Source organism: Nycticebus coucang, chromosome 8 (genome assembly GCF_027406575.1).
Source record: "Nycticebus coucang isolate mNycCou1 chromosome 8, mNycCou1.pri, whole genome shotgun sequence".
Classification (NCBI taxonomy): domain Eukaryota; kingdom Metazoa; phylum Chordata; class Mammalia; order Primates; family Lorisidae; genus Nycticebus; species Nycticebus coucang.
In genome coordinates this window covers 91,599,741-91,657,782 of record NC_069787.1, presented here as the reverse complement: position 1 = coordinate 91,657,782, position 58,042 = coordinate 91,599,741, and the positions used below count along the sequence as shown (strand labels likewise).

The 58,042-nt window shown below is 42.2% G+C and overlaps 2 protein-coding genes across 2 annotated transcripts; both read right to left on the bottom strand.

Moving 5' to 3' along the window:
* Window positions 1–3,489: 3,489 nt before the first annotated feature.
* Window positions 3,490–15,582, bottom strand: LOC128592425 (serine protease 44-like). The gene is made up of 5 exons (XM_053600353.1): window positions 15,497–15,582; window positions 6,112–6,268; window positions 5,512–5,632; window positions 4,527–4,681; window positions 3,490–4,039 (listed from the first exon to the last, which is right to left on the bottom strand). Exons 2-5 carry the CDS (start codon window positions 6,265–6,267, stop codon window positions 3,803–3,805), a joined length of 669 nt encoding a protein of 222 aa, XP_053456328.1. The 5' UTR covers window position 6,268; window positions 15,497–15,582; the 3' UTR covers window positions 3,490–3,802.
* A 22,644-nt stretch (window positions 15,583–38,226) lies between these two features.
* On the bottom strand, window positions 38,227–52,366 carry FAM240A (family with sequence similarity 240 member A). The gene is made up of 3 exons (XM_053598837.1): window positions 52,289–52,366; window positions 45,617–45,762; window positions 38,227–38,317 (listed from the first exon to the last, which is right to left on the bottom strand). Exons 2-3 carry the CDS (start codon window positions 45,757–45,759, stop codon window positions 38,227–38,229), a joined length of 234 nt encoding a protein of 77 aa, XP_053454812.1. The 5' UTR covers window positions 45,760–45,762; window positions 52,289–52,366.
* Window positions 52,367–58,042: the final 5,676 nt, after the last annotated feature.

Sequence of the window (58,042 nt, the reverse complement as noted above, 5' to 3'; positions counted from 1 at the left end):
GTTTAAAGGCATCTCATCTGGTATGCCATTGATTCGCTAAGCTCCCAAACAACAGAATGAGGCATGCGGGAGCAAAGCTTATCTAACACACCCATTTTCTTCATGAGGCACATCACAACCTTATTGCACTCAGGAATACTAGGCAGGTTTTTGCCAGTACTCGTGGGGAGCTTTTCAATAGCAAAATCACAAGCATCAAGCAGAAATGTGAAAACATGACAGTGAACAGATGACGAAAGGAAAGCTTGTTTATGATAAGACAGGCGAAAGCAGCAGGCAAAAAAACATGGCATGGCTCAGCCTCAGCTAGGGACATGTGCATCGGCCGCTCCACGTTTCCCACTGCTCTGTGCATGTGCACAATGACCACAAAGCCACTTCACGTCCGGATTGTGGGGTTAAAAATAAAAATAAAGATGAGCAAGTAGGGGAATTTGCAAATAAAAATAAAGATAATTAAATACGAATAAAAATAAAGTTCAGCAAGTAGGAGAACTTGCAAATAGGAATCCTCTAATAAAGAGGATTGACCATAATATAATGTGTTATTGTAGGTCATTGGGTGATTTGTTACATGGCAGTAAATCACCAAAACACTTCTTGGAGCTCAAACTGTCCCATCTTTTTCCAGGAGTTCTCTTAGGAGGTATGCCTGCAAGGGAGCAAGGCAGACAGCATGGGGAAATGGGAGAAGCCGAGCTACAAGGCAGTTGCAGCTGATGTCTCAGCTGATCCTACAAAAGCCCCTTCCATGTTGGCCAGAGTGAGGGAAGGAGGCTGAGCTTTTACCGTGGTGCATACCAATCATGTGCTATGCATGGTCCCTCCCTATGACAGGTGAAAGGACTCTATGTTGAGGGAATCGGTTCCCTGCAGCTAAGTGCACTTTTTTTTTTTTTTGAGGCAGAGTCTTATGCTGTCATCCTGGATAGAGTGATAGGACATCACAGCTCACAGCAACCTCAAACTCTTGATTCTCTTGCCTCAGCCTCCCACATAGCTGGGACTATAGGCACCTGCCACAATGCCTGGCTATCTTTTGGTGGCACTTGTCATCATTGTTTAGCTGGCCTGGGCCGGATTTGAACCTGCCAGCCTTGGTGTATGTGGTTGGCGCCGTTACCAGTGTGCTACGGGCGCCCAGCCTGAGTGCACTTTTTGTGAGGGTTGAAGTCGTCAGTATTTTCAGCAGCTAGGGAATAAGTGTGATTTCTCTGCAAATGGGATGTAATGAGATTGCCAGTGGCACTTACAGGTGTGTCTTCCAATGGATTCTGAGTCCTTTAGTAACAATCCCAAATTTTAGGTTCATTTTATGGATATCCTGTTGCACATGTAGAACTTTTTCTAGCCATTTCTCCAAGAATCTCTGGTTCTTTTGGTGACAAATGGTACTTTACAACCTCAATCTGGGCCCTAGAAATGCTCATTGCTTTATCTCACTTGCCTCTGATGACTATAAACCCACAGGCCTTTATGTTTGGTTGTTTACCTTTTGTCAAAGTCCAGTATTTTCACTAAAATAGATTGGGTGCCACTCAACTCCTCTCCCTGCTTGTCACTTTCAGAGGGTGGTCCCTCAAACCTAAGAGTCCTTCCAAGGCCCATCTCTGCCATCCTACCTCCCATCCTCACCTTATTTGTGCCCCCACACTGGAGCCTGTTTATAAAACATAATCCATAAATATTTGTTGTAGAAATGACTGTCATTTTTGCTTGGCACTTAGTGTTCCTTTCTGGGGTGGGGTGGGGCCGTGCTTGTCTCTCTCGTAAGCAGAGGTTGCTCCTTAGTAACCAAATGCTTGAACTGAAGTCCTGATCTCCTAAAACGAGAAGCATGCTCTATCCCTGGCCGACCCAAGGATACCTCATCCGGAACCATAAATTTCCAAGAGCCAGGGACTTTTCCTGCTGCAGGAGCTATAACCCTTGCCCACCCTATCCTGATTGTTCCTCTCTGCCAAGACCACCTGGAAAGGATCAGGGAGACAGGGAGACAGAGCAATGAGCTGAGAGAGCAGTGGGAGAAAGGAGTAAAATGACAGGAGATGGGAGTATTCATTCATTCATTCATTCATTCACTCCCCAGTCGTTCCTAAACTCCCACTCTGCTCCAAGCCTAGAGCTGGAGGATAGAAGATAGAGAACAGGCAGACGGAGCCCGCTGGTTTGAGGAACAAAATGTGAACCCGTGGGAACAGAGAAATAAGCAGGCGTGGGGCTTCCAGAGTCCAGAGAGCGTAGTAGGAAGTGTGTTACATTAGACAGCCCGGCAGAGTCCACAGGGTGGCTCGTGTACGGACGGATGCTTACTCTCCGTCTCAGCTGATGCTGAGGAAGAAGGAAATGAGAAGCCATCCTGGCACTCCCAGAGGAGGGGACAGCATGGGAAAGGGCCAGTCAGCCTGTTCTGAAGGAAAGCTGCAGGTAACAGGTGTGTGGCCACCATGGGCCTCCATGTCTGCCCGATGGGCATTTCTGTAGAAGGAAGCGACCCAGGACTTACTAGGTTAGCTGTAACCAGGTGCAGTTTGAAAGGCACGTATCCCAAGCCCAGCCTCCCTCAGGCAGCAGGGAGGACTGTCACAGACTGCGCGCTGAGACCCTGTGACGCCTGGGAGCCCAGCACTAACCAAGGAGGGATGTGTGCACAGGAGACAGAGGCCAGAGGCGATCAGCAGCCAGCCCAGGGGACTCTGGGGACCAGTTCTGGTAACTGGAGAAAAGAATCTGTTTCTCTCTCCCTGTCTCTCTCTCTCTCACACACACACACACACACACACAAAATGATTGACCTCCGCGTTTGCTGCCTCCTCCCTTCAGCTCTTAGGGCTCAAGTCCCAGCCCCCGTGTCCCCTCAGAGAAACTGGTACAGGGCATAGGGAGAAGTAGGAGGGTGTGTGAGTGCCATCGCCAGCCACTGTCCCTCTTGCTCCCCTGCTCTGACTAGAGGCTGTTACACTCAAGGACACACTCCCAGCTCCAGAGACCCTCATGGCTGAAACAGTTCTTATACACACAGCAGACCCACTGGGGAAGGCCACACCTGTCATACTGCATGAGGAAACACAAGCTCCCTCATTTCTGGCTCTGCCAGAGTTTGGTGGAGACCATGACTATCTTCCTAAAGTAAACGAGAAACAGTTCTCCACAGAGTGTGTTGCACACACCCTCACGCCCCAGGTGGGCAGAGCTTGAGAACACACAGGAGACTCTCCAAACATTTATTCAGGTGATTTCTGAAAACTCCCCCCTCCATAACTGCCTCAAAACAACAAAGGGTGTCCACAGATATGGCCACAGATGGGTCCACAATGGGGTACAGGGGACCTTCTCCCACTCCAGACAACTAGGTCAGAGGTGGGAGTCCCAGGCCTTGTACCTCTCCAGGGACCTGCCAATGCCTCCTCAGGTTCTTGGAGTGATCACCGAGCTGACGGGTTTCACAGGCTCAGGTCTAAAGCTTGCTTCACGGTTGATGCTGTCTCTTCTTTGGTAGATGTTCTTCAAGATGGTGACGAGTCATTGCACCCACCTAGCAGGTGTACCGGTCTCGTAGCTGGGATCAGTTCATTCCCTCCTTCCCACAAGGCAGAGCATAGCCCAACTGGGGTGACCAGAGCATCAGGCAGGGACACTTTCCAGGCCCCAGTCTCCCTGCCTAGCTCACATGTGTGGGCCTCCAGAGGGCCAGTGCATCCAAACAGGGATTTGAGGAAAGGGCACTGAGACGGAGTGGGAGGTTGGTCAGAGGAGACCCCTACGTGGGAGACTCCAAAACAGGAGGAGTGGGCTGGGGCCATCATGGTGTCACCAGGATGTCCAGAGGCAGCACCAGACACAGGAATAGAACAAGGAAGCCTACTGAGTCCAGACAGGACGCTTGACCCACGTGAGCAATGATCCAGTCCATGTAGAAACTAACTTCCATATAAACTCCTGGAAATTCTTTCTTCCCACAGCCAAGGCCCCAACTCACAATCCCGACCTGGATCCAGGTGTCATTTAATTCACAGACCAGGGGTCCCCCAGAATCTCCCTGGAGAAAGAGAGGGAGCTGGGTGATGGCACTGCAAGGTCTTAGGGAGGATGGACACAGGGGCTTCGCCTGATACCTCAGCCCTGGGTTTCAGCAAATGTGAGATTTGAGAAATTGAACATATTTAACAAATAAAAAAATAAAAAAATTGTTTTCCGAAAGGTGAATATATAAAGAAAACATACCTATTCTGAGTAATAATGAGTAACGTACATTGCCTGTCACATAGAAGGGGCTCAAAACATAGAATCTGTATTTGGGTGAGTATTTGGAGTTACAGACTAGGCCCTAGATTCACGATGCCCTCACTTCAGTCTTCTTAAGGTGCTTTAGTCCAAGGGAGCCTTGGTGACTTGTCCTCACCTCCCATTATTTGGATTAATGGTAAATGGAGGCACAAAGAGATAACCTTGACCCCTTTGGCTGGGGATGCTAAAGCTTTAATAGGACACCTTGATGCTGAGGCAGCTGGGGCCCATGAACTGACCTTGCAGGAACCTTTTCCTTGGTCATCATAGCCACAGATGGACCCTTCCCTGACGGCTTGATGCCACCAAATCTTTTTCTCGAGTATCTCATTACATTTCTCATGACGAAGAATGTGTACCTTGACCTCCTGAAGCTCAGATGGCCCTATGTGAGCTGAGTCAACAGAGAGACAATTTTGGACTGAGTGGAATTCGCATAAGTGGGGCAGGAAAGCATACCTCATACTTACTTGGGATCTCAATACAGTGGGTTCACACACAGACACCTCTTAGGCATTGGATACTATCCCCATTTGACACAGGAGAAAATGAAGGCCACAGATGATATGGGGAGAGGAGGATCCAAAACAAGGCAGGAGAAATAGGAGCAGATCAGGAGGTCTGGGCATATGGGTCAGGCCTTAATGCTAGCACTCTGGGAGGCTGCATTCTCTAGCCAGGGCGACAGAGAGAGACTCTGCCTCAAAAAAAAAAAAGAAAAAAAAGAGAGAGAGAACAGATCTGGAGAGAGAAGGCAAGGCCTTACCACTATAAGAAATCAAAACCTATCTATCTTCCTAGTCTGTCACCCCAGCCAGCAGCAGTAATGGTGCATCTGTGAGGCATCTTTCCTTTCTAGAGCAGGACCACAGACTCTAGAGGTCTCTGGCCCCTGCTCACACTGAGGAAGCTCCCTATCTACTCGGAGAGGTACTTCTCAGGGGAGACAGTTTACATTCTCAGGCAACTCATCACCCCCTGAGCTAAAATCCACCCTAGAGAGAACCCACCATGCCTTGCACCAGAGCCCCCAGTCCGGACAAACCCACAGAAATTCACAACCACTTGTTAAAGTACTCCCCAGCAGCATATTCTCCATCCTCCTTCCCTCCTTACTGTGAAATCAGCCTCCCGTCCCTCCCTTTGGCTCTCTGGCCAACCTCAGGGCACCAGGCAGCCTATTTTCTGGTCTGACTTTGCTTTACTCTTGCTTCATGGTCTCACCTGTTTCAGTGAGTCTGCCCCATCCAGTCACCCAGCACGGAGTATCAGTTTTCACCATGAAAGTCTTGTCAGGGAGGCACACAGGCTGGATGTGTGTGGAGTAATCCACAGGGATAATGAGCTGAGCAAGGGCGATGTCATTTTGAATTGCACTAGGATCATAATCTTGGTGGATAATAAATTCTTTAACTGGGACCACAACTGCGGATCTGGACTGATGATGCACATTTATGTCTCCCAACATCACAAGGTAATGCAGGTGTCTGCAAGGACATCCTCCAGGGTCTATATCCTCTGATTCCACACCATAAGGTGCTTCCCAGCCTGGCCCCATCTTCCTACTCCAGCCATCAGCCACTTTCCTCCCTCCAAACCATGTCCCCTCCACCAACCCCCACCCCAATAGTTCTCTGGCATTCCCAGACCAGCAGCAGCAGCACCTGGGAATGTGCTAGAAATGCAAATCCTCAGGTCTCACCCCAGTCTGGAAAAACCTATGGGACTGTCCCTCCCTTTTTCAGATGAGGAAGAGAAAGCTCAGGGAGCGGACAGGTCACACTTCCTGATCAGGGGCTTAATCCCTGGGGCCCAAACACTCACCCATGTACACAGTGGGCTGCAGTCATCACCCACCGACTGGCGATAAGGGAGCCCCCACAGATGTGTTGCTTCCTGACCTGCAGGCTCACCTGCCAGGGCCACTTCCTCTCTGGGGCAGGACGTCCCCCAACTATCCTCATGCTCCTCTGGCCACATGCTGGAGCAGGTCAGTGAAGGAAAGGAACGCAGAGTAAAGTTGCTGCCGAGCTTCCTGCAGGGATCATCCTCAGCCCCTCAGACGGGGCCCCTGGGGTCCCCCACACTCCCCGGGCAGGCCTGTGTCCCTAAGACCCATCTGGCAATGGCTGTGTCCTCACATCTCAAGGACAGGCTGAGCACGGGCAGCACAGGAAGGGCCGTGCGCCCCGAGACCCCTCTCCTCTGGGGCAGGGTCCCTTCCCCCTCTGACCAGGCCACTTCTCAGGGCAGGGAATGGCCCAGAAACATCACCTGAAGGAAATATCGTCGTGGCCCCTGCTGGTGTTTGTGTCTGAGCCTTTACCAAAATGTCGGATGAAGAATGAGAGGGGCCTCGGGCAAATGTCGCCAAATGGGGTGACACTGTGCTTCCCCTGGATCCGGGGCCTGCGGGGAACCCTGGATCCCCGAGGGGAGGCGGCAGCGGCCTGGTGGGTCCGGGGTCGTGGCCGCCCCCTGAAGGGAAAGGGGAAGGTGGGAGCGGCGCTGGACCCCACTGCGGCCCTGTCCGACCGTCCCAGGCCTGGCAGAGCCGGGGCTGAAGTAGCAGCAGCCAGGCCAGGAGGCCCAGGGAGCCGGCGCGCGCGGACGCCATGGCTCCGCAGGCAACCTCGGCCGCCTCGTGGCGCCCCCTCGCGGCGGCTCCGCCCCGCCCTGGTTCTGGCGGGAACCTGCTGCTAATTTTCCTGAAAGGTGGGAGGGTGTTGTGTGGAGATTGAGGTTTTTGAATGTGGATGTCGTGATGTTTTAGCATAATTTGTTGAAGGGGATATCTTTGTCTCCATTGTAGTGCCTTTGCTCACCTGTCAAAATCATTTGAGTATTTCTATGAAGGTCTGTTTGTGGGTTCTTTACTTTGTCCCAATGATCTATTTGACTATTCTTTCACCAAGACCACATTGTCTTAATTACTGTAGCTTTATAGACGTCTTACGTTGGATAGTATCAGCACTCTGGATTTGTTCTTCTCCTTCAATACTGTGTTGGCTACTCTGGATCTAATGCCTGTCTATATAACTTTAGAATCAGTTTGTCAACATCCACAAAATAATTTGCTGGAATTTTGATTAGAATTATGTTGACTTTGTTATAAATCAAGTTGGAAAGAAGTGTCATCTTGATAATATTGAGTCTTTCTATCCATGAACATGGAATAAATACTTCTGCATTTATTTGGTTCTTCTTTGATTTCTTTAGCCTTTTTTTTTCTTTTTGTGAGACAGAGTCTTTGTCACCCATGCTAGTGTGCTGTGGCATTCTCAAAGCTCACTGTAATCTCAAGCTCCTGGACTCAGGGAATCCTGCCTCAGCCTTCAGAGTAGTTGAGACTACAGGCACCTGGCAAGCATGCTGGGCTGATTTTTCTATTTTCTGTAAAGATGGGGCCTCACCCTGACTCAGGCTGGACTTGAACTTCTGGCCTAAAGCCAGTGTTTCTCAACATTTTTTATCTCACGGCACACTTGAAACTAAATTTCTGCAGCACACTTAAGTTACATTAATCAAAAAAAGAGTAGAAAGAGAATATACTTACTGTGTTTTGACTTTCTTTCAAAAAATAATTTAATTAATGAAATTTAAACATTTTGCAGCACACTTAAGTCCTCTCATGGCACACTGATTGAAAATCACTGTGTTAAACAGTCCTCCTTCCTTGATGTCCTAAAGTGCTGGGATTACAGATGTGAGCAAATGCTCCTGGCCCCATTAGATTTTATAATTTTTCTTATGTAGATCTTGTACATATTTTGCTGTATTTATACTTAAGGATTTCATTTTGGGGGGTGTTGATGTAAATGGTAATGTGTCTTTAATTTCAAATTCTGCTCATTCATCGCTGGTATATAGGAAAGTGATTGGAGTGTGTATATTAATATTTTATCCTAAATCCTTGGTATAATTGCTTAGTAGTTCCAGGGGTTTTGTTGCTGTTGCTGATTCTTTGAGCTTTTCTACATAGAGGATCATGTGAACTGCAGACGAAGATGGTTTTATTTTTTCCTTTCCAATATGAATACCTTTATTTCCCTTTCTTATCTTATTGCATTAGCTAGGACTTCCAGTAGAATACTGAAAAGGAATAGTTAAGGGAGACATCCTTTCCCTGGTCCTTATCTTCAACTACAAGCCAGTTAATACAGAGTTCACCCCTCAACTATCCTATTAATTGGGCTCTCACACTCTAGGCCACCACACACGTGCCCTAATTACTTCAGAGGCAGTTACAAGACAACAAGGGACAGCCCCCGTATTGAGATTATTCAGCCCAGGCAATCCTAAATCTGCTTACCCTGGCTCATGCCCTCCTTCCCACAGAAAACACAATAAATATCTGCAGTCCCCCACTCTTTCTGCCTTGTCGCTGACCCTGGTGCTTCCCCATGTAGCTCCTATCACGGGGACAGGTATACTCCTTCTTTTGGGATCTGTGTTTATAAGAAAGTATATTTTCTTTCTTTTTTTTACAAAGCAGACTTATCACTGAAAAATAAAGTACAGATAAATGAAAAATGTATAAAAAATGAAAATCACATCTATTATAACTTCCCAGGGATAAATATCATTAAAATTTTGATGGACCTCCATTTAGATTTTTAAAAAATTTGCATAAATACTTACATAAATAATGAATTTAAGAATGAGATTAGACTGTATGCACTGTTTTCTGTTACTTAAAAATATGCTATGAATACTTGTTTGTGATAGTAAACATATGTTTTCAATAGCAGTCCCTCCTGATCTGTTGTCCTTATCATATCTAAGTAGTAATAAAACCTATTCAAACTATTCAACTCAATTAGATAGACTGGCCAATCTGAGTCATTTAGACCTTCAGACATTTTCTTCATGTAGCACAATTTTTCTCTCAAGTTTTTTTTGTTTCCCAGTGGAAAGAGCAGAGCTGAGATTCAGACAGGCTTGACTTCATATTCAATGTTCTTCATGTTCTTGATTGTAAAGCAGGGGTAATACTACTTGCCTTACAAGTTTCTTGGGATTGATAAATGCTGTATTACCAGATTGTGAGGTCTCCAAGTCTAATACTGATACAGGAAAATGGACCCCAGAATTGGGGTCTTGCCTGAAAGCCAAGTGAGTTCTTGGCTTCACACAGGAAAGAATTTGAGAGCAAGTTGACAGAGTAAGGCAAAAGCAAGTTTATTGAATTAAGAAAAGAAAAAAAAAAAGGGAGGCTTCTCCATAAATAGGGCAGCGACTATCTCTCAGAATAACTAAGAGTAGCACTTTGTTGAGTTTCTGGGGTCTTATTTTCTATTTTTTATTTAATTTTATGTTAAGCAGAGGGAGGATTATTCATAAGATTTTTGGAAAAGGGGTGAGGAATTACTGGTACTGAGGGTTCTGCCTCTTTTTAAACCATATAGGGTAACTTCTGGGAATTGCCATGGCATTTGTAAATTGTCATGGCACTTGTGGGAGTTTCTTTTAGTATGCTAATACATTACAAACACGGGATAATGAGCAGTGAGAGTAACTTGAGAGCGTGGCAATCTTAGTTCTAGCTGGTTTTTGGCTAGCGTGTATTAGATCGTCTACTGGTGCCATATTAGTAACAAACATATACCACAGTTTGTTAATCCATTCCTCAGTTGGTGGGCATTTAGGTTGTTTCCACATTTTAGTGATTGTGCATTGAACTGCTATAAACAATCTAGTGCAAATGTCCTTATAATAAAATAATTTTTTTTCTTCTGGGTAGATGCCTAGTAATGGGATTGCAGGATAAAACGGGAGGTTTAATTTGAGTTCTTTGAGGATTTTCTATACTTCTTTCCAAGGAGGTTGTATTAGCGTGCAGTCCCACCCCTGGTATAAAAGTGTTCCCTTCTCTCCACATCCATGCCAGCATCTGCAGCTTTAAGACTTTGTGATGTGAGCTATTCTCACTGGGGTTAGGTGATATCTCAGGGTAGTTTTGATTTGCATTTCTCTGACGATTAGGGATGAGGAGCAGTTTTTCAAATGTTTGTTAGTCATTTATCTTTTTCCACAGAGAAGGTTCTGTTCATGTCTCTTGCCCAGTGATAGATGGAATTGTTTGTTCTTTTTTTGTTGATTAATTTGAGTTCTCTGTAGATTCTAGTTATCAGCCCTTTGTCAGATTTAGAACATGCAAATATCTTTTCCCATTCTGAAGGTTGTCTTTTTGCTTTACTTATTGTGTCCTTTGCTGTGCAGAAGCTTTTCAGCTTAATTATGTCCTATTTGTTTATTTTTGTTATTGTGATTGCTGTTGAAGTCTTCTTTGTAAAATCTTTCCCCAGTCTGACACTATCGAGTTTTTTTCACACTTTCTTCTAAGATTTTTAACGTTTTATATCTTAGATTTAAATCTTTCATCCATCTTGAGTCAATTTTTGTAAGCAGTGAAAGGTGTAGGTCCAATTTCAGTCTTTTACATGTGGTTATCCAGTTCTCCCAGCACCATTGTTGAATAGGAATTCTTTTCCCCACTGTATGCTTTTGTTTGTTTTATCAAAGATCAGATGGCAATAAGAACTAGTTTCATCTCTTGGTTTCCTATTCTGTTCCATATGTCTATGTCTCTATTTTTATGCCAATCCCATGCTGTTTTGATCACTATGGACTTGTAATATAACCTGAAGTCTGGTGAAGTGATGTCTCAAGCTTTGTTTTTATTACTAAGAATGGCCTTGGCCATATAGATTTTTTTTCTGGTTCCATGCAAAATGAAGTGCTATTTTTTCCAGTTCTTCAAAGTATGATGTTGGTATTTTAATGGGGATTGTATTCAATCTGTACATTGCTCAGGGTAGAAAGGACATTTTAACGTTAATTCTTCCCTGCCAAGAACATGCATGGTATGTTCTTCCATTTGTTAATGTCTTCTGTTATTTCTTTTCTTAGGGTTTCATAATTCTCTTTGTAGAGATCCTTCACCTCTTTTGTTAGGTATATTCCTAAGTATTTCATTTTCTTTGAAGGTACTGTGAAGGGAATTGTGTCCTTGATTTCCTTCTCAACTTGGCTGTTATTGGCATATATAAAGGTTAATGATTTCTAGACATTGATTTTATACCTTGACACAGTACTGTATTTCTTGATCACTTCCAGAAGTTTTGTGGTTGAGTCTTTGGGGTTTTCTAAGTAAAAGATCATATCATCAGCAAAGAGTGAGCAATTAACCTCTTCTACCCTCACTTGGATGCTCTTTATATCCTTTTCTTGACTAATTGCATTGGCTAGAACTTCCAGAAGTATGTTGAATAGTAGTGGGCCATAGCGGACACTCTTGTCTGGTTCTAATTATTATTATTATTTTTTAAGAGATAAAGTCTTACTTACTTGCCCTCGGTAGAGTTCTGCGGCATTGCAGCTCACAGCAACCTCCAGCTCTTGGGCTTAGGCGATTCTCTTGCCTTAGCCTCCTGAGTAGTTGGGACTATAGGTGCCTGCCATAATGCCTGGCTATTTTTTGTTGCAGTTTGGCTGGGGCCAGGTTTGAACCCACCACCCTCAATATATGGGGCAGGCACCTTTCTCACTGAGCCACAGGTGCCACCCTGGTTCTAGTTCTAAGTGGAAATGCTTTCAGTTTTATTCCATTCAGTACGATATCAGCTATGGATTTGTCATAGATGGCTTCAATCAGCTTAAGAAATGTGCCACATATGCCTATTTTCTTAAGTGTTCTTGTTAGAAAAGAATGCTGAATTTTATCAAATGCTTTCTTTGCATATGTTGAGAGGATAAAATGGTCTTTGTTTTTGCTTCTATTGACATAGTGAATTACATTTATGGATTTGCATATGTTAAACCAGCCTTGTATCCCTGAGATGAAGCCTACTTGATTGTGATGTATAATTTTTAAAATGTGTATCTGCAATCAATTAGCTAAGATGTTACTGAATATTTTTGTATCTATATTCATTAGTGAAATTGGTCTGTAGTTCTTCTTTTTAGTTGGGTCCTCTTCTGGTTTTGGAATCAGGGTGATGTGATGGTTGTTTCATAGAATGTGTTGGGGAAGGTTCTTTCTTTCTCAATGTTTTGGAGTAGTTTCTACAAGTTTATCTTTGAAGGTGTGATAGAATTCTGGTGTGAAGCTGTCTGGTCCCGGGCTCTTTAGGTTGGAAGATTTTTTTATTGTTTCTTCAATCTCAGTGCTTGCTTGATATTGGTCTGTTTAAGAGATATATGTCTTCCTGGCTAAGTCTAGGGAGATGGTGTGGTTCTAGGTATTGGTCATTTCCTTCACATTGTCAAATTTCTCTATTTCATAGATTTATTTGTAGTAGTAAAAAATAATCTCTTGTATATTGGTGATATCATTTGTTATTTCTCCCTTTTTGTTTCTGATTGAGGTTATTAAAGATTTTACTTTTCTGTTTCTAGTTAATCTGGTCAATGGCTTATGGACTTTTTCTTTTCAAAGAACCAACTTTTTGTTTCATTAATTTTTTGAATGATTTTTATTTTCAATGTAATTTACTTCTGATTTAATTTTGGTTATTTCTTTTCATCGGCTAGGTTTGGGATTGGATTGCTCTTCCTTTTCCATTTCTTTAAGATGATTCATTAAGTTGTTGATGTGCTCTCTTTTTGTTTTTCAGATATAGGCCTCTAATGAGATAAATTTCACTTTTAGGGTTGCTTTTGTAATATTCTACAGGTTTTTTTTAGGTTGTATCTTTGTTGTTGTTATGTTTGAGGAAGTTAATGATTTCCACCTTTATCTTTTCCTTGACCTAACTGTCATTCAGCATAAGATTGTTTAGTTTTCACGCCTTTGTGTGGGGATGAAAATTTTTGTTGGAGTTGAGTTTCACCTTTATTTCCTTGTGATCTGAAAAGATATAAGGTGTAATTTCAATTCTTTTAATTTTGTTGAGGTTTGATTTGTGTCCTAGGGTATGATCTATTTTGGAGAATGTTCCATGGGCTTATGGAATAATGTATATGCCTTGGCTTTGGGATGGTGTGTTTTGTATGCGTCTAATAAGCATAGCTGTTCTAGAGTTGCATTTAAGTCCCTTGTATATTTGTTTAGTTTCTGTTTAGATGATATGTCCAGCTTTGTAAAAGGTGTATTAAAGTCCCTAGGTATTATGGTGTTATAGGATATCAAATTGCTCAAACCAATTAAGGTCTGTTTCATAAATCTGGGAGCATTTAAGTTGGGTACATAAATATTCAGAATTAAAATGTCCTCTTATTGTATTGTTCCCTTGGCACACACATATTTGACACAAAGTATGAAGTATTCATCTTTATCTTTCTTGTCTTCAGTTGCTTTAAATTCACTTGTATCTGAAAATAAGATCACAATCCCTCCTTCTGATTTCCATTTGACTGAAATATTATTTTTCAACCTTTCACCTTGAGTCTTGTTTTCTCCTTTGAGGCTAATTGTGTTTCTTGGAGACAATATATAGATGGCTTTAGCTGTTTTATCAAATTAGCCAGCCTGTGCCTCTTCAGTGGGGAATTCCAGCCATTAACATTCATTTAGAGAATTGATAAGTGTGGTGGGGTTCTATTCATCTTATTTTGTGAAAGTTCACTGCTTAGTTTCATCCTTTGTGTCATTGTGGAAGCAAAGTTTTGTCCTTTAGTTTCAGGGTGTTTGCTTTGCTGGTGGTCCATTCTGATGGCCAGTATGGAGAATAGGTCTAAATATTTCCTGTGGGGCTGGTCTTATTGTGGCAAATTTACTCAGTGTCTTCACATCAGTAAAATATTTGATTTCTCCATCAATTTCAGAGCTTAGCTTAGCAGGATATTGAATTCTGTGCTGAAAATTATTTTGTTTAAGAAGGTTAAAGGTAGATGACCATTTTCTTCTGGCTGAAAAATTTCAGCTGAGAAGTCTGCTGTCACCCTGATGGATTGCCCATCAGTCAATTGGTGCTTACTCCTGGTTGCTTGCAGAATTTTCTCTTTCATCTTGTCACTGTACAAATTCATGAGAATGTGTCTTGGAGAAGCTCTGTTTGAGTTGAGATGACCCAGGGCTTGATATCCCTCAGAAAGGAATGTGTTGAAATCTTTGGTGATACTTGGGAAAATTTCATTTATGATATCCTCCAGTATGGCTTCCATTCCTCTGGGACATTTTTATTCTCCTTCTGGGATACCTACAATTGGTATGTTTGAATGCTTTGTGAAGTTTAATAATTCTCTGAGCAAACGTTCTGCTTTCTCTCTCTTCTGCCTCTTTAACTGCCTATGTTAGCTCAAAAGCTTTATTCTCTAGTTCTGAGATTCTTTCTTCTGCATGGTCTAATCTGCATGGTTATTGATACTTTATACCGCATCTTTAAGTTTCCTGATTGACTCCTTCAATTCCTTAAGCTCCTCTGTATCTTTTCTATACTCTTCATATCTTCCATCCCTTATTTGGTTCTTTTTTAAATTTCCTTTTGGTTATTTTCCACCTTCTGAGCAATTTCCCTCATTGTTTTTATCATCCATATTTTAAATTCCCTTTCTGCCATTTCTATCATTTCTTTACAGATGGGATCCTCTGTGGTAGCTACCTCACGATCTCTTGTGGAGGAGTGGGGGGGTGGGGGGTGGAGGCTTGCTCTTTTCTGTTTTTTCATGTTGCCAGGAGTTTTTTGTTGTTTCCTCCTCATGAATGTTTTCCTTTTGTCCATTTACTTCCCCTACTTCTTCCCTTTAACTTTCTCCTCTTTATTTATTTTATTTTATTTTTTTATTAAATCATAGCTGTGTACATTAGTATGATCATGGGGCACCATACACTTGGTTCATAGACCGTTTGACACATTTTCATCACACTAGTTAACATAGCCTTCCTGTCTTTGTGCTTAGGAGTTGAAGTGTCCTTTTTATATAAGGCCAAAGAGAAGAGTGAATAGCAAGTAGAGCGAAAAGAAAGAAAAAGGGCAAAGAAAAAGAAAAGAAAGAGTAAAAGTAAAGACTGACAAAAAGAACAGAAGGACAGAAAGAGAGATATGGGAATAATAGTGTCATTCAGCAGGGTGCTTTGATCCACATCTGCAATTTCTGACATCTAGGAGGCTGGGCTGGGTAAGTCTGTCAAAGTCAGGAGCTCCTTGCCAGCCTGAGGAAAAACAAGACCCCCCACCTTCACCAATAGAGAGGGGGAAAAAAAAACAACCCCAAACCAAAAACAAACAAATAAAAAAAACAGTAGTATGTCACGGTGGGGACTTACCAATAGCATCCTTCCAAAGGCCAAAGCTTGGAGGACCCTCTTGACCAGGGGATCAAGGTTTCCTTAGGCAGGCCAATGTTGTGGTACCCTAGTCCAGGCCTTAGAGTGATGCTCTGACCCATAAATGAAATATAGATTGACAATGAATAAAACAGATGAGAAAAAAAGAAACAACAATAATAAATGTATATAAAAAAAGTGAAAACAAACTCATATAAGATGTAAAAAAGGGGAATATATCTTAGGTATTATTTGAGAAATTTATGCAGAAAAGATAAGAAAAGTAGAAAAATCTTTACAAAAAGAGGAAAAAGACAAGAAATGGAAAGTAAAGAAAGAATAAAAGGGGTAGAAAACTAGCAAAAATGTAGTACTTATTATTGAAGAAAGTAAAAATAAAAATACAACAAAACAAAACAAAAAAACCTTAGTGGAAAAAGTTAGAAATAAAAAAGAATAAAAGGAGAAGAAAAACTGTAGCAAACATGGAGCCCTTACTATTGAAGAAAGAAACAATGAAAAGTTATAAATACAAAAAAACAAAATCTAGGGAGAAAAAAATAACAACAACAACAACAAAAAAAGACACACACACACACACACACACACACACACACACACACACACACACACACACACATATTGCAATATATTACCTGGAGAACAGGTGATGTCCTCAAGTAAGGAGAGGCTAATCATGATCTTGATATGGTTATATAAGATGGGAGCTGGAAGGTACTATCTAGTTGCTGAGGAGACCTGGTCCCATCTTCCTGGTTTATTTTTGCCCTCAATCCCTCCAGGGTTGGGAGCCTGAAGCTCTCATCAGCCTACTTAAGAGACACACCTTGACCTTTCCAAACAGTGTCCCTTGGGCATGAAGTGGCTTTCCTAGGAAAGTGGGTTTTGCTCAAGTCTCCCCGACGGTGGCTGCCCAGTTCAGCAGGTACGCCAGAACTGGCCTCAACTAGGACACTGAAGGGTGGTCCTCCCAGGCAGCTCTTCCACAATGGCAGTGCTCTGCCAGCACCTGAACAATGAGAGCTCTGCTCCTGTCAGTGGCTCAATCCCAGCTCCTAGGCACTGTTCAAGATCACTCACTTGCCCAAACTCTCCCAAGGTAATGCTAGCAAATACCCAGATTAAAAAAAAAGCAAGACAGGCGTTCTCTGTTTGAAACACATTGCCGAACTGGCCAGCATCTGCCAGCACACTAGCCTTCTGTGTCTGTTCTCCACTGCTCTCTTTGTTGCCTCCTGGAATCTCCTACTACCTCCCTGTGCCCCCACCAGTGATGTTTCTGGGCAGGGCTCCCCAGTCAGAGGTGCCTAGTGTCCTTTCTCCCTGATCTTTCTGCTTGCTAAGGCATGGGAAGGAGTAGCTTCAGAGCCTGCTTCTTCAGCTCCACCAGGTGAGTGTCGCAGTTCTCATAACCTAACACAGACCTTTTTTTTTTTTGAGACAGAGTCTCACTATGTTGCCCTTGGTAGAGTGCCATGGTGTCACAGCTTACAGCAACCTTGAACTCTTGGGCTTAAGTGCTTCTTTTGCCTCAGCCTCCCAAGTAGCTGGGACTATAGGCAATCACCACAACACCCGGCTATTTTTTCTTTTTGGGTGTAGCTGTCATTGTTGTTTGGCAGGCCCAGGCTGGGTTTGAATCCTGCAGCTCTGGTGTATGTGGCTGGTGCCCTAGCTGCTGAGCTACAAGTGCCGAGCCCTAACAGACTTTTTGTTTTTTATTTTTTTCAACTTTTTTTTTTTTATTGTTAAATCATAGCTGTGTACATTAGTGCAATCAAGGGGTACAATGTGCTGGTTTCATATACAATCTGAAACATTCCCATCAAACTGTTCAACGCAGCCTTCATGGTATTTTCCTAGTTATTGTATGTAAACATTTGTATTCTGCCTTTAGTAAGTTTCTCCTGTATCTATTCCAAGATGCACCATAGGTGTGGCCCCACCCATTACTGTCCCTCCACCCTAACCTCCCCCCTCCCTTCCCCTTCCTTGGTCCCTTCCCCATACTCTTGTGCCATAGTTGGTCTATAGAAGGGGTCCTCAGACTTTTTAAACAGGGAGCCAGTTCACTGTCCCTCAGACTGTTGGAGGGCTGGACTATAGTTTAAAAACAAACAAACTATGAACAAATTCCTATGCACACATCTTATTTTGAAGTAAAAAAACAAAATGGGAACAAATACAACATTTAAAATGAAGAACAAGTAAAGTTAAATCAACAAACTTACCAGTATTTCAATGGGAACTATGAGCCTGCTTTTGGCTAATGAGATGGTCAATGTCCGGTTCCATATTTGTCACTGCTAGTCGTAACAAGTGATGCAAGTGTGCATCAGTTAGTCTAGATCTGGTTGGAGATTTCAGATGTTTCATTCTGGAAAAAGTTTGTTCACAGACATAAGTGCTACCAAAGATGGTTGCCATTTTGAGTGCATGGTTCCTGAGATTAGGATATATCTCAGAGGGGAGAGATGCATAGAAATTAGGAAGGCTGCTTGACTTGAATGCATCTTTCAGAGAGTCACGATTCTGCAGTTCAGCCAGTTCCACTTGGTAAATCATATCCACATTTTCAATGTCAATAGAAAATGGGTTATGGAAAAGCTGTATGTCCTGTTCCTGGAGATGAAGCTCTTTAAATCTAAATTGGAACTCCTTTTGAAACTTTTCCAGTGAATCCACACATGTTTTATTTGGGAATGCAGCCAATGGTTTTTCTGCTAACAGATTTTGAGTTGTGGGGAGATGGCAGGAATTTTCCTCTTTCACTTGTTTGATGAGGAGGCCTAATTTTACTTCAAATGCTTTCACATGTGATTGCATAGCACAGATGAGCTTCCCCTTTCCTTGAAGTTGCACATTGAAATTGTTGAGTATTCTGTTACATCTGTCAGAAAGGCAAGGTGCCATTTCCATTCTGCATCATTGAGCTCTGGTACTTCTTTGTTTTTTGAAAGCAGAAAGGCTGTAATCTGTGGAAGTAGGTCATAGAAATGTTTCAAAATTCTCCCTCGGGTTAGCCAATGGACTTCTGTGTGGTATGGAACATATTCACAGGCAACATTTAGCTCAGACAGAAATTCCTGAAATTGTCTGTGGTTTAGTGTATTACCTCTAATGAAGTTAACACAAGATACCCCAGTTTTCATAACAGAGTCCCACTTTAGTGATTTACTACACAGCGCTTGTTGGTGGATGAGGCAGTGTATGGCTATTGGGTGAGAATGGTTATGTTTGTCCATATCTTGGTTAATGCGAGCAATTACTCCTTTCTTAGACCCCACCATGCTAGGAGCACCATCATTTGTCACACTGGCTAGTTTTGCCCAGTCCAGCTCCAAACTATTCACAGTTTGGCAAACCTTTTCATAAATATCTTCTCCTGTAGTTGTTCCTTTGATGCTTTGCAGTGTAGCAAGCTCTTCTGTGACTTCAAAATAGTCATTTGTACCACGAATAAAAATAGAAGTTGTGCAGAATCACAAACATCATTACTTTTGTCAAGTGCCAAGGAAAAATAGGAAAGGTTTTTTGCAGAGTTTTGCAAATGCTGATGCAAATTGTCTCTCATTTCTTCAATCCTTCATGTAATTGAGGGTCCTGAAAGACTCACTGTACTAAATAAATTGGCCTTCTCTGGACACATCTGTTCGGCAACAGAAAGAAGGCATTCTTTAACAAATTCTCCCTTCACGAATGGTCTGCCAGTGCACGCTATTATTTTGGCAACGTGAAAACTTGCTCACAGTGATGAAGTATTTAGCTGTTTCTGCTTCACAAAAGTATTTTGCTGAGTTGTCAATGCATATTTCAGTTTTAATATTTTATCTTTTCTCACTTCTCTGACCAAACTATCATATTTACCTTTATGTTGAGTTTGATAATGTTGATGCAAATTGTATTCTTTGAACACAGATGCTATATTCTGGCATATCAAACACACAGCTCTTTCCTTGTACTGCATGAAAAAGTAATCATAAGTCCACTGTTCTTTGAATATCCTACACTCTGAGTCAATTTTTCTCTTTCTTGATATTATTGTTTCCTAGGGATTCCAAATTGCTCTTAGTAAAATACCAATATATATACATATATATATATACAGTGCTCCAAAAACAATATACCAGCAATAACTTTGCCCACACAGAGACATATAGACTGCACTACCCATCAATGCAGTCTGATCAGTGCCCATCAATGCAGCCTTGCCAGTCCATATCATTTCAGCCTCACCAGTGCCCATATGGTGGAACTCCGCTTTTACCTCAGGCTCACGCTGGTGTGGTGCGGGAACAGGCATGATTACAGAGCCGGTTCCTCCACCACCTTTCCAGTTCACACTATCCTGTGTGAACTGCACTGTGATCTGTGAACTCGCACAGGAATCTTATTGCATGGGTGAGAAGACCCATGTGATCAGATTCCACTGCAGGAAAAAAGAAGGCACATATGCCTTTTTTTCTTCCAAATCTAATGTGAGTTCAGCCATACAAGCATATGGCTGAACTTGCACTGCTCAGAGATTGCAACAGTGTAAACCAGGGCTTACACAGCACAAAATATACAACATCATACACAACTGAATAGCAATCAGAATATAAATGCACTTACTGGCAATTAAATTGGGTTTCCTACTCCTTGGCTGTCTGCAGAGCCGGATTAAGTTCCTATGGGGCCCTAGGCAGATTACCAGTTTGGGGACCCCCATGCAATAACACTGAGCACTGACCATTTGCATTAACACTGACCACTGACAATTTGCGATAACACTGACTGCTGACAATTTGCATTAATACTGAGTGCTAACAATTTGCCTTAACACTGAGCACTGACTATTTGCATTACTTCTGAGCTCTGACCATTTGCATTACCTCTGAGCACTGACAATTTGCATTAGCACTGAGAGCTGACTATTTGCGTTATCACTGTGATGCAACCCCCCTAGAAAATACCCCCAACCAACTAACCAACTTAAAAAAAAAAAGGCTCTTCTAACTTCAAAAAAAGATGCCCCCTATCTGGAAAAGAAAAAAAGACCTCCTAACTTCAGAAAAAAAGGCCCCCCCTTAACTGCAAAAAAAAAGACCCTACTAACTGCAAAAAAAAAAAAAAAAAAAGACCTCCTAACTTCAAAACAAAACAAAAAAAATCCTAACTTGTTCTTACTTCAGTCCTTAGGCAGCAGCAGGCTCTGCACAGGCAGAGCCTGTGACTCCTCTGATTACACTAGAGACTGAGATGAGGAGTCGAGAGACAGAGAGAAAGAGGGGTGGGGAGAGACAGAGAGAAGGAGCGGAGTTGGAGAATAGGAGGGCAATTGGAGAGTGTGGGGCACATTCCACACATGCACACTGTGGCCGGACGGTGGGTTGCTAAGCAGGATGGCAATAACACCCTGTGGGGAGAGACAGAGAGAAGGAATGGAGTCAGAGAGTTGGCGCACATTCCACACATGTGCATTGAGGCCCCGGCGGGACAAGTTGGCTACTAAGCAGGACAGGCAGCTGTGGCAAAAACACCTGGCAGGCCAGATAAATGTCCTCGGTGGGCCGCCTGTGGCCCGTGGGCTGTAGTTTGAGGACTCCTGCCATAGAGGGATAATGAGAAACCAAGGGCCATTAACCAGCAGTTAAAGGCTTGATGTCAGAGTTAAGGTCTATGTTTAGCAGTTTACAAAGAGGCCTATGGAACACTAGACATAGGGTGGCAGACCAGAAATCTGATAGTTAGAGCAATAAAAATGCAGAGATGTTTGACAGCAAAAGCAGTTCTCTCATGCTAAGGTCAGGATGGTGCTAGGAAATCCTAGGACTCTAAAATACTAGATGGTGTCATCTGGATGAATGTCCTTGAGGATATTAATAATGAAGATTACACCACCCCATTCCACCCCTGTGCCAAAACATTAAAGCTTGCAGCTGTAGTTCCAGTAAGAGGTAGCACTTCCCCCTATGCTAGAAGATAATAAAGATCCCTCTTCCCAAAAAGACAATAGGTGTCTTCCTGTTTATCTATCCTACTTTCTCTCCTGGTTGGTAGTCTAATGACTAGTATTAAATCCCAGAATAACTTGACTGGAGATGTAGTGGGCCTTTGATAAGGGAGGAAAGAAATTAAACAACAGAGTAATTGAAAGAATTAGCATTGCTGGCTGGCATCAAGGGATTATCACTGGTATTGGATTTGGAGTGGCAAAATTGATCAAGGTTGGAACGTAGACTGGATAGGAAAGAATTCATTAACTTGGAGGAAACTACTTTTTTTTTTTGTTTTTAGACAGAGTCTCACTTTGTCACCCTTGGTAGAGTGTCATGGCATCACAACTCATAGCAACCTCCAGTTCTTGGGCTTAGGCGATTCTTTTGCCTTAGCCTCCTGAGTAGTGCCCACCTCAACATCTGGCTATTTTTTGTTGTTGTTGTTGTCATTGTTGCAGTTTGGCAGGGGCTTGGCTGGAACCCTCCACCCTTGGTATATGGAGCTGGTGCCCTACTCACTGAGCCACAGGTGCCACCTGGAGGAAACTATCTTGAAACAGGGGATTTAACACTCTGGCAAAGATCCCAGGAGGTAGATCAAATTCATGACTAGGGAAGTTTTTAGAGGCCTGAAAAAAAAAATAGCTAATTTTCAGATCCAGGTAACTATCAACAGAAGAGGTAGTTGAGTCCCTAGGAGAAAGGATCATGTATACTACCGCAAACATGTGATTGCCCCAGTTCTTCTCAAAAGTACACAATGACCATTTTCTTGAATGGCTGTATAATGGAGAATAGAGAATCTTCAGACATCTTGAGTGCTACTGAATCTATGGTCTTGGTTGACATTAATACCCAAAGACTCAAAGTATCATTATGGTCTTCCTGCTAGAGTGGGAGCTTATGATGTCTGAGTAATAAATGAAGTCCAATTTACATTAGGGCTACCAGATCTGGAGACTCAGCCAGTGGTCACTTCTACAGTTTTTGAGGATATAATTGAAAGTGGTCTATTTCACAGTTGGAGTGGTTATCACATCAGGTTGTTGACCTCTGGGGTAAGAATTATCATAGTTGGAAAGGCCAAATAGAAACCTCTAAATCTGGGTGGCCCCTGTGGCTCAAGGAGTAGGGCGCCAGTCCCATATGCCAGAGGTGGTGGGTTCAAACCCAGCCCTGGCCAAAAACCAAAAAAAAAAAAAAAGAAACCTCTAAATCTGTCCCCTCAGCTAAGATAGAAAATTAAAAATTAATTGAATCCTGAATTCAATGCTAATTAGTGCCACCATTGAAGACTGAAGAATTGGCAGGTGCTATTCCCTATCATATCTCTATTTAATTCACCCGTCTGGACCTTGCAGAAACTGAATGGATCTTGAAAACTTAGACTACTACAAACTCAATCAAATAGCAGTTGTGATCACAGCTACTGTGCCAGATATGATACCATTGCTAGAGCTGATTAATAAGGCCTCATGTCCATGGTATATGTGAGTATTAACTTGGCAAATTTATTCTTTTTAATTCCAATTAGAAAAAATGAGCAAAACCAGTTTGCATTATGTAGACTAGGCAATAACATTCACTTGTGATTTTGCCTGACAACTGTATTTACTCTTCTGCTCTTTATCATAATACAGTGTAAAGAGATCTGGATTGTCTGGACAGCCCATGGAATATCTCATTAAATTCATTACAATGATGACATTGTGCTGATCAGACAGAACAAGCAAAAGAGGGCTAATGTGCTAGAGCCTTGTTAGGACACATTGGTTTGAGATGATGAAAGATAAACTCAAGGCCAGGTGCAGAGGCTCACGCCTATAATCCTAGCACTCTGGGAGGCTGAGATGGGTGGATTGTTTGAGTCCACAAGTTCGAGACCAGCCTGAGCCAGAGTGAGACCCCATCTCTACTAAAAATAGAAAAACTGAGGCAAGAGGATCGCTGGAGCCTAAGAGTTGGAGGCTGCTGTGAGCTATGACACCTCAGCATTCTACTCAGGGCAACAGCTTGAGACTCTGTCTCAAAAAAAAAAAGAAGGAAGAAAAAAAAGATAAACTCTATGAATATCCAAAGACCTGCCACTTCAGTAAGGTTTTTTGGTGTCCTGTGGTCAGAGAATACTGGGACAAACATATGGGAAATCATGCCTCTCCTACCACAGGAAGTACAGCATCTTTGTCTCTGGTGGCAACACATTGTATCCCTAGGAATACCGCTATATCCCATATACCTGGCGACAATGGAAGACTGAAAGCCTGGAGTAGACCCAGAATAGATAGGGCTTTACAGCAGGTCTAGATGATGGTTCAAGCAGTTCCACAATTAGGGCCATATGATCAGATGGGGAGGCTTTCATAGGACCAGCTGAAGGAAAGAAAAAGGGGGAAAAGGCTGAAGAAAGATTCATAGATGAGTCATTTTGAAGCAGGTGCTGGCTGCATTACAGTCACATTCAAGGCTGGCCTTGAAAGACAGTGGAGAGGGCTTTCCACTGGGAGTTGCTTTAAGCAGCACACCTGGGTCACTCATTTGGTGTAGTAGGAAGAGTGGCCTGAAGCGAGAATATAGATCAATCCCTAGTCATTGGACAATGGTTTGGCTGGCTGAAATAAAAAAGATTTCAGACTGCTGAAATAAAAAAGATTTGAAAGATTAGAGATCAGAGGTTTGAGAGAAAGGAATGTGGACTGACATAGGGGAGTAGCACAAGGGGTGGAGATTTTTGCATCAAACATTAATATTCACCAGAAAGTTCTTAGCATGAAAGAGGAATTAAATAACTGAGTAGACAGATGGCTGGACTTGACATTAACTAGCTTTTGTCATCAGCCACTCTTTAACTGGCACAATAAACACATGGAAGAATTTGCTGTGGCATGGATGGAGATGACATATGGGTCAATGCCCAGACTGTGACTTTTCAAGGCAGTCTAGTTACTGCTGTCTCTGAACATCCAGTCCATTGCCAACAGAGATCAGCACTGGAGTGTTGATAAGACACTGTTCTTCAACGAGACCAGTTGGCTGCTTAGTGGCAAGTTGACTACATTGGGTCCCTTCCATCCTGGAAGGGCCAGTGGTTAGTTCTCAAGACAATGAGAACTCCAGATATGGGTTTGCATTTCCCACCTGCAGTCTCAGACAGCACCAATATTTTGGGAGTTCTAGAAAGCCTTAGGCATGGGCATGGAATCTCATACAAAACAGCATCTGACCAGGGAATGGAGGTGTGGGAATTGGTTCATTACCATATAGACCACAGCATTCAGAAGCAGCTGACCTCCCAGAAATCTGGCATAGTGAAGGCACCAGCTCAGAGGGGATACTCTGACAGGATAGAGTGCCATCCCTAAGGATGCATTATATTGATTAAATTAGAAATTTATGGTACTGTGACCCTAATAAGAAGAATACACGAGTCTGGGTATTCTAAGAGCTGGAAGCAGAAGTGGCCCCTCTTTCCATCATTTCTAGTGACCTGCTGAGGAATTTATACATTTTGTCCTTGCAACTCTGGACTCTCCAGGCTTGAAGTTTCTGGTTCCTAAATGGAATATACTAATGGCAAAGGATACAGCAGGGTCTCATTAAACTACAAGTTAGGGCTGCCATCAGGGCACTTTGGACTCTTTGAGTCTAGGGCCTAGCAGGTGAGAGGATTCACCATCTTACTAGGGGTCATTGACCCTCCAGGAAGTTGGGCTGTTTTTTTTTTTAGACAGAGCCTCACTTTGTTGCCCTCAGTAGAGTGCTGTGGTGTCACAGCTCACAGCAACCTCCAACTCTTGGGCTTAAGCAATTCTCTTACCTCAGCCTCCCAAGCAGCTGGGACTACAGGTGCCCGCCACAATGTTCAGCTTTTTTTGTTGCAGTTGTCACTGCTGTTTTAACTGGCCGAGGCCATGTTCAAACCTGCCACCCATATGGGGCTGGCACCCTACCCACTGAGCCACAGGCACTGCCCAGTTGGGCCGCTTTTACATGATGGGGACAGGGAGGAATATTGGTGACAGTGAAGTGGCTAGAGCCCTGTTGTAACCAGAAGTGTAATCATGCAACAACACCAGCAGAGCAAAGTAGCATTAATACAGGCTCAGAACACTCAGGAATGAAGCACTGATTCGTTTCAGCAGGTAAGCCCCCCAGATCAGCTGAGGAGATAGCTGAGAGGGAAGGGAATTTAGAATTAACAGTGGAGGAAGGAGCAGATGGGCGCCATTATAGCTGCAAGACCAACTACAGTATCAGGGCCTCTAGTTTGTCCTGTTAACCTACCTCTTTTGCTGGACAAGCAGATCCGTGTGTCATAAAGGGAGGACTGTCCTGGCCCCGAAAACGTGCTGCTCAAATCTCCTGCAGTGTGGGGCCTGGGTGAATGATGGCTCCACCTGTTTCTCCTCTGAGTTGACTACCATATTCACTCCAGGGTCATGCTTTCCATGAGGTGCACGAGCTGCTGAGTGAGCAACGCAGGCCCATTCTGGCAAGACATGGATCTCTTCCAGTGAGTGGCTTTAGCTCAGGGATCCTCACAGCAGGCCAGACCTTTCTTGGAACTGCACTGAGACAGGGAAGACTCTTCTTCCCAATCCTCCTGCTTCCTTCACCCCTGCACAGGGGTCAGTCCTGCTGTGGTCTTCCATACCTCTTCCTGCTCTCTCCCCTATACGTTTCTTCCGTATCTAACCCTGTCTTATTATATCTACTTCTTCACAGACCTGAGCTAACACAAAATTTCTGCCTCTTCACACTCCAACTTCTTCTTCACCTGGGAGAATTTGTAGAATTCCAAAAGTGTCCCAATCTGAGAAGAAAATGCTGGAATGATTTCTGTAATGACAGACGTGGCCTTGTTCTGCTTCTCACAAGTGAAATTGGGGATGATCGAATTCTGTTTTGACAACTGTATCTGGACAGTCATTAAGGTTTTTGGATCACTGTGGTGTGTATTATAGACACAAAATCCAAGAAACATGTTGGGTAGCAGAAGAGAGCTCCTCAAGGGCAGTTCCACAGGCTGAACTGTGCACATAGGTCCATGTATCTACCTGCATGGAGTACATAACGTTGGAGGTAAGTATCTCTTCAAGGGGTTTGGAATTATTTCTTAGGGCACAATGGAAGGGTTTGTCCCCCAGGGCATAATTTAAGAGATTACACCATAGACAACTCAATTAGTGAATAGTAATAATTAGCAAATGTTAATAACTTCCGTGATATTGGATAAGATCCTAATGTAGATGGGATACCCATCCTCAGGAAGATCCCAAGTTTATTTTCTGTGCTGTGATCAGAAAGGCTAACCCCACTGTTGAGTTTGATTTCATGATGAGTCTTTAAATCTTAGTATGTCAAAGCATTCTAAATTGCTTTTGAAAAGTGTTAAAAATGCCTGTAATCCCAGCACTCTGGGAGGCTGAGGAGGGTGAATTGCCTGAACTCACAAGTTTGAGACCACCCATTTCTAAAAAAAATAGCGGGGCACTGTGGCAGGTGCCCGTAGTCCCAAATACTCCAGAGGCTGCGGCAAGAGAAATGCTTGAGCCCAAGAGTTTGAGGTTGCTGTGAGCTCTGATGCTACAGCACTCTACCAAGGGCGACAAAGTGAGACTCTGTCTCGAAAAAAGAAAAAGGAAAAACGTTAGAAAATGGAAAAGCTGAAATAATGACAAGAGATTAGTGGTGAGTATGTCAAAGAAAAAAAGTTAATGCTAAGGAGTCTAATGCAGTGGAAAACCGTAAACTAAAAACAGTGATAATTTCATGATTCCATTAGAAAGCCTAGCAAACCATGGACAAAGAAGATATTTAAAAAATTTAGTAGCCACTGAAGAAACCAAGGGGGTTTTCAAGAAACTTAATTTTAAAAAGCATTCCAATTCTGCTATTGGCACAGTATTCCCATTCTGCTATTGTGATGATGATGCTAATAATGAGAATGACAACCACAGCAATAGCAATGCTTCATTAAGGGCTTACTAAGTGCCAGGAATTGAATGACTCAGATTTTTATTCACTTTTATGTGATAAAAATTCCTCTGTTTATATTCAGATACTATAAACTGCCCGTCCAGCTTAATACTTTCAGGTTTGGAGCTGAAAAAGTTTAAGAACCACTGCACAAGAGGAAATCAATCAGAACGAGGAATGAAACGAACAAATCTGTTTTCATTCCAGTTATTTAACACCGTTTAAATCTGGAATAGCATGACAGAATAAAAAGAAAGTAACAGAGCCAGGAAATATTATTGTTACAGACACAAAGGCAAAGTATGAGAAAAATGATGAGAACTAATCACAGGGTTCAGTTAGCTGTTTCCTGTGAAATAATTACGCAGATATGCTACCAAAGTATTTGAAATGTTTTAGAGGTTCGGGTACATGTGATGGAAATTTCTAACTGTTCCTAATGAATATAAAGGAAGCCTCTAAAACTTGGAGATCTAATCCACTTTATTGAATGTGCAGCTTCCATATGATAAAGATGCCTGGTTTATCTAAGACCAACCATAACAGACAAGGAATCTCCAATCAATTTATTGCTAGGACTTTATTTATTTATTTATTTTTACATCAAACTAAAAGCAAACACAAGATAATAAATGTGATAAAAAAGCTGGGTAATTATTGTAAACATGGACCATAGAAGGATTTATCCGGGCAAGTGTGTGAATTACAATGATTAATAAGGTAGAATAAAAAGGCATTTACCAACATTAAAGAGAGAGATACATTGTTGAAAGCAAACATAAAGTCTAGAAAAAGTGTGGGATTTCAATGCAATTAGAAAAGAATGGTTAACGCAAGAGTTGATGCTAGTTAATTATTTGGCAATTAAAATTCAACTTGTTATTTTTAAATTGCACATTCCCAAATTAATCTCAAAAGAATAAATACATTCAGTGAAATAAAACTATAACAAATGATTTTAAAATATATTGATAAATACTTCTGTAAACCTAGAGTATTGGAGTCATTACATCAAAACTCAGAAAATATAAGTAAAACAATGACAAAATAAAAGATTAGGCAACATAAAAAGAGACAATTGCATAGCAAAATTCTCATGAATTAAATTAAGATTTAAAAATTATTGGGAAATTGTTTTGACAATAATACAGATAAAATATAAATGTAATTAGTATTTTAGAAAACTATCATGTATCACACGCAAACATTTTCCCCACAGAAAAAGGGGCAAATGTCACCACAAGCAATGACAATAGTGTATGAGAGCATTGTTACGGTTATGGAAGGAAATCAACATTTAAACCATCCAGTATAATTTTTTGCATATCAAATTTACTATGGTTGCAAAGAATGCTGACACACAGCTCTGGAAATGTGGGTGGGCTGTATACCCTCACATGAGGCTTCTGGAAATGCAAATTGGTTCACTTTTGCCAGGCAATTTTCAACATATTTTGAAATTTCTAATTATGTCCAGATGCTTTGACCTAGCATTTGCATTCTAGGAATGTTTTTCTGTTTGTTTGTTTTTTAGGGGATTTTTTTTTCACTTTGTTGCCCTGGGTAGAGTGCTGTGCCATCACAGCTCACAGCAACCTCAGATTCCTGGGCTCAAGTGATTCACTTGCTTCAGCCTTCTAAGTAGCTGGGACTACTGAAGCCCACCACAATGCCCGGCTATTCTTTTAGAGACAAGGTCTTTCTCTTGCTCTTGTTCTTGCTCTTGCTTCTTCATAGTCTTGAACTTGTGAGCTCAACAATCCACCAGCCTTGGCCTCCCAAAGTGCTAGGATTACATGCGTGAGCCACCAGGCCTGGCCCAAGGAATGATTTTTTAATCAGAGAAACATGCAAAGGAAAAGGGAGAGGATGTTTGTTAATACTATAAATATTTAGGGTTACATTTCTATACTTGAGTACTGGTAAATACTCAATAAATCATAGTTCATTCATTTATACTACCGAGATCATTAACATGGTAAGGTATTTTAAATGAGTATTTGCTTAAGATAAATTGCTTGATGGTAAAAACAGGTGTAGTAGGATTCTATTTTATATGAATGAATAAATGTATGTTCTAGGGTTTGGCCAAGTGCATCATATGAGAAGAATTGTACCTTTTTGGGCACAGCCTCATGTCATATCTACTTACTTTGGAGGCACAGAGCAAACATTTGGCCTTTCACGTTGTGTTTTGGGCTGGCGACGAGTTTGCCCTTTGCGAGGTGTGTGAATATATGTGACAGACAAGAATAGCCTTCCTCACCTCTCCCTAGGTCCATTAACAAGGATCATCATTATTTAACCCTCGGATCTCATTGCATTCAAAAAGGAGGGTTTCAAATCCAACACTTGATGTGCACAAATACATAAGCATGCAAAACCTGCCCTCTCCGTGTTATGGCAAATCATTAAGAAAAATGAGATATAGATAGTATGAGAGAGAAATGGGTAAATGAACAGGACTATAGGAAACAGGAATGTTCTGTATAGGAATAAGGAGACAGAGGCTGCTGAGTCACCACACCTAAATAGCAGCTCCGCCTCTTCCTCCTCCATTTCTGTTTCCTCCTCCTTCTTGACTGGTTCCTGACAGCAACTACCACATTCAAGAATGAATTCTTCCAAACCCTGTGCAAGAGTCTTTCCAGAAAGCTATACTCTCTCTCCCCTCTGCTGGTGTTAATTACCTCGGTTTATTCCCTATGTTCTTTGTTTTCTTGCCTCAAGTTCCCTGTAGACTTGGGAGTTGCCTCCAAGACAGCCTTCTGGGTCTGGGGAAGGCCTGAATGAAGCCACTTTCAAGAACACGAAGCACGAACTACCTGTCACTAAAGCCACCACAGGACAGCAAGGAAAAATTATGTTTATTGGGGCATGGCTGGACTGGGCACACCATGGAAAGGTTCCAGAAGCACCTGTCACCCCCGTAAAGTCCCTCATTCGTTAGGCCAAATGGAAACATTTGGGCAATGGTGAAGTATTGAAAGCTTCCTGGCCAGGAAGTGGCCTTGTAAGAAGAAGCCTCTGAGGCTTAGCAACTGGCATCAGTGTGTTTTTTGTGTACTAACACAGAAAGCTAAGCTAGCTCTCTGCTAAAAGTGGGAGGAAATAAGCCTTGAGCAGCTTCTATTTAGTCTCCCCTGCTCTGCTTTGAATGGGGTTATTATTTAGGAGTTGCTTATGCAAACCCTCCATTCATTAGTGCAGCAAATATGTGTTGAGTCTCTTAACATATGAGGCTTGTTCCCGTCCCTAGGGCTGCACCACTGAGCCCCCAGAGGTGGGTCCTGGGTCTTCCTGCTCCTCTGGCCCTGCTCTTTCCCTCAGCCTGACCATGTTGCCAAAACCTCCTTTTCATGGGCTGCTCCCCACACAGTTGTCAGGGTCTTTCAAAGCTGGCCCCACACTGACCTGGTGAACAGAGGAAAGGAAGCAGTGTCTGCTCATTTCCAGGGGGTCAAGATGTCCAAGAAGCAGCAGCTAGGACTATCCACATCTCTGAGAGTGGACCGAGAGCAGGGCTTCAAGGGCTGACTCATCCTCTAAGCCTCTGTTTAGATCTTGAACAAACTAAACCTACATTTTGCATTTACCAGGTTCCATAGAAAAGTGTTTCTCCTAGAAGAGAATACGATTGGAGCTTTAAAAATGATGAGTTACACCCACATAGGTGAACATAAAAATTTGATTTTATGTATCAGTCCTTACGGAGTAATTTCATTCTAGTTGTATTTATGTACTTTACAAAACGCACCTAAAACATTCATAACTCAAACATACCAATAAAAATTTCTTTAATACAGATTTGACCTGAAGCAGGATAGAGCCCCCCAATGTCAGCTATATTTGAGTATTTCAAAAGACAGACCCCCCCCCCTTTTTTTCTTTTGCTCTTTTTTTGTAGAGGTAAGTTCTCACTATGTTGTGCAGGCTGATCTTGAACTCTTGGCCTCAAGTGATCTGCCAGCTTTGGCCTCCTGAGTAACTGGGATTATAGGTGTAAGACACCCCTCACAGCAGGTGCCCTTTCTAATTTTCAGGGACAGGTAGTCATAATTCATTTCACCTGTCAGCATACCTGTGACAAACATTTCCCTGTGGGAGTGGGCTTTCCAAATTCAAAACCTCATCTTCCCTTTCACCACTTTCTTGGCCCTGAGTTCATCATTCTCTCTGAGACTAAGCTGAATGGCTTTTATACTTTGCCCTGGAGACCAGCATGGAATCAGCCAAGATTTCTGCCAAGTCTCCTTCCCTATCTACAAGGCCAGAAAGGCCCTGAGATATCCATTTCCATAATATCTGAAGAGTGTCCTGGGGAGATAATGTGTTACAATGCTCAGGAATTGACCTTGGAATAGAATTTCTTCTCCATATCACTCTGCATTTAAAAAGTACTATTTCTACCAAACTTCCTGAGTGACCTTCTAGAGCCTGTCAGCCCATATCTCTGCACCTATCCTGTGCAAATCACAGCTCATAGAAATGGAAGGGCTGCTGCTCAGGCGACCTTGAGGAGGATGGGAAGATCTGCCCTTCCCTTATTAATTAAGCAGTATAAAGATGATAAATTTTAACTGTGTTAAAATTATTGTCACCCTTGAACTAGGATATGGTGATTTGGATTCCAAGCAGTATAAACTTTAGAAGGTGAAGCTGACATTTTGAAGTTGCTATCAGGATTTGTGAGAAGCTTAGCTGGGAGGCATAAGAGACAGAGAAGAGTCGAGTGACTAGATTTTAGCCTGAGTAACGGGGTGAATGGGGTGTCATTTATTGAGATAATGAGATAGAGGTTGGAGGAAGTTGGGGCTGGGTGTGGTGAAGGCTTCTGGGAAAATCTTTTAGAAGAAAAAATGCTTTGATCTTGAAAGTGAAAATATAGGAGCAGCCTTCAAAGTACACTCACTTGCAGCCCATTTCTAACTCCAAAAATCATCATTCTTAAAACCTTAGCAATCTATTCAATTATTTACAACCCCATGTTTATCATCTAAAGCCACACTTTATACTTAATCCGGTGTAATGAGAATAGAAAATGAGAAGGGAGGGACACACAAAGGGAGGAGAACAGGGAGCCAGGACTTTCCAATTTTAATATCATACTGGGTTGGTATTCTTTGTTGTTATTAAAACCTAATGATCAGGCCCTACAATGCCTAACATAGACTTTTAAGTGTGATGAGTAGCTATTGACAGTACAATTCCTTAGTCCAAAATTTATATTTATAAAAGTTAATGGGTTCTCAGTATATAAATATTCATCTTGTACATGGATTTTTCTATTTGATTAAAACATTCTGAAAACAAGAATTTGTGAGCATCAATCAGCTGATACCATGACCTGGAATGAGTTCTAGTTTTGCAGTTAGAGCTGATTTCGAATCCTGTGGTTATATTACTTAACTTTTCTGAGCCTGTTTCTTTCTGTATAAGAAAAGGTACAATAACACAATTATAAGAGGGACTTTACCTAACAAATATGATCAGTGTAACCTGGTTCTTTGTACCCTCAACAAATCCCCCACAATAAAAAAAAAGGTACAATGACAATTGTCCCTGCTTATGTGGTTATTATGAGGATTAAATGAAATTTCTATGTCAAGCAACTCAGAAAAGATGGGACAAACTACTGAGGGGTTCAGGTATTCAGGAAAATATTTTTCCTCCTCTATAGAATGCAAGTAAAGGTTTGAGTCTTCAGAGTCCCAGCACCACGGCTTTTCAGAGCTAGGTAGACTGCGGGGCTGTCCAGAGTCTAAATATGGCGCCTTGGCATATTGAATGTTTTAAGCTGAAGGGATTTGAGAAAAAGAAAGTACAGGGAAGTCTCTGAACTTCTCCACCCTTCTCCCCCAAAGCAGCTCAGGAAACCGTTGTGTGAGACCTGCCCTCCCTATACCTGGAGGAAAGGAGCGTCCTGACCTCTGAAGGCGGAGGAACACAGAGAGGAATCTGCACAGATGAGCCTTGCTGTCCCCCAGTCTATCACCACTAGATTATATTCTTTGTCCTGTCAGGGTTTTCCACAACTCTCTACTCTTCATCAAACCTACCATGAAAAACACTCCTGCTAAACTGTTCCTTTGGGTCTTCATTGCTTTATGAAGGCTCTCACGTCATATAAAACTTAAATTAAATACATTTGTATGCTTTTCTCTTATTAATCTGTCTTTTGTTCCAGGGACCTCAGCCAATGAGCTCAAGATGGATAGAAGGGAAAATATTTTTCCTCCTCTACAGAATGCAAGTAAAGGTTTGAGGCTTTGGTGTCCCAGCACCACAGCATTTCAGAGCTAGGTAGACTCTGGGGCTGTCCAGCCAAGTGAAGCCTTGAAGAGTTTGAGAATTGCATGCTTTTAATTGACAGAGGAGCCCTAGCAGAGCCTCTGGGTCCCCACCAGTAGTCATGGACCTGTACCTATCCCATCCCCTTGCCTCCTGGGGCTCCCCATGCAATCCTGGGCACCTATTTCTCTTTACCTGAGAAGGGTGCTGGAGACCCTCCAGGGTGTGAGAGCAGAGAAGAGAGAAGGATGCCTGGGGAACCTTGGGAGGTTTATGTGCAGGCCCTGGGGGGTGGGGGTGGGGCAGGAGAATAGGAAGTAGGAGCATTTTATAAAACTGACTGGCAGACAACAGAAAGCAGCGCCTGGGGAGAAACTGCTGTACAGGGCCTCTGCGTTGGTGGCCTCTCCAGGCACTCTCACTTGGACCTCAACTGCCAAGCGGGCTGTGCTCACCCTTCTCTTCCCAGGAGTAGCTCCCCAAAATGCTCCCCTTGTCTGCTGTCTGAGTCTGGGATCCTCCCAGAGGTCCCGTGTTTAACTATATCTCTTCTTTCTCCTCACCAATGCTTGTATTTTTGTAGAAATTCTTATTTTTAAAAGCTTCTCTTAAAAATAAAATTTAACGTTATGGCGGGCGCCTGTAGTCCCAGCTACTTGGGAGGCTGAGGCAAGCTTAAGCCCAAGAGTTTTGAGGTTGCTGTGAGCTGTGATGCCACAGCACTCTACCCAGGGCGACAGCTTGAGACTCTGTCTCAAAAAAAAATAAAAAAAAAAATAAATAAATAAATAACATTTAAACAACCATTAAGAAGTATTTAGTTTATCCTTGGCTGGGGCAGTATTTGCATCTCAGCATAGGTTACTTGTTAACCTAAAGGGCTAAATCATTAATTACTAAATTGCTAGGTTTGGAGGTAATAGGTGTTGGAAGTATATTTGGATGAGAGAATTTTCCAGATACATGAATTCATCTAGTGCTTCTCCTCCTGATTGTGATCATCATCATCATCATCATTCCTGATGTTTATTGAGCACTTACATATTAGTTTTCTATTGCTGCATTAAAAATTATCACAAACCTAGGGGCTTGAAACAATACCTATTTATTTATTTATTGTTTTTTTTTTTTTAGAATACCCATTTATTAATTCATGGTTTCTGGAAGACAGGGGCCAAGCATGGCTGACAGGGTTTCACAGGCTGTAATCAATGTGTCTCTTTTTCTGGAGCTTAGCATCTTCTTTTAAGCTCACATGGTTTTGGCAGGTTTCAGTTTCTTGTGGCTGTAGGACTGAGGTCCTTCTCTTGCTGGCTGTCTGAGTTCCTAGAGGCTGCCCACAGTTCCTTCCCAGGTGACCGCCTCTATAATCCCCCTCACACTGTGCATCTCTCTGATCTCAAGAAAGGCTTGGTTCCTTTTAAGGCTTTGCCTAATAGGTCAGGCCCATCTGAATAATCTGAATAAGCTCTGTTTGATTAATGCAAAGTTGATTTATAAGAAACCTAACTGTGGGAGCAATATCCCACCATATTCACAAGTTCTGCCAGCACCCAAGGGGAGGGGTCTATATGATGTGTGTACAACACGGGGAGGGAATCTTAGAGGCTGACTTAGAATTCTGCCTACACAACTCACTATGTGTCAGGGGCTGTACTTAGGATGAAGATACTATTATTAGCTCACTTTAAACATAAGAAAACTGAAGCCCAGATCATTTAAATAACTTGACTAAGGTCACCACCTAGAGTTTTGCACAGTACAAATGTCTTTTTGTGTATTTACATGGAAGTTTAGCACAATATAGTAAATATAGTAGGTGCTTTGTGGATTTAAAACAAATGGCACCAGCTCCCTGGTCCCTGTGAACCATGCTACCCCATTTAGTAGCTTGTGCTGGTCACTAAATCGTTTATCCAGCAAGCATACAGTATTGCCGTTAAGTGCCACATAAGTGCCACTATAATTTGGTTAATGCCAGACTGCATATATGACAGAGGTCTGATAAGATTATAATAAAGCAGAAAAATTCCTAGTAACTAGTGATGTCATAGCTGTCATAATGTTGCACTGCGGCACATCTGTGGTGATGCTGGTTTAAACAAACCTACTATGCTGCCTGTCATATAAAAATATAGCACAACAATCATGTGCAGTATATAATACTTGACAGTGATAATAAATGACTATGTTACCAGTTTCTATATTTCCTATATTTTACTTTTGTTGTTATTTTAGAGTGTACTCCTACTTACAAAACAAGTTAACTGCCTTAAGCAAGTCCTTCAGGAGGTATTCCAGAAAAAGGCATTGTTTATATCTGTGATGACAACCCCAGGCATTACTGCCCCTAAAGACCTTCCAGGGTGACAAGATGCAGAGGTGGAAGATAGTGCTCTTGATGACCCTGACCCTATGTTGGCCTAGGCTAATGTGTGTGTTGTGTCTTAGTTCTAACAAAAAAGTTTATAAAAAAAAAAAAAATTAAACATATGGGAAAGCTCCCTTCCCTGGTTAGAAATTGTTGGCCCAGGTCCAGTTACAGTTTGCATTCTCAGAAACACAACCCCCTTGTGCTCCTGGACCTGAGAAATGGCTAGGGAGTGGCCATGATATTTCAAAGTCCAGAATCTGTGTGCTAAACACTCTGTTGGCGGGGCCAGATATATTGAGCTGGGCTGGTGGGGAGCTAACCAGGGTAAACATGTGGAGCTCAAAAATACAGCAATAAATACATTTGGTATTGGTAGTTGGTGAGTTTTAATGACCATACATGAAATGGGACTTTATAAAGCAATGGAACATAAGAAAAGCAATTTTATACTATACTATATGTACATATGCATTACCTGACTAAAAGACCAACTAAACATCACAGTTCATCCAATGCCCGGACTTTTGGGGATGGGCAGCTGGTATAAGAGGATCATTTTAGTCACGAGTAAAGTTAACCTCTTCAGCCTGTACTACTCCAAGACCAACAGGGTTTCTATGAGTAAAAAGTCTTCTTAAGCAGCCAGCAAAGCTGATGGCAAGCAGGCTAACAATGTCAATAATAGTCCATATCATGTGTGTCTATTTCTGTCAACAGAATATAGATGTTGGGAAAAACCTCCAGTTTCCTTAAGCTTTTTACTATCTTCTTGCTAAGCCTCTGTGGCAACTCTAGCCGTAGTGCCAGAAGCCAAGAGGGTCAGGGAAAAGAGAGGCTGAGAGACAGAAGGGACTTTGGGGGAGGAGAGGCCTGTCCTGCCTATTGCTGTGTCTGGTCTTCCACTTGCTGCTTCTCTAAGAGAAAATCATTTCCCTACTTTGCTTTTCTCTCCATATGTAAATGGTCAGTAGCTACTGAGGGGTGCTTCATCTGAACAGGCCTGGATTGAAGCAAAATGGAAAGTGGGACTGGTGTCCACCAAGAAGTGAATCACTTCAGCATGCATGGTCCCCTGCCTGGGGCCCAGGGGCTAATCAAAGTTAACCCTGTTGGCAGTACATCTCCTCATGGACCATCCCTTAAAAACTTAACTAAGTATCTTCAATAAGCAACAGTCTGAGGCAAGTAGCAGTGAATAATGGCAACCAGGAGATTTTTTTTTTTTATTCTACTTGGTTAATTCATGGTTCAATATGTGGGTACAATTGGTACCATTTTTGGATCTGTATCTCAGACAAAAATATAATAACGTGATACGCTGTGTTTAAAAGAATATGAGTGTTCTATTATCATTATTTATCTAATTTAAAAAAACAATAAAACAAAAAACACACACACAGTGTTGACAAGACAACCAAGTTTTACTTAAATTATCCTATTACTGTTCTTGGTAAACATATTTTTGAAAAAGCCAATATTTCGAGTCTTATTTCAATAACTGGTTACAACAGTTTTATTTCTGCAGATAGGTGCATTTCTCTTATCATAAGAAGAAAATAAGAGAAAGGGTTACATAAGGGTTTCCCAGGCAAAATGGTGGAATAAATGTGATATTTAAAGTATGACCATCTTATGGGGGCAAGACATGATTGCAAGAGGGACTTTACCTAACAATTGCAATCAGTGTAACTTGGCTTATTGTACCCTCAATGAATCCCCAACAATAAAAAAAAAAAAAAAAAAAGTAATGACCATCAATATCAGGAATTCCTCTGGTGTGCTTAGAACTTAAAATATTTAGATTTCAAAATTAGAAGACAATTATACAGAAATAAAGTGTGCAGCAAGGAGCTTTGATGTTAAATATGCTCATCTTTAGAGACAGTTAGGATAATAACCCGGCCCCTGTGCAGAGAGGACTGACTTGGCTGATAATTCCCATTGAGCACTGGGAAAGGATTTCCAGGGAAAACAATAGTGTGAGATCTGTTTGGTTTAGCAAAGGGACACAGGGATTTGCATTGACTTCTCCTAGCAGAGTGACCTCAGTGTTTTGCATCCTCTTGCGTCAATGAAGCAGGAAGCTCTTAGGCAACATTTGTCTGCTTTTCAGTCTCATCTGGATTGTTCCGCAGCCTCAGCTTTGTTTCTAGCCTCTGCTTCCATTCTTCTCTGAGCCTGAAAATAGAAATAAAACACATACAGATGGAGCTTTCATCTCCATGGCTGATGGCTCAGAGAAACTTCCTTCCCTCCCACCACTGTCCCTGCAAAGTAAATGTGAACAGACTCATGGTTCCATTAAAAGTATTCTAATTTTCATCCTCTAAATTTTCCTTTGAAAGCTCAGTATCTTTAAAGTCAAAGTCAAAAAGAATAAACCTGTAAATCTAGAGTTCTTTATACACCAAAACTATCTTTCAAAAACAGAGGTGGACTCATGCCTATAATCCCAGCACTCTGGGAGGCCAAGCCAGGTGAATAACTTGAGCTCAGGAGTTTGAGACCAGCCTGAGCAAGAGTGACACCCTTCTCTAGTAAAAATAGAAAAACCAGCCAGGCATTGTGGTGGGCAGCTGTAGTCCCAGCTATTCGGGGGGCTGAGAAAAGAGGGTCATTTGAGCCCAACAGTTTGAGGTTGGTGTGAACTATGATGCCATGGCACTCTACCCATGACACAAAGTGAGACTGTTTCAAAAAACAAACAACAATAACAAGAACAACAACAAAAAACAGAGATGAAAGAAGTCATTTTTATCAACAAGACACCTGCACTCAAATCTTTATTGAAGCACAATTCACAATTGCAAAGATGTGGAATCAACCCAAGTGCCCACGAATTCATGAGTGGATTAATTAAATGCGATATATGTATACCATGGAGTACAACTCAGCATAAAAAGAAATAAATCAATGTCTTTTTCAGCAATGTGGAGTATCTCAAGAATGGAAAAACAAACACCTATATACGCTTTAATAATCTGGAACTAACTAATGGGGACAGATGGAACAGAGAGAAGTAAAAGTCATTAGAAATTAAAAAGAGGGGAAGGAAAAGATGGGGAGGGGTAAACATCTACCTATCAGGTGCAATAAACACTCTTCAGGTGATGGGCATGTTAACAGCCCTAACTTAAGCATTATAAAAGCTATTCATATAACAAAAACATTTGTACCCTCTTAAAATTTTGAAGTAAATAAAGAAAAAACACCAAGTATGAAATAAAGATGATTTTAGACTTACAAAAATGGAAAGAAATCACCACCAGACTGTCACTACACTACATATTAAAGGAAGTCCTTCAAGCAAAAGGAAAATAACACAAGATGGAAATACGGGCCTACATAATGAGATGAAGAGCAACCAAAAAGCAATTCTATGGATACATGTTAATCACTGTTTTCTTACTATTTAAATCTCTTTAAAAAATAATCAACTGTTGAAAGCAAATCTGTTAATGATGTATTGTGGCACTTACATATGGAAATAAAATTTTACTTTGTACAATAGCACAAAGGTCATGGGGAGGAATGGGAATATACCATTGTAAGGTTTTTATACTATACAGGAAAGGATAAAATATCATTTGAAGGTAGACTGTGATAAATTAAGGATATATAATATAAATCCTAAAGCAACTGCTAAAATAACCCAAAGAGATTTATTTATTTAAAAGGCCAACAGAAGAGATAAAATAGAATCATAAAAAAATACTCAGTTAATCCAAAAGAAGGCAGAAAAAGAGAAAGGAGGCCAAGAATGGTGGCTCATGGCTGTAATCCTAGCACTATGGGTGACTAAGGCCGGAGGATTGCTTGAGTCCAGAAATTTTATTTTTCAGATTAATGTGAGAGTACAAATAATGAGGTTACAATGTTTGCATCTGTTAGGTAGAGTTCCTCTTGTAGCTGTGTTCTACACCCAAGAGGTGTGCCATATACCCTTACAATGAACTCATTAAGTGAGTTGAGTCCAGAAATTTAAGGTTGCAGTGAGGCAAAGAGCAATGATGATGACACTGTACTTTAGCCCAGGCAACAGAGCAAGACCCTGACTAAAAAAATACATAAAAAGAGAGAAAAGAAATACAGAACAAATGAGAGAAACAGGAGACCAATAGTAAGATAGTAAAATTAAGTCAAACCATACCAATAACGTTAAATAACAAAATGGTATAAATAATCCATTTAAAATGCAAAGATGGAGGGGAGGGAAGAGGATGGGAAGAGGGAGGGTAACTGGTGGGACCACACCTATGGTGCATTTTACAAGGGTACATGTTAAATTTACTAAGTGTAGAGTATAAACGTCTGAGCACAATAACTAAGAAAATGCAGTGAAGGCTATGTTAACCAGTTTGATGAAAATATTTCAAGTGGTCTATAAAACCAGCACATTGTACCCCAGGATTACATTAATGTACACAGCTATGATTTAACAAAAATAAATAAATAAAACAAAGTACAAAAAAAAAGCAGTATCCAAATATACGCTGCCTACAAGAAATCTACTTTGAGTCTGAAGGCACAAATAGTCTAAAAGTAAAAGAATTAAAACAATTTCACGTTAACCCGAATCAAAGAGAGCCGCAGTTATTATATTAATATCAGACAAAGTAGATTTCATAGCAACTAATGCTACCAAAGACAAAGAGGGTCATTTTGTAATAAGGGGGTCAATTCATCAGAAGGCTATGCCACGACAATCTTACACACTTATGTACCTAATAACAGAACTTCAAAATACCTGAAGCAAAGTGATAGAATGTCAAGGAGAAATAGACAAACCAGCAATTATAGTCAGAGAATTCAGAGCCCATCTTTCAATAATCAAAAACAAGTGTGCAAAAAATCAACAAGGGTTTAAAACACATGAATAGCATTATCAACCAACTTGACATAATTGACATTTAAAGAACATTCACCCCAACAACAGCAGCAGAACACACATTCTTTTCTTTTCTTCTTTGACACAGAGTCTCACTCTGTGTCCTGGTTAGAGTGCTGTGGCTTCATAGTTCACAGCAACCTCAAACTCTTGGGCTCAAGTAGTTCCCTTGCCTCAGCCTCGCAAGTAGCTGGGACTACAGGCACCTGTCACATTGCCCAGCTAATTTTTTCTATTTTTATTAGAGATGGGGTCTTGCTGTTGCAAAGGCTGGTCTTGAACTCCTGAGCTCAAGCAATTTGCCTGCCTCACCTCGCAGAGTGCTAGGATTACAGGTATTAGCCACCACACCCAGCCTTCTTTTCAAATGTACATGGAATATTTAGCAGGATAAAAAAAGTTCTAGGCTATAAAACAGGTCTCAATAAATTTAAAAGGATTTAATTTATGCAAAGTATAATCTATCCAGAAAGCTATCTGGAATACCACCTAAATATTTTGAAATTAAAGAACACAATTTTAAATAACCCATAAATTAATTAAAAGAAAAAATCAATTATAATAACATCACAAATGTGAAATAGGGATAAATCTGACAAAAGATACGTATACAACTTGTGTTCTGAAACTGTTGAAAGAAACATTGTTGAAAGATATTAAAGTAGAACTAAATAAAGGGAGAAATGCATTATATTCACGAATCAGAGACTCTCAATATTGTTAGGATGTCAATTCTCCTTAAATTGATCCATAAATTCAATTTTATCCAATCAAACCCAGTGTCCTTTTTTTAATAACAGAAATTGACAAGTTATTAAAAAATTCATATGGACCTAATATGACAACTTTGAAAAAGAAGAACAGGTTGTAAGACTTATACCACCACCTACCTTGAACAAGAATTATTATAAACGTAAGCAGTCAAAACAGCATGTCATTGGTGCCAATGGACAAATAGATCAATGGAACAGAAAGAAAGCCCTCACATAGACCTGTTGATTTTCAACAAAACTGCAAAGGTAATGCGGTAGAAAAAGGATAGTCTTTTCAACAAGTGGTGCTGGAATCACTGGGTAATTCATATCTCACGTTTAATTAAAAAATTAAGTCAAAATGAATTATTATGTCAATATAAAACTTAAAACTATAACTTCTAGAAATAAAACCTAGAAGATAATCTTTGCATCCTTGAAATCGGCAAAGAAACACCAAAAGCAAAATTCATAAAAGAAATTTCTTTATAAATTGGACTTGATCAAAATTGGGAACTTTTCTGCCAAAGAATAAACCCAAAGAAAGTAAAAAGGAGATAATAAGAAAGATGAGTGAAGAAACTAGTGAAATAGTTCTCATCTCATAACGGGGATAAGATATCAATTCAAAAAGTAAAAAAAGAATAAAAAGAAATAGAGAAAACGGGAAATAAAACACTCTGAGTAACTAATATGGTAGAAACAAATCAATTGTAATAAATGTAATTCACCAGTTAACGACTAAAATACTGTATGTCACATTAGAAAATCACATAATTCAACTACATGCTGTTCAAAAAAGACACACTTAAATGATAAAGACAAAAGCAAATTGAAAATAAAAAGAGGGAAAAAAGCCATACAAGGCAAATATTAATAGAAATAAAGTTTGTTAATAGCTGATAAAAAGACTTTCAAACAAAGGGATGATGAAAGTCACTGCCTAATGATAAGAAGGTTCACTTCCCCATGAAAATATTACACTTTTAAACAGGTATGCAGCTAATACCCTCAAAATATACACAGAGAAACTCAATGGAACTACTTGGATTATGGAGAGGTATTGAGGAGGAAGAACTGTATTCTTTTTCTTGCAAGATAATATTTTAACAATAACCTTTATTATAGAAGATTAGCGCCCCCTGTATCTATTCCCAGCTTTAGCAACTCATCGCTAATCTTGTTTCCCACATCACGCTTCACTGCATTTGAAACAAAATAACTATAATTAGCTATTTTATTCTTAAAAAATAAAAACTCCTTTTCAAAAAAGAAACTACCTGGCTATCATCAGACTTAAAAAATTAACCAGAGGTACCTGATGTCATCAAATATTTAGTCAGTTCACAATTCCCTGATTGTCTTATGATTTTTAATAGTTTGGTTAAATCAGGATGGAAACAAGCGTGTACACTTTCACTTGTTGCTATACCTTTTCTGTTTCTTTTAATATGTAAATTCTCCTTCATCTTTCCCCTTCCTTTGTGATTTTTTAAAAGCCAGATTGCTTGGGAGAGCTTGCACAGTTTGGATTTTGCTGACTGTATTCCTGTGGGATTTTAACCTAGTCCTCTGTCTCCTGTATATTCTGTTAACTGTAGGGTAAAACGAGAGGCTTGATTAGATTGAGGTTCATTTTCTTTTTTTTTTTTTTCTTTTTGAGACAGAGTCTCATTATGTCTCCCTTGGTAGAATGCTGTGGAGTCACAGCTCACAGCAACCTCAGACTCTTGGGCTTAAGCGAATCTCTTGCCTCAGCCTCCCAAGTAGCTGGGACTACAGGCGCTGGCCACAACGCCCGGCTATTTCTGTTGTCATTGTTGTTGCGGTTGTCATTGCTGTTTAGCAGGCCCCGGCTGGGTTCAAACCCACCAGCTCCAGTGTATGTGGCCAGTGCCCCACTCACTGAGCTACGGGCTCAGATTCAGCTTCTTTTTTTTTTTTCACCCTTCACAAGTGATGTGATGGACAGCCATCCTATCTGTCTGGCTTCATCTCTTTTTTTTTGATATTAGCAGACACTGATGATCATTGCTTAGATCCAGTTTTCATTAGATGTCACCCAATGTTGGTAGCTATTTCTGTCCATCCTTTTTCATGTGTGTTTGGAGGCTACATCAGTGGAGGAGGCATGAAGTCACCACCGCTAGAAAACAGAACCCTGGGCAGGAAGGGTGTGGGAAAAACTCTGGCAGACTTACCCCCCAGTCCTCTCACCACCTGTCCGCAGAACCCAGCCAGAAGCAAAAGGATGAGGGCACCCAGCGGAGGAAGGGGTCTGCTGGGGGAGGAGAGTTAGTGGGGTGGGGGGCACAGGAGATCATCCACCCCGGAGGGAACCCAGGAATGGGGGACAGAGTCCCAGCGCAGAGTGGGCTGGCAGCAAGGACCCACATGACAGCCAATTCCCTGGTCTTGCACACGCATAGCCAGTCACAAGCACCTATTGTATGTTCAGCACTGCAGTAGGGACTTGGAAGAATACAGGGTAAACATGTTCACATGTTCACGGAAGAGCTCTGTTCACAAGCTCTTCCCCTGCCTCAGGAACCATTTCTTCTGCCTAGAACGCTCTGCTCCACTCTCTCCCTTCCCCTGGCTCTCTTTTTCCTGAAAGATGTCCTGGGGGCATGAGGGGGGCACAGTGCTAGATACCTGGCTGGACGCTGGGGCGTGGGCTGGCACCCCAGCACACCTCACACCAGCAAGGCAAGCAGCTGCAGCCCCAGGGCCAAGTGAACCAGCGCTGAAGTGGGAGCCCCAAGGGACCACGGAGAGGAACACTGACCCTGCAGTGTGCACATGGGGGACGGCAGCATCTGTGTAGGCCCCCTGGCCAATTCCAAGATGGGGCAACATCATGCACACCCCCTACTCACGTCAGTAGCTGAGAAGCTTCATCTAGGGTGAAAGAAAGACCGAGGGCACGCGCTCTGCCCACAGTCAAAGGGCAGTGGCTCTCCCCCACCCCCTTTTATCTCTCTTAGTCTGTTTCTCCCTGATAAAAATAACCAGGAAGATGCTGAGGCCCAGAGGCTCAGAGACCCAGAGGGGTGGACGCTGCTCTGCGCTCACTCTCGCCGCGCCCACTCCTGCCTTGTTCTGGTTTTTCTCCTCTAAGCAATGTCTTCCTTTGGTATTTTTTGGCTTCTGTATTAGATTCTGGATTACCCGGGAGAACAGAAGAGGGAGTAGATCTGCCATTCCTGAGCCCTGAACCTGGCCAGTACCGTGCTGGGTGCTTTAGGTACATTTTCCTATTCAAGCCTCCGAACAGCCTAGTGATCTGGGGCCATCTCTTCCACTTTGTGAAGGGACAACTGAGAGCAGTGACCAGAGCAGAGACCCACTGGGCTACCCGGTTCCGATCGGAGGAGAGGGAGAGGATAAATAAGTTAAGGTCTTCTGCCATATCCCCCAGCCAGATTTCCTTGTGGTCTTTTTTTATATGCATAGATAGATGCCCTATACACGTACACACCTGTGTGTGTATGTGTGTGAATGTGCTAACAAACTATATGATTTATTTCACAGCTTATTTGCTCATACCTTGGCTTTTGCCTCTCTTGGAGCCTTGTCTGGGAAAATCAATTTTGCTTTTACAAAACAAACTAGGTGACAATGATGTGTCAGTGAAGGTTCACTTATTGTCATGAATGTATCTCTGTGGTGCAGATGTTGGCAGGGGAGCAGTCGTATATGTGTGGGTGGCAGAGGGTAAATAGGAACTCTTCGTACCTTCTGCTCAGTTTTGCTGTGAACCTAAAACTGCCCTAAAAAATAACACACATTTTTAAAAATGAATTAATCTAAAAAGTAGAGAAACAAGCCACATACTTTCTCAGTGCGCTTCTTCCCAGACGATGCTCCTCTGATTCTCGGTAGCAAGTCTGTTTGCCAATCTCCCTTTCCCAGAAGCGTTTGAGCTCATGGCAAGTGTTCCGGCAGAAGACCTCCCGGCGAGTGTACTGATTGTTCATCCCCTGGAAAAGAAAAGGACGGCTGAACCCCCGTGAAACAAGGCCCCTCAGACTCTGCAGGGTATAGACATCTGTCTGAATCCAGACCCTGTCATTACAAGAGGGGATGGTGGACAGCCACAGAACCTCTATGAGTAAGAGGACACGTGTGGCCCCGGGGCCTGCTGCTGCTGGCCATCAGGACACAGAGAGCTGTGAGCAGAAAAGTGGCCCATAGGAAATGCAAAGGTGCTGGAGCAGGTGCCCATGGACAGGCACCTGGCAAACACCTCTGTCCTTCCTTCCCTCCCACAGAACAATCATTTCTTAACCTTTTATCAGCAAGGAATGTGTGCCAGGCAGTGTGTCCACCTTGGTCTGTTCAGTTATCACAACATCCACATGAGATAGGCATTACCTTCCTCAATTTATAGCTGACACATCTGAGGAGTTACAAAACTTGCCTGTGGTCCCCCAACAATAACTGGCGAGGGCAGATTCCATACTGATGAAAGTTTCCAAGCCTTTACTAAAGGGGTTTGTCATAGAAGATGGTTCAAGGGCCTGACACACCCGGAGCAAGCTGCATGGAGGCACATGCTTGTGTGTGCACACGCACAGATGGGTTCTGTGTGTGGAATGACACGTCAGACTCACATAATGCCAACTTTTTTCCATGAAGAAACTCTGCTCAGCTGTCAGATCTAAGTGGGCCCACTAGAAGGTCAAGAGCAAAGGCTGCAGGTGCTCCCGTCTGTGGCTGGGCCCCTGCAGAGGGGGGCTGGGGAAATGTGAGCCTAGGAGAGTTGGCTTGGCTCCCCCTGAGCGGGATGGGCCCTGATCGCAGGAAGGGCTGTCCGTGGGGTACTGGTGGGTCCAGATCGGCATATTACAAGATGTTCTGGGAGATAAGACTGGAGGGGCAAGGGCTGACACAGTGGGGGAACTCAGGGAGAAGCTGTGACCAGGGTGGGAGGGGTGAGATGACTAAAAGTGGGCAGCCTCCCAAGGGACCTGGAAGTCACTTCCCACAATCCAGTGGACAGTGAAGGAAGGGATGTCAGTGGAGACCCCTGGTTGTGCCCGATGCATAGGAGGAGGGATGCGGAGAGCCTTGGGGAGGGACCTTGAGTAGCAATGGGGGTTTGAGTTGCCTGGGTGCCAACACCTAGGGGAAGCACTGAGGGGACACCTGAAAGCTGTCAGCCTGGAACTCAGCTTGGAGGTGTGGGCCTCAGCTCTTTCAGAGAGGGTCGGGGGGAAGGGGAAGAGTCTGAGGCCAGATGTCCTGGAACACTCCAGACCTGTATTCCCACTGCCTCGACGTACCTTCTGTTTGTCTATCTCCTCATCTTTACAATTTCTCTGAAGATCAAATTTGATCACAAATGTGAAAGCATTTGGCAGTTTATAAAGTTCTGAATAAATATAACCCTGAGCTTGGTCCTGGCCTCTGGTTTTCTGGCTGTTGTCTGGCATAAAGACACCATCAGCTGAAGTTCAGTGAATGTCACTGAAAGCACAAATAAGTGTTAATCTCCTTTATTTCATAATATTAAGTATTTGGCTTCCTGGGTATATGACTGAGATTCATTTGTCTCTGTCCCTGGTCTGTTGGCCACCATTTAGGACTGCTTAGATGACAGGGCAGAGTCTATTCTTAGGTCAAACAGGAAAAACAACCTCCCTCTGAGGACCACGCTCAGGGGCACATTTGGTAAGAGCTTTTGTCCTGTGTCCATTCCTCTGTGCCACATCGGAGGGGAGCCTTGCCGCACACACTCACTGGGAGTGTCCCCTGTGGGACTGACATCCATGTCTACCTCCCTTTCATCATGTTATTTTACAAACTGAACAGAAGCTTTGCTGGAAGATGCTGGAGACACAATACTAAAAACAAGTAAGACATTTTTTTTTTTTTGTTGTTGCAGTTTGGCCGGGGCTGGGTTTGAACCCACCACCTTCGGCATATGGGGCTGGCGCCCTACTCACTGAGCCACAGGCACCGCCCAACAAGTAAGACATTTTTAAAAATGTGTTTGATATCTTGTTTAGTCATTGTTCTCACCGTGAACAAAACTGTAGCAGCTGCTATCACCAGTCTTGTGCCCTTAAGGAAACAAAATTAATGACAACTTTAGAAATACACTTTTAGGAAAACATAAAAATAAGGCAGAAGGAGGGAATTAAGGTACTGTGACCCTTCACCTCTAAGGGCTGACCCTGGGATAAGACAGCATCCCTCCTGAGATGACTTCAGGTATGACAGAGAGTGAGGTGAGTACAGAGAGTCCCCTGTCTAAGGGTCTGGGTGCTTCCTAGGGGAATGGACACTCAGTGTGAGTGGTTGTGCTGATAATAGCCCTGCAGAGTTGGGAGCCACAGAAGGAAATTAGGGCCTGTCTGAGGTTGAAGAAATGTTCTGTATCTTGTTTATAGTGATGATTATGTAGCAGTACACAATCCTTAAAACTTATCAAACTCCACACTTAAAATAGGTGAACTATATGGCACCTAATTATACCTCAATAGACAGACGGGAAATGTTTCTTCCACCTTTGGACTAGAGCGTCATCCAAGTTCTCTGGCTCTCACCTGCTGGGACTCCGCTAGCAATTTACCCTTAGGCGTTTAGCCCATTCCTTTGCGGGTAACGTGTTTCTGTGTTTGCGTTTTGGTTTCTTGGTGTCTGAAGTGAGCACAACTGCTGCTCCTTGAAGAAGCATGTGAGGAGACTAGGATTACTTGGAAAGTCCTTAGGATACAGGGCATTGTCCTTGATAAAGAAACAGCTCTATTCTTCTGTGTCTCCTCAGCCAAGAGCACCACCCAATCTGGTGTTTGAGAGAATCAGGACTACTGCTCAATCACCACCAATTTGGGAAAGCTATAATAACCTCAATGACAATTATGAATTTTAATTTACAAAGTTAATCAATTCATCCTTAAAGAGAACTACAGCACGCCGAGATGTGCAGACATCAGATCTGTTTAATTTTTGCCATCTGAGAGGCTCTGGTGCTGCACAAGGAGCCACCTAGTGTTCAGTGAGCCAACTGCAACAAAGGAGCCCTGCCCCTCAGAGCCTGACGCTGTGCCAGCAATCTCATTTCCCAAGTCTTGGGTTGCTCAGGGTATGAAACCCACATGGAGAAATCTGAGAGCTGTTTTTCTAAAAAAGAGTTCTGCTTATTTTGATCATTCTTATGACGCGGCTACAGCGGCTACGTACCGGACCACTGCGTCACACCAGTGTACTGCTTGTGTATCTGATACCTCTTCTATAGCAACTGTTTGTGATTATTTTTCACATTTCAAAAAGTATGTTTTATTACTTTTTACATTTTTATTTATGATTAAAACTTGAAACAGAATAGAAGGGGCTGGGTGCAGTGGCTCATGCTATTTATTCATCGAGGACAATATCTTTGTTTCCTAAGGACTTTCCTGATACTGATAGTCTCCTAGGGCTTCGGGAGGCTGAGGTGGGTGGATTGCTTGAGCTCAGGAGTTTGAGACCAGCCTTGGCAAGAGCAAGAGCCCATCTTTACAAAAAACAGAAAAAAAATAGCCAGGTGTTGTGGTGCACACCTGTAATCCCAGCTCCAGGGAGACTGAGGCAGGAGGATCTCTTGAGCCCAGGAATTTAAGGTTGTTGTGAGCTATGATGACACCATTGCACTCCACTGGGGCAACAGAGTGAAACTCTGCTGAAGAAGAAGGAAAAGGTGGTGGGGGGATAAGAAGGGGCAGAGGGGGAGGAGTGAGGAGGGGAGAGGAGAGCAGAAATAGAACAGAAGGGCTTTAGTTACAGGTAAAACGGAGGAAGCGCGCTCTAACTTGTCCCTCCTGAGAGCATAGTTCAGGACAGAATGCAGGGTGCAGCTGTTTGAGGTTTCTTTAAAGTAAATGGTAGCAAGTTGATTAGAAAAGAAAACCAGAACTCCAGTTACCACTGAATGGCACTAACTTTTCCATTTTTATTCACGTATCCCCAGCTTGGGTTCAAGGCAACCAGAAACCCAGAAGTGGGAACATGGACAGATAGAGCTCCCAGAAATCCTCTTGGAAGATTGCTCAAAGACTAAGGACAACACTTGATTGTCCATGAACTTCCGAGGTGAAGGAGGTGTGGTGACAACTGAATCAAATGGCAACCCGACCTGCAGAGACACAAAACCCTGAGGGCAGAGAGTCTTGCTATCTGAAGGAAGGCTGTGGCCTTTGGAGGGTGAAGGTGACCCTGGCTGCTTATTTTCTATCTTGGTCTCCTTGGTACTTGGGTCAGATGTAAGTGCAGTTACAGAGAGTGTGCAGCAGAACTGGGAAACTAAAGTTCTAGATTTCTGGCCAAAAGACTAAAAAAGAGGACTCCAGAGAATTGCAAAATAGCAAAATACCAGGAACAGCTTGGAGGGGAGCAAGCCTCAGAAAGAGACCCCTGGAAGGTTGCAGCTGTGCATGCGCGGCTCTGATCTCAAACAGTACACCAAAGACTTTCCAAACTAAGGGATAGGCTCAGGCCATCACCACCTATGGCATCACAAAGAATTTCAAAGGAAAGGACTTGGAAACCACAACTCACAGAAGGCTGGTTGGAGTTTGAGGCCTGAACCCCATCACACAGATTATCTGCTAAAACAAACAGCAAAATCTGTATTCTCCAAAGGAGAAGACAAGGCTAAAAGTGCAAGAATTTAAAATGTCCAAGCTAGAGCTCATATTAAGGAAAACCTCCACAAGCATGAGGAAAGAAAACCAACAGATGGCAATAAAAATCACACAGACATGATAATCTGACAAACTTAAAACAATTGTTATAAAAATGCTTTAAGAAATAAGGCAAACATTTTAAAAGTGAAATGGAAGAGAGCAATTAATAAGTTGGGCTTCATCAAAGTCAAAAACGTATGCTCTACAAAAGACATAAGGGAATGAAAAGACAAGGGACAAACTGAGAAAAAAATTGCCAATCACATATATGTCAAAGGACTTTTATCCAGAATGTATGAAGGACCCTCACAACTCATCAGTAAGAAAACAACCTAACTGGGAAAGCACTTGAACAGACATTTCACTGAAGGGGATACACAGATATCAAATAAATAGATCAAAAGATATTGAACATCAATAGCCATTAGGGAAATGCAAATTGCAAACATGTAGAGATAGCACCACATTCCTATGAGAATAGCCAAGATAAAAAATAGACAAGTGCTAGAGAGGATTGGTGTGGAGCAAGTGAAACTTTCATACATTGCTGGAAGGAATGCAAAATGGTGCAGGTATTATTCTGGAAAACAGTTTGGCATTTTCTTATAAAGTTAGTGAAACATACGCACACTATTTGACACAGCAATTCCGCTCTTAGATATTTAGCCTAGAGAAACGTAAACTCATGTTCAAGCAAAATCCTGCATACCTGTACACAGCTCTATTCATGATTGCCAAAAAAGTGGAGATAAGCCAATAGTCTTTCAGTGGGTGAATGGATAAAAATTTGCCAGATTTCCATAGGATGGAAGACTGTGCACCAATAAAAAGGAACAAAGTATTGACACATGCAATAACTTGGATGAGACTCAAAGGCATTGTGCAGAGTGGAAGAAGCCAATCTCAAAAGGCTTCTATCTTCTCTGATTCCGTTCACATGACATTCTTGAAAAGACAAAACAATAGTGACTGCCTGGGCTTAGAGACAGGGGGGTGGGTATGACTGGAAAGGCATAACCTGAGGGAATGTGTTGGAGAGACACGATGGAGTGTTCTGTTTCCTGATGGTGGTGGTGAAGCTGTGTGTGTTGACACTCGCAGAATTGAGCAGGCACCAGAGTTATTTCTTACTGTGTGTTAATATAAAAGTAAACATTTAAAAGACAGAACAGAAAATATTTTTAGTAAAATATATTTCAGCTTTATGCTGATTTGATAAGCTTCAGCCGAAAAGTCTCAAAGATTATTTACTGTCACTGAAACACCACTGAGCCCTGTAACCCAGTTGTCCCGTGAACCAGCAGCACTGGCCCCCCCTAGGAGTTGGTACAACAGCAGAATTTATCAAGTCCAAAATCTGACTCAAAATCTGCTTTTCAATCTGATCCCCAGATGACCCTTGTACATATGACAGTTTAAGAAGCGCTGCTTCAGAACTACAGAGACGACGCTAAGGCACATCCTCTTAAATGTCGGTCTTCTGAGAAGCCCTATGTGCTGGTGCACCTCCATCGGAACATTCCTTGAGGGCGTTTGTTCTTTTGGGGTTTCGGCATCTCTCAGTCAATATGTGCTGTTGTTCTTTAATGTGTATCATCTCATTAGAGCCTTGTAAAGTGAACACTGGACTCTGATTTCTGGCTTCTCTTAGCGTTTGACTTGTTTTCAATGCATCATTAAATTACATAAAGTGGGTATGGAAAAGCCCCATTAAGATTTGTAAGTCATTCCCAAGCAGGTGCAAGCAAGTGGGTTCAGACGGAAAGATGAATTCCCTTCCCCCCAGAGCATAAGCTAAGCCTCGACCCCAGGCACTGTCAGGTTCATCATCCTTTACCGTTGAGATGAATCTGCTGCTGTCTTGATGTGGTGTAAAGGAAGGCAAGTGTTGCAGCTCTTGACTCCTCAGGTCTGGGGCTCACAAAGGCCACGGCCGGGTCCTGAAACCTCAGAGTCTCAATCTTTTATATGCAGGGTAGAGGAGTCACAGAAATGCCTCAGCCTGTCATGGTTATGGGCACCAAATTAGTAGCAGAATCATAGACATCTCATTCCAGGAACACGGTGGCCTTGGTCCTGGTGAAAAAACTGCCCTTCCCTGCTCCCATGCCCACCCCGGGGGCAGGCGAGCTTCTTGCTCTGGCAGGTGCTGCAGAGGCCATGACTTGGCGAGAAGCAGAGTCAGTGTTTAGAAGATGCTCTGGATCATCTGCAAGCATGAACCCTCGGTGCATGGGCCAAAACTGCCCTCCACAACTCACGAAGGAGCCTGGGATGGTGTGATAGACAAGTCACACTTTGTGGTCACCTTACAGGATGGTTTAAAAAGGCATGTAGTTCATTGGAGCTGCTAATCCATGGGTAGATCTGGGTGATGACATTTCACAATCTGCTCAGTCCCCCCCGCAGAGGGGGCAGAAGCAGTGACTGTTTTCCAGGAAAAGATATCAAACCAAGAAAGGCTTCTCAGTTGAAAGTGACCTTTATGCATGGTATAGTCTTGCATTAAACTTTTGGAATGTTCTCTTGTCTGAGAACACAGTTCAGGTTGTCATCAAAGCCTGCGTTGCCACCAATAAGCCTGCTTATGACTTCAGTTACAGAAGTCACAGTGTTGATTCTAAGGGCAACCCTGATGCCACTGAAGTATATTTAAAGGTAAAATCTACTGATTTTCCTTTCGGTGTTTTTCTGTTGACAGATGTTATACACAGAAAAGATAGGATAAAAATGGCAGTGCAATATTTCTACTCTAAGTTTAAATATCCATTTCCTCTTTATAAAATCGCAATGAAACCGAATATTTAATAGCTGGAAGATTATCTTGAAGGATTGGGTTGTTGTTGTTTTTGTCTTTTCCTTGACATGCTAAATGCTGGGAAAGCCTTTTTGGTTACATCAGATTCTTTAAATTTTATTGAGTCCATTAGCAAGTCCTCCAAGAACAAGCTTATAAAATTAAGGGTTGCTGCTCCCTTTGGGCTCACAAGTGATCTGAAAAAACCCACCCAATCCACTAGCAGAAATTTTATTGCCTCCATAATTTGTTTACTTCAAAGGACAACCATTTACAAGTTTCCTAGTTCATGTGAAGTTTGAATCAATGACCTTCTGAGTTTCCAAATTTTCATGGATGGAGACTCCTCTATGGTCTTCTTAATCAGACTGAAGCCAAGTATCTCATTTACAACGAGGTTGTGCCCTTAATCCATGTTAGCTACAGACTTTCTCTAAGTTTAAGAGGACTCCAGAGACAGAAAAATATTTCTTTGGGACTAGGGTGGGGACTGTAGCTGACTCTATACCTCCTTAGCTAAAGTCACTCCCCGAGACCTGTTCCCAAGGTTTATGGCTGCATGGGGAAGTTTAGGTCTTCTCTGCATGGATACAAATGTTTTTCACATTATAGGCTAACAAACATTTAAAATTGTATCTAGCAAACCTCACAGCTCTGGAGGAGCCCGGCACAGCAGTTTGCGGGTTTAGTGTGCTTCCGCTCACGTTTGTGGTTTTGATTTGCGTGAAGTTTTACATGCTTCACTTTATGGGTTAATTTCAAATTATTCTGATTAGCTCAAGCTATTACCCACTGGAAACCAAGCTACTAGTGAATGACGAGGCTCCTACAAGAGGAGAGAATTGTGCTAAAGAAAGTGGACTGGCTCTTTGCTCCAGCCTGGTCCTGCCTGTTTCAAGCGTCCTTTGCTCACTTGGATCCACCTGGAGCAGCAGCCCCTTCCTGGATGCTTCTGAGACAAGAGATGTGGCTGACTTTACTTACCACTTCTCATGGATAGTCACGGTTCTCTTCCCTTTTCTGGACACATGGATGACTGCGTGCCCAGAGCCATGGGTCTAGTCCTAGCCAAGTGCTGGGAAAGAGGTAATGTGTGCTTGCTTCCAGGCCATAGCACTTAGGAGCTGGTGTGAGCTTTTCCATGTTCCTACTGCTATGAACCCCGAAGCCTCTTGTTGAGATGGAGATGCTGGAAAACCGCATAAGCCTGGGATGTTGAGTGAAACCTTGGATGGCCCTGGAAAGTTGGCTGCAGCTGGAGGAGGTTTTGGAACAAAAAATAAACTGCTGCAGTTGTTCATTTCAGAAACTTTGGTGTTGCCCTTTATGGCATCGTGATCTAGCCTCTTTGATTGATACGTGCATAAATCAAATACAATTGTCAAAAACAAGGCCTGCTCTGGTTGTATGATTCGTGCCGTTGCTTAGTCACCTGTTGATAGCGGAGTGTCAAAGAAGAAGGGTGCTTTTCATGGTGGGAGGAGGATATTGATTACTACCCAAGAGCCACTGGCCGTTTCTTCCTTGTGACAAAGCCTCAGTTTTGCTTAGGAAATATGCCCCCCCATCATCACCGCAGACACCCTTTCCCACGTAGTCACACAGTTCATTGTAAAATAGGAAATACAAAACCTGTAGAGAGATATTGATAATGTTAAACAATGGTTTTTATTGGTATGATAAATAATAACTAACATTTATCGACTCTGGTTAGGTGTCTGGTACTGTTCTAAGCTACACACACACACACACACACACAGCAATCCTCTGATAAGGGTACTATTATCATTTCATTCCACAGATGAGAAGGGTGAGCACCTTATCTGAGATCTTGTTAACAGTGAGTGACAGGTATTTTTTTTTTTTTGTAGAGACAGAGTCTTACTGTACTGCCCTCAGTAGAGTGCCGTGGCGTCACACGGCTCACAGCAACCTCTAACTCTTGGGCATACGCGATTCTCTTGCCTCAGGCTCCCAAGCAGCTGGGACTACAGGCGCCCGCCACAACGCCCGGCTATTTTTCTGTTGCAGTTTGGCTGGGGCTGGGTCCGAACCCATCACCCTCGGCATATGGGGCCGGCGCCCTACTCACTGAGCCACAGGCGCCACCCGAGTGACAGGTTTTTTTTTGAATCCAGTAGCATGACTTCAAAGCCCTTAATCTAGTGTGAGCACGTAGAGTTGACTCTCTGCTAAAGGCTATGCCCAGACTTCTGGGTGTCTTTGCCCTTGTACTTCTACCGTCTGCTCCCTACTAATAAGATTCATAAAGAAGGGGGTTGCTACAGCGGAGTGTCGTGTCACAGAAGAAGGGTGACCTTCTATTTGACTCCCTCCAATCTCATGCTGAAATTTGATGTCCAGTGTTGGAGGTAGGGAATAATGGGAGGTGTTTGTGTCATGGGGGTGGATGTCTCCTGAATAGATTAATGCCCCCTTGGTGAGAGTTCCCACTCTGTGAGTTCCCCTGAGAACTGATTTTTAAAAAGAGTCTGACACCACACCTCTTGCTTCCTCTCTCACCCTGTGATCTCTACACAGGCTTCCCTTTACCTTCCACCATGAATGGAAACAGCCTGAGGCCCTGACCAGAAGCAGATGCTGGTGCCTTGCTTCTTGTAGAGCCTGCAGAACTGTGTGCCAAAGAAACATCTTTTCATTATAAATTGCCCAGCCTCAGGCATTCCTTTATAGAAACACACAATGGACTAAGATAGGGGTTCTCCAACAAAATAAAAAAAGATACCACAAAACAAAAAAGATAGAACAGCAGGCAGGCTAGCCTCCCCACAAGTTGTCCTTGGGAGCAGGGTCACTAGCAGTCATAGCAGAGGAGCACTCCCAGGCTCTGTCTTTTCTTTCTTTTTTTGTTTGTTTCAACTTTTTATTTTAGAATAATTATAGATTCACAGGAAGTTACAAAGAAATGTACAGGGAGGTCCTGTGCACCCTCCACCCAGTGTTAAGCCCTTGTATGACTATGGCAGTGTCAAACCCCAGAAACTGACAGTGGTACCGTCACAGAGCTTCTTCAGCTTTCCCCAGTCTCACATGCATGTGTGTGTACACCTGTAGCACCAACCAATTTCCTCCTATATGTATATTTGGGTGTCCTCCACTACAGTAAGGTACAGGCCCGTTCCATCACAAGGATCCTTGGGTTGCCCTTTTGTAGGTCACAGCCACTTCCCTCCTTCCCACTCCCCATATCCTCCAGAAACCACTAATCTGTTCCCATAACTTCGTCATTCCAAAAGTGTTATGTAAATGGATCACACTGTAGGTGATATTTTGAGGTTGGCATTTTGCACACAGCATAATATTTCCTGGAAATCCATCCAAACTGTTGATTTTGTATATCAGTAGCTGTTTCTTTTTATTGCTTAGTAGTATTTCATGGTGTTAGTCCACCAGTTTGTTTAACCAGTCACCTGTTGAAGGATGTTTGGTTGTTTTCAGTTTTTCGCTGTTATCAGTGAAGTGGTACGAACATTTGTGCACAGGTTTCTGTGCAAACATAAGTTTTCTTTTCTCCAGGATAAATACCCACGAGCTTGACTGCTGGGTCATATGGTAAGTACATGTTTAGCATCTTAGAAACTCCAGAGTGGTGATGACATTTCACAGCTTCATCTTGCAAATATCCTACGTTATATCTTTCTTTTCATTTATATTTTGCTTTGCTTTTTAAAAAGCTTCTCATTTTAAAATAATTTTGCATTTAACATAAAAGTTGCAAGAATAGTACAAAGAATTCTCATATTCTTCTCCAAGATCAACTAAATGTTAATTTTGCTACATTTGCTACAGTATTTCCTACCTCTGTCTCTTTCTATATCTATCATCTATCTGCCTTTCTGTTTCTTTTTGAAACTATTTGAAGGTAAGTTGTAAACATTATGCCCCTTTACTTCTAAATACTTCATTGTGTATTTCCCGAGAACAAGATCGTTACCTTATATATCACCATACAGTGATCAAAATGAGGACATTTAACAATTATTACCTAAAATACAACTATAGAATTTTTTTTCCCTTGGGATCTCATCACAAATCACAGGCTATATTCACTTATGTCTTTTTGCTTTAGCCACTTTTAACCTAGGAGAACTTTTCAGCCTCTCCTTTTATTTTAAGGACACAGGCCAGTATTTTATAGCATGCCTCTCAATTTGGTTTTGCTCGCTGTTTCATCATCATTAGATTCAGCTTGTGGATTTTGGGCGTGAGTGCCATGGGAGTGATGATGCTTCCTGCTGGGGTATCCTAACAGGAAGCACAAGATAGCCATTTGTTCCACTATTGCTGGTGTTGGCTTTTATCACATGATTAAGGTGGTCTCTGCCAGTTTTCTCCTTTTATGATGGTAAGTATTTGTGGGGAGATGTTGTGAGACTGTGCAAATATCTTGTTGCTCATTAAATATTTAGCCTCTGATTTTAGCATCCTCTGATGATTTTTGCCTGCAACAATTTTTATTATGATGGTTGCAAATTTAATCTTCTAACTCCATCTTTCCTTCTATATTTATTAGTTGACATCCTACAGTAAACTTTCTTCTTGTCAACTATGAGCCTATTGATCTATTTACCTAAATATCTGTCTGTTTTATTATAAGTATGACTCATAAATTATTATTTTATTCAATAGATTATAATACATTATCGTTTTTAATTTTGATGCTCAAATTGTCCCAGATTTGGCCAGTGGAAGCCACTTAAAGCTTTAACGTGTCTCCACCATTCTTTGAGCACTTTTTCACCTCTTGGCACAAGAAGTTCCAGTCTCATCTTG

Bases quoted from the DNA above. Each gene is read 5' to 3' on its own strand.
- FAM240A (XM_053598837.1), bottom strand. From the start codon at position 45,759: ATGAACAATCAGTACACTCGCCGGGAGGTCTTCTGCCGGAACACTTGC. The intron at 38,318-45,616 runs GTATGTGGCTTG...TTCTATTTTCAG, and splicing joins GGAAGAAGCGCACTGAGAAA to GCTCAGAGAAGAATGGAAGC.
- LOC128592425 (XM_053600353.1), bottom strand. From the start codon at position 6,267: ATGTGGCCAGAGGAGCATGAGGATAGTTGGGGGACGTCCTGCCCCAGA. The intron at 4,682-5,511 runs GTGAGACCATGA...CTGTTGACTCAG, and splicing joins GGGCAGACTCACTGAAACAG to CTCACATAGGGCCATCTGAG. The intron at 4,040-4,526 runs GTCAGTTCATGG...CTCTTTCTCCAG, and splicing joins AAGGAAAAGGTTCCTGCAAG to GGAGATTCTGGGGGACCCCT.